The sequence below is a fragment of the Bos mutus genome, chromosome 4 (assembly GCF_027580195.1).
Source record: "Bos mutus isolate GX-2022 chromosome 4, NWIPB_WYAK_1.1, whole genome shotgun sequence".
Lineage (NCBI taxonomy): Eukaryota > Metazoa > Chordata > Mammalia > Artiodactyla > Bovidae > Bos > Bos mutus.
In genome coordinates, this window is record NC_091620.1 from 103,410,450 (window position 1) to 103,482,538 (window position 72,089).

General features: G+C 41.7%; 1 protein-coding gene across 2 annotated transcripts; it reads left to right on the forward strand.

Annotated features, from left to right (window-relative positions):
• The first annotated feature begins 13,082 nt into the window (after window positions 1-13,082).
• ASNS (asparagine synthetase (glutamine-hydrolyzing)) lies at window positions 13,083-34,779 on the forward strand. 2 transcript variants are annotated; one of them, XM_070369814.1, is made up of 12 exons: window positions 13,083-13,234; window positions 17,919-18,190; window positions 24,110-24,347; window positions 27,438-27,623; window positions 27,882-27,983; window positions 28,870-28,997; window positions 30,187-30,313; window positions 31,604-31,710; window positions 32,195-32,295; window positions 33,594-33,675; window positions 33,764-33,919; window positions 34,443-34,779. In XM_070369814.1, exons 2-12 carry the CDS (start codon window positions 17,942-17,944, stop codon window positions 34,650-34,652), a joined length of 1,686 nt encoding a protein of 561 aa, XP_070225915.1. In that variant the 5' UTR covers window positions 13,083-13,234; window positions 17,919-17,941; the 3' UTR covers window positions 34,653-34,779. The 2 variants fall into 2 exon arrangements, with proteins under 2 accessions (XP_070225915.1, XP_070225916.1); XM_070369815.1 differs by having other exon boundaries at window positions 13,159-13,297.
• Window positions 34,780-72,089: the final 37,310 nt, after the last annotated feature.

Below are 72,089 nucleotides of genomic sequence, written 5' to 3' on the forward strand. Positions count from 1 at the left end.
CTATATCAATAAATAGTTCATACTCTGTACATTGATGAGAGAATGAGTCAGATTGTGTCTTAGTATTACTAAGAAAATAGTTTTTATCTCATTGAAGACTGTATTTTGAGAGTTTCTGCTATAATCCCGAGACAATGATGATTTTACACGCACCTGGCAGGGGTGAGACACCCTTCTTAAACCTTGGATTGAAGAAAACTGAAGAAAATTGAGCTAGATAAACATCAAGAAACAAAACACCCATTTTGAAAGGATCATATAGCAAAGCTAAGAAGCAGAAAGAATAACTAGACAGATTCAGTTTATAATCCTCCCCCCAAACAAAGTCTTTTTGAACAGAAAACTCTGCAAGGATAGAGTTTACTCATAGTATTGCTAAGGGGACATGCAGAGGAGACTTAGGAGAGAACCTAAAGTAAAGCACCAAAAAATCCTACCCTGGACTCACATGTCCCCACCCTGGGCTTCACCTTTGCCATTTTCAAGGTCTTTGTCTCACTGCTGCTGCTGCTGCTAAGTCGCTTCAGTCGTGTCTGACTCTGTGCCACCCCATGGACTGCAGCCTACCAGGCTTTTCCATCCCTGGGATTCTCCAGGCAAGAACACTGGAGTGGATTGCCATTTCCTTCTCCAATGCATGAAAGTGGAAAGTGAAAGTGAAGTCGCTCAGTTGTGTCTGACTCTCAGTGACCCCATGGACTGCAGCCTACCAGGCTCCTCCATCCATGGCATTTTCCGGGCAGCAGTACTGGCGTGGGTGCCATTGCCTTCTCCCCTTTGTCTCACATCACCTCCCAAATTACACCAAATTGTTGTGGCTTTCCAGGTGGCCCTAGTGGAAAAGAATCCACTTGCTAATGCAGGAGATGTAAGAGATGCGAGTTCAATCTCTAGGTTGGGAAGATACCCTGGAGAAGGAAATGGCAACCCACTCCAGTGGAGAATCCCCTGGACAGAGGAGCTTGGTGGGTACAGTCCCATGGGGTTACAAAAAGTCAGGCATGAATAAAGCTAGCACGTTGTATAAAATAAAACACACACTCTGAATTTATAATCAGACTTTCAGTTCAGTTCAGTTGCTCAGTCGGGTCCGACTCTTTGAGACCCCCACAGACTGCAGCACACCAGGCTTCTTGTTCATTCCCAACTTACAGAGCTTGCTCAAACTCATGTCCATCCAGTTGGTGATGCAATCCAACCATCTTATCCTTTGTCGTCCCCTTCTCCTGGCTTCAATCTTTCCCAGCATCAGGGTCTTTTCCAGTGAGTCAGCTCTTCGTATCAGGTGGCCAAAGTATTGGAGTTTCAGTTTCAGCATCAGTCCTTCCAATGAATATTCAGGACTGTTTTCCTTTAGGATGGACTGGTTGGATCTCCTTGCAGTCCAAGGGACTCTCAAGAGTCTTCTCCAACACCACAGTTCAAAAGCATCAATTCTTCAGCACTTAGCTTTCTTTACAGTTCAACTCTCACATCCATATGACTACTGGAAAAACCATAGCTTTGACTAGACAGCAAAGTAATGTCTCTGCTTTTTAATATGCTGTCTAGGTTGGTCATAACTTTTCCTCCAAGGAGCAAGTATCTTTTAATTTCATGGCTGCAGTCACCATCTGCAGTGATTTTGGAGCCCCCCAAAATAAAGTCTGTCACTGTTTCTATTGTTTCCCCATCTATTCGCCATGAAGTGATGGGACCAGATGCCATGATCTTAGTTTTATGAATGTTGAGTTTAAAGCCAACTTTTTCACTCTTTTCATTAACTTTCATCAAGAGGCTCTTTAGTTTCTCTTCGCTTTCTGCCGTAACAGTGGTGTCATCTGCATATCTGAGGTTATTGATATTTCTCCCGGCAATCTTGATTCCAGCTTGTGCTTCATCCAGCCCAGCATTTCTCATGATATACTCTGCATATAAGTTAAATAAGCAGGGTGACAATATACAGCCTCGATGTACTCCTTTCCCAATTTTCAACCAGTCCATTGTTCTATGTCTGGTTCTGTTGCTTCTTGATCTGTATATAGATTTCTCATGAGGCAGGTAAGATAGTCTGGTATTTCCATCTCTTAAGAATTGTCCATAGTTTGTTATGATCCACACAAAGGCTTTGGTATAGTCAATAAAGCAGAAGTAGATGTTTTTATGGAATTCTCTTGCTTTTTCAGTGATCCAGCGGATGTTGGCAATTTGATCTCTGGTTCCTCTGCCTTTTGTAAATCCAGCTTAAACATCTGTAAGTTCTCGGTTCACATACTGTTGAAGCTTCACTTGGAGAATTTTGAGCATTACTTTGCTGGCATGGGGCTTCCCTGATAGCTCAATTGGTAAAGAATCCACCTGCAATGCAGGAGACCCCAGTTCAATTCCTGGGTTGGGAAGATCCATTGGAGAAAGGGTAGGCTACCCACTCCAGTATTCTTGGCCTTCCCTTGTGGCTCAGCTAGTAGTAAAGAATATGCCTGCAATGCAGGATACCTGGGTTTGATCCCTGGGTTGGGAAGATCCCCTGGAGAAGGGAAAGTTTACCCATTCCAGTATTCTGGCCTCAAGAATTCCATGGACTGGGGTCATAAAGAATCAGACATGGCTCAGTCACTTTCACTTTGACTTTGCTAGTATGTGAGATGAGTGCAATTGTGTGGTAGTTTGAACATTCTTGGCATTGCCTTTGTTTGGGATTGGAATGAAAACTGACCTTTTCCAATCCTGTGGCCACTGCTGAGTTTTCCAGGTTTGCTGGCATATTGAGTGCAGCACTTTCACAGCATCGTATTTTAGGATTTGAAATAGCTCAACTGGAATTCCATCACCTTCACTAGTTTTGTTAATAGTGATGCTTCCTAAGGCCCACTTGATTTCACATTCCAGGATGTCTGTCTCTAGGTGAGTGATCACACCATCGTGGTTATCAGGGTCATTAAGATCTTTTTTGTGTAGTTCTGTGTATTCTCGCCACCTCTTTTTCATATCTTCTGCTTCTGTTAGGTCCATACCATTCCTGCCCTTTAATGTGCCCATCTTTGCATGAAATATTCCCTTGGTATTCTAATTTTCTTGAAGAGATCTCTAGTCTTCCCCATTCTATTGTTTTCCTCTATTTCTTCACATTGATCACTGAGGAAGGCTTTCTTATCTCTCCTTTCTATTCTTTGGAACTCTGCATTCAGTTGGGTATATCTTTCCTTTTCTCCTTTGCCTTTTGCTTCTCTTCTTTTTGCTGCATCTCAAAACTGCACCACAGAAAAGGAGGGAATACACAGCAGGCCAAAGCCAAAGATCACCCTGAAAATCTGAAAGTGTTAGTTGCTCAGTTGTCTGTAACTCTTTGCAACCCCATGGACTGTAGCCTGCGAGGCTCCTTTGTTCATGGGATTCTCCAGGCAAGAACAGTGGAGTGGGTAGTGATTCCCTTCTCCAGGGGATCTTCTCAACCTAGGGATCAAACCAGGTCTCCTGCATTGCAGGCAGATTCTTTACCATCTGAGCCACCAGGGAAGCCCCAAAGATTACCCTAATGAATGGTTTTGGTAGAAAATTATAGTTTCTGAAAAATCTTGACCTGGGTATTAATGAAAGTATCCTTAGGTCACATTCTACCATGTGTACCAAGAGACATAGAATCATATATTCACTCTTTTCTGTTAGGTTGATAAAGTTCAAGTCCTCTGTCCCTTAGGTGCTCTGACAACCACCTCACATGAAAAATCAACCAGAAACTAAAACCAAAGTCTGGTCCCAAGCCTGTTTAGAGATCAGCCTCAGGTGCCATCTCTAAGGGTGTAGTCAAGAGGACTCATCAGATTCACAGTTCTACCAGAATTGTTGTTCGGTCCCCAGTGAATTCCTCCTCTTCCAGTCCTATGATATACTTTTTATTTTAGTCTTCCTGACTCCTGAAATTGATGCTATTGGCCTGTCCCATGACTATTGAAACAGTTTTCTCCACTGCGTCTAGTTCACTACTCTCCATGGATTTCCTCTGGCCTCGCCTCTTGCTTGATCATTCTTCTCCTTACTCCTAAAATGTTGGCATTTCTAAGGCCTGCCCTTTATTTCCCACCTCTTTTGTCCTCCCAGGATGATTAATTCTGTTCTCAAAGCAATCTTACGACTCTTAAAATGTACCATTTTTTGAGCAATTATATGTTGAGAACTGTTTTTATTTCTTCATATTTTTTAATCTCACTTAAATCTTATAACAACCTTGAAAGGCTCTTAATAGTATTCCTGTTTTACTCCAAAATGTTACATTCCTTGTTCAAATCACAGCTTGAAAGATCTGGGATTTGGTCTTAGATATGACTGCAAACTATTGTTTTAAACTTACCATACGCCACCCAATATAATACCAACCCCAGTTTTGGTCTTAGACTGGAGACCAGGGCTTTTCACCTTTAGGGCACTACAGAGACATCAGTGAAAGTGTTTTAAATAGAGATGCTCTTTGTCCTTTTTCACTGTTACTGAATAAAAAATCTTGGTAGATGGTTTTGATGCATGCTGTTAATACAATGATGAACTTGATACTTATGTTCAGCTTTCTGTTGGGTCATCACCTAGATGCCTACCAGAAACTTTGACTTTGACATGAACAAACTGAACCTACATTCTCTCAAATCTCCCCTTCTTGTATTTCAGATATTGTTAATATGTCACCATTCACACAAAGATAGACATTTGGGAGTCATCCAGGAATCCTTCTGCTCCTTCATTTTCCTTATCCTCTTGGCTCCAAATCCTGTGGAATTTAGCTGGGAGATGTTTGTACTGCTGCTTCCATTACCTGTCACCTCCAAACTAGTCTCCTTGCTTTTAGTCTCTCCACACTACAGTTCCATCCTACATCTTACTGCCTTCTTAATTTTTTTAAGAAGTGTCTTTTACCATGTTAATCATTCTTTTATTGACTTACACAAAGGGAAGTGAGTTTTAAATTGCAGTCAAAATATCACAAAGCAAAACCATGGCAATTTAATGGTGTATTGGGTATTTTCAAATTTTATCTTCTGCTATTTGACCTTTGAACTGTATTTCGGATGTGAGCAGATGCTGGTGATACTTTCAGGAAATCATGAGAGAAGACTGAAGATGAGAGTGTTAAACAGGAAGATTTCTGTTTTTAGCATTCTGAATTGTAATGCTTGTAAATGAAAGTCGCTCAGTTGCGTCCAACTCTTTGTGACCCCATGGACTATACAGGGGGATTTTCCAGGCCAAGAATACTGGAGTGGGTAGCCTATCTGTTCTCCAGCAGATATTCCTGACCCAGGAATTGAACTGGGGTCTCCTGTGTTGCAGGCAGATTCTTTACCAACTGAGCTATCAGGGAAGCCCCAGTGCTTGTAAAGAGAATCCCTATAAGTAGTTGTATTGAAATGAAGAGAAACAAGGAATCAGACAGCTAGGCTATGTGCTTAGTTGCTTAATTGTGTCTGACTCTTTGGAACCCATGGACTATATAGCCTGCCAGGCTCCTTTGTCCCATGGAATTTCCCAGGCAAGAATACTGGAGTGGGTTGTCATTTCCTTCACCAGGGGCTCTTCCCAACACAGGGATCTAACGCACATCTCCTGCATCTCATGCATTGGCAGGCAGATTCTTTACCACTGTACCACCTGGGACACCCAAGTGTCAACCCTTCTGTTGATACGATTTAAATAGTAAGCTCTGCCTTGAAGGTATCCACATGTGGATATGTTTATGAATTAGTTGATAATCCAGTTGTGTTTTTCAACTTGTGGGGCACAGATCTGGGGAGTCTGGCAATTTTATAGCAAGGAATTAGTGAATGTGGATGCCGCTGTTTCATTGTCTACAAGTAATGTAATTGATACATCTATAAAATGTTTTTCAAGTGAATATAATGGTGAGTGAAATATAAACTTAATGTGTCATAGTCGGTTGTTTCTTTATACATTTTGCTGTCAATGGATAGCCAATTACAACTACTCTCATGTGACTTGTTTAAAATTTAAGTTAGGAAGAGTTCCACATGCTTGAAAGGGTTAACAAGCATTGATTTAGTTGATACACAGCTCAAAAATGTACAGTTTTTAAAATATTTCAAGTGGAAATGCTGAAATGAAGATGGATATAGTACTCTGGAATTTCTGGAAAGATCTAAGTTTACAATATAAATTTGGGGATCAGCATGCAAATATTTTTAAAGTCATGATACTAGGTTAGATTACTGAGTGAATAATGACTGTGGATTAAGAAAATAATAATAAGGGTGTCCAAGGACTAAACTGTAGGGCTCTCTGGTATTAAGGAATCAAGATGATGATAAAGAACCAGCAAAGCAGACATAGTGCCTAGTAAAAAGAGAGGGAAATGAAGAGAATATGAATCCTGAAAGCTAAGCATTTAAAGGACAATGATTGACTCTCAAATGTTGCTAAAAGGTCAGCTAAGGTGAGGACTAAGAAATGACCCTTGGACTTTGAAATGTCAGGGTACTGGTGACTCTCAGACAATAGTAATTTTTGTGGCATATGGGAGAGAAGTCCTTTTGGAGTGAGTGTAGAAGAAAGTTGGAGATGGGCAATTTCAGCCATTGGAAGAATTTTGCTGTGAGGTTAAAAAGAGAGATGGAGCAGTAGACAGAGAAATAGAATTACAGAGTCAAGAATTTGTTGCTGTTTGTAAGGTGAGAGAAATAATAGCGTGATCACACACAGGGAAAATTTCCTGGAGAGAACCATTTCAGCTGTGTTAATACTACTATTTAGCCCCTTCCTGGTTTTAAGCTGGATTACATATTCTTATAATTACATGTCTATTTTTAGTCATTAAGCTTTAGACTCCTAGGACTGCTGAATGCTGTTTCAGTGAACTGCCTCTACCCTTCCTTCAAAGCACTGTTTGTTCAGGTCAACAGCAACGTCCTCATTAAGAGAGCTAATGGTTAATTTTCTGCTCCATAACTCCTTAATGCGATGATTTTGACCCCTCCTCCTACTTGTTGCAGCTCTTCCGTCAGCCTTCAGGCCAACAGTCTCTCCTGACTCTCCTTTCCCTAACCTCTACACCTTCTCAGTCCGTTTCGCCTGCTCCTGCCCTGCCCGCCTCTTCAGTGTTGGCATCTCCAAGGCCTTGCCTTTGAGCGTTGTCTCTCATGGACTCCCTCCCACAATTATCACATCCAATCCTTTGGTTTCAGTTTTTACCTCTATTCGTGGTTCAATAACCTATGTAATAATAATAGCATCTAACATTTACTGAGATTTCACTATTATGTGTCAGGCACTTTGCTAATTTCTTTATCTGCCTTGTCTGCCTTCCACCCACACTAAAAACTCCTCTGAATATTACTATCCTCATTTTCAAATGGGCAAGTTTTTGCTCAATAAGGCTCTGAATCTTGCCCCAATCCCAGGGAGTTAGCAAATGGCAGAGCTTTGATTGAACTTACTGTCTGTCTGACTCTAAAGCTGTTGTACTTTACTATGCTTTATTGTCATCTAAAAGTCTAACTCAGATCTCCCTAGTTTTAAACTGGCATATCCATCCAACTGCCTAATGGACATAGCTCAGGCCACTGCTCCAGTATTCTTGCCTGGAGAATCCCATGGACAGAGAAGCCTGGTGGGCTCCAGTCCATTAGGTCACAAAGAGTTGGACAAGACTAAAGTAACTTAGCATGCATGCAGGCATTTCTATCTTAATAGGTACTAACCTAAACATATCCCAACCTCTTCCCTCCCCTGTAGATGAACCTGTTCTAATATTTCCTCCTCTGATATTCCTTATTTCCTATTGTGGTTTCTCTTTCAATCCAGTGCCCAAATGTAGACTGTTCTGGATTTTCCCTCTCCCTCTCCCTCATACCCACTGTCTCCACATCCATCAGGTTCTGCATCCCAGTGCCGCTGACATTCTCCTCTGCTTTCTCATTGACTTCCTGCTGGTAGGCTCCCCATTGCAGTTGGTTCTCCCCACAGTTGTTGAGGTTGGCTCTTGAAAAAGTCAATCTGATCATTTCATTGCACTCATGAACGTCTCATGACCCTTGTCACCTCCATTGTCCTTTCCATTCTATTTACAACATCACTCTATACTTGCCCTTGCCACTCTCGCCTATCAGAGGCATCAAGAACGCACATGATCAATTATTAATATATGATATATGTGGACACTCTTACATGCTGAAGAACACAAAATGAGTTTCAAAGTCTTCACTGAATTTTAAGTGGCTTATCACATATTTCTCAATCAACGGAAGGCTGACATACAACAATTGTTATATGTATAAACTGCTCAATATTTTGACATTAAAAAAGACATTCTTGTTTAGAACTACATACAACAAGATTATTCTCATGTGAAACTCTTGTTTTGATTAATATTCTCAGCTAGAGCTGTTCTCTGGCTGGGGATCCTGCATATAGGGGATATTGATTTTACATCATAGAGTTGGGTAAAATGTGAGTGACCGAGTGGGGATGGGCAAGTGGGAACAGAGAAGGACGAGGACACCTATTCCAGAGTCTTTTCAAAACAGGAGTAGAAGGAACTATCTCTACAGCCTTAATAGCTGAACTAAAACAATTTTAAAAGTGACTCTGCTCCTTTGTTGCTGCTGCTGCTGCTGCTAAGTCACTTCAGTTGTGTCTGACTCTGACCGACCCCATAGATGGCAGCCTACCAGGCTCCTCCGTCCCTGGGATTCTCCAGGCAAGAGTACTGGAGTGGGTTGCCGTTAGCTTCCAATAAAAAATGCAAGTGAAGACCGGAAAAGAGATTATACTTGATAATATGCTATATTTTAACACAGCACAACCTGGATCTCACTTGGACCCTGAAATAAAAAGGATAATCTTCTTATATAGATCAGTCTCCCAGACAAGAGGCCAAGGTTGTGGACAAGGGATTCTGGGTTGGGATCCCTTTGAGTTCAAATCCTGATAACTCTGTGATACCAAGTCCTGTCCTATCTCTGATTCTCAATTATCTTTAAATAAGGGGAAATCTTATTTGAAAAGTAAATGTAAGGGTTTCTTAGATGAAAAATTAACACTTACTGATCTGAACTCCTACACTGGAATGCTGTAAATAGCTCATGTCTGTTTAATTTTAACAGAATTGTAACAGTAGAAGAAACACCAAAGTTTGTTTATTTCAGCATCATTATTTTACAGATGTGGAAACCCAAGAAGATCAAGAGACATAAACTCTTTGTATACTTGTGAATAGACTTCAATATTCTAGTTTCCTAACCGAGCATCATTAACATGCTTTGATGGGACTGTTAGGAACTCACAGCTACCTAGGAGACTCATACCTCTATTCAGTTACCAACATTATAAGGCTGGAACATCAACTGTAAGTCAAGTGCGAGCCATAGGAAGGGAGGATTCATTTTCCTGAGGACCACAAGGAAAGCTTCATCCGGTTCATTATAGAGAGTGGAGAACATTCTATTCTTCTCACTTATTCCACTGCAACTCACCATTACTAAATTCAACAGGAATTTACTTTAAGGTGTTATTAACATCAATGAAGCTTTTTATTATCATGTACTTTTTCTTAGTCAATACATACTCAAGGACAGGTACTATCATGTAATTGTCTAACAATTATATAGTTTTTAAATTCTAGAAAATGGACCTACCTACAAAAAGATTGAGCAAAAACAATTTAGTAGATATTTAAAAGATATTTAAAGACTTTATTTTAATTAATGCTCTCAAGGCTTAACAAATACAGTCTTGTGTTGCCAATTACATTTTGGGGATGGGGAACAGGCATACAGGTTTTACTTGACAGAGGAGGTTTTTATTCTGGTTTCTTAGGGACTGAAGGTCAAATAATTTTCAATGCTCCCTGGCAGCTTTTAGCATGAGATTTCAGTATTCAATAATGAGATAAGATCATTATCTCAGAATGAGATGAGACAAGGGAAAACAGGCCAACATAATTTAGTTTTTTTTATTTTATTTTATTTCTAAACTTTACATAATTGTATTAGTTTTGCCAAATATCAAAATGAATCCGCCACAGATATACACGTGCTCCCCATCCTGAACCCTCCTCCCTCCTCCCTCCCCACACCATCCCTCTGGGTCGTCCCAGTGCACTAGCCCCAAGCATTGGATAATTGAGAGAATATGAATCATTTTCCACGCTAGTTTTTTGTTGATGTTTAGTTGCTAAGTCTAACTCTTTGTGACCCTATGGACTGTAACCCACCAGGCTCCCCTGTCCGTGGGATTTCTCAGAATATTGGAGTGGATTGCCATTTCCTTCTCCAGAGGATCTTCCCCACCCAGGGATAGAACCCACGTCCCTTGCATTGGCAGGCGGGTTCTTTATGGCTGAGCCATCTAGGAAGCTTCCACTGTAGTCTAATCCACCACAAACTCAGTGTTATGACTTAAGACCCATGTGTGGGGTCAGGCTGTGATAGGAAGCAGATGGCACGCTCCAGTTAGGACTGATCAGAAGTGTGGACAGGGTTTGGGAAAGCAGGATGGCTCGGCACCTCAGGGCTAGGCCTGAAGGAGGTGAGGAGGTAGCAGCGCCTGGAATCTGCCGGTAAGGAGGAAAAGCGGTCAGCACACAGGAGCTGCAGGAGAGGAGCTCTGTGGTGGGTGAGGCAGGAAAAGAGATGACCTTCTCCTTCCCACCCTCTGCAGCTCCTTGAAGTAGAACCATTTAGCCACTCCCAGTGAAAGAGGAGGGCAGGGAAGCCAGGGCATAAGCTTGAAAGTGGCTCTGAAGGGACAAGCAAAAGACATCCAGTACAGTACCACCAACCACACCAGGTAACATATCAAATGATATCTGTCTTCTGCTACCTAGATGAGGTGGAAAGGGAAATGGGATTTATACTATTATGATTCAATTCTTTATGATTCAATTCAAACAGTATGTGTGTGGCTAAATCCCTCAATTTCTCATATTTTTACATTGTAAAATGTGGGTAGAAAACCTACTTTCCAAATTGTCCTTAGGTTTGAGATAGTACTAATATATAGGATATGTGTGTGTACTCAGTTGCTCAGTCAGTCTGACTCTGCAACCACATGGACTGTAGCCCACCAGGCTCCTCTGTCCATGGGATTTTCTAGGCAAGAATACTGGAGTGGGTTGCCTTTTCCTACTCCAAGGGATCTTCCCAACCCAGGTATTGAACCTGAGTTTCTTAAGTCTCCTGCATTGGCAGGAGGATTCTTTACACTAAGCCACCTGAGAAACCTGTAGTATACAGAATAGGACATAGCAAAGTCTATTTGATACTGAAAAGTTTAGGGAAATAAAGAACTTAGTCCTCTAACATCTTTGCCATCAACTTGTGTCTACTACATGCTCTGTTCTTAGGGAATTTATATCCTTGGCAATTACTGAACTAGTTGGGAATGTATTACATGAGGATATCAAACCTGTATCCTCGACAAGCATTGACTGTAGTCTGATCTCAGTATGTCTCTGCACATGTAAGTTTACTATTTCTTAATTTATTTTGGTGCTGATGTGACCAATAAAACACACATGTACCATAGAGTGTTATGAAGTCATGGCGCCTCGTTTATTTTTATCACAGCGTGTTTTCTCTATCAAAGAGACACTGAAAGTGCTCTACCTTCTTGTGGGGGCAGGTCAAGAACACCTTTTTAAACAAAATTCTATAAGGAATCTTTGTACTTAAAAGGTTTAGGGACCACTCATCTATTTTGGCTTTATGTATCAACATGACTTGAATCTTACAAAGAAATATTAGGCCTTAAATGTATTTTTCTGAGGGAAAGTCTTTCCCGGTTCTGCATAATAAATTTGAGGGCAGTACTGTTAGAAGTTCAACAGTGCCTTTAAAATGGCGAGTCTCCATGCAGATAATAAATAGGAAAAAGTCTAATTTTAGGGTAATTCTCCAATATAGGAATGGGGATGAAATCTAGAAAATATATTTTGTCCTGAACAGAAATCATTCATGTTTAGCAAAAATAACAGAGGCTATATTAGCCCTTTTCTCCTCTGTCAGCATTTCCAGTATAACCCAGATCTTCTTGTCATTCTGTTCCACAGGCAGATGTGATGAAAAGAAAAAGGCGTGGGGATCCAGACAAACATGGCTTCACAGCCTGGATCCACAACTATTAGGTGTGTAAATTTGGATAATATTCTTCTAACTGGGTCTAATGTAAAAATAACCAGATTGCAATGCTATGGGGTTTTTTTGATGAGATAGTTGATAATATGGGGATGAAAAAATTGATTTCCCTCCTTGGGTGCTATAACTCTTTAGAACTCTCATCACTTTAGTACTTAAAAATTTCAGGATTTGGAAGGACCTCTAGTAGTCTCTCATTTGCTTATTTTAAAGATGGAAATGTAAAGAGGTTATAGAAGGTATCTAATGATCATATTACTATATAAGTCATAAAATTCAGACTGGAATGGAACTCAGTCTTTTTCCAGAAAGCGTAACTTGTCAACGATCAAATGTAATGAGTAATTGAATCAAATCGAGTACACGTATCCACTGAGCCGGTCCTAGGACTCAAAAGGTGAAGAAGTCGACATAGCCAACAAGGTGACAATCTGGTTGAGCGCCAATACAACCCCATAAGACGTCTGACGATCCGTCACAAGACAAATACACTGAGCACATGCTCAGAGGGAGGAGAAATGTAACTCTGTCTGAGGTAGAAGAACCTAAAGAAATCTAACTTGCATTTAATAAAAGGTGGAGACCCTTTCAGCCATCTGCCTCAGTATTTATTAATTTAGCAAATATATGTGTATCCACAGCTATGTATCAGATGCTGTCTTATAGTAAGGAAGAAATAAAGTGTTAAACATTTGGCAATTGAGGACATGAGGAAGATACGCTGCAGACGGCATATTGCAATGTTACTGATGATTTCGCTAAGAACAAACCAGGTACGAAAGTTTAATGAATTGTCAGAACAGCAGGTAAGGCCATCCTACGTGTCAGTGGCGTACCTGGCCAGACCTCTGAGGTTATCCTTCAGCAGAGGCACTAACGCTTTAAGACGCGGGAGCCGTTCCTCCGCCTCCATCGCTCTGCATCCTGTCCTGGCCAGGCTACAGCGTCTATACGCCCCGCGGGCCACGCCCCTGCGCGTTGGTTGGTCTTTCCAGAAGTGATGAAACTTCCCGCAAGCATTACAGGAGCTGGGAGGGTATAAAGTGAGGGGTGAGAGGAAAACCCCCAACCTGCAAGCCGCAGCTGGGCCCTTCCAGCCCACCCGCCCCACCGGAGCCCAGGTAGGCCCGGCAGCCGCGGGTCGCGGCGCCCTTGCAGCGTGCCGCAGGGCCGCCCCGGGAGAGGTAGGAAGATGTGCGGCAGCATGGCCCGCCCGAAGGGTGGGCAGACGCGGATCCCGGCACCCCGGGATGCTGCAGCTCCAGCCAGGCCGGGGAGGCGGGGCCGATTGTTGCGCACCTGGGAGCCAGCTGGGGTGGGAAGACCTCCGCTGGTCTGGAAGAGAGGGGTCGCGTGGCCCCCAGAGTCGCGGCCCTGCAGCTCCGGAGAGGCGGCGGCGGCGGTTTAAGTTGGCGCCTGTAAATTTCTTTCTTTTTTTTTTTTTTAAGTTATTGTTATTATATTGCGTCGAAACTTGCGGAAATTTCTGCATTTCCAGGGTCCTGGCCTTGATGGGCTGGAGGGAGCACGTGGTCCGAGTGCAGCTGGGAGTCGCGGGGCCACGCGTTCCCTAGGCTCTGATCCTGCATAGAGTCTGCTGAGCTGTCACGGCCTCGGATACTCCTTACCTCCGGTTTCCACTCGGTTTCTCTTAGCTACCCCTCCCCCGACCTCTTGTTGCAAGACTCAACAAGTGACTTGCTAAGCAAATCCTGCCCAGAAGAGATCGGTTTGGGATGACAGGTGGCGCGGTCAGGGAAAAGGCAAACAAAAACAAAAAAAAAATCTGGCATGTCTTTTCTCAATGATTATCTGTTTTATAGGAACGGCTTCAAATTAATGTTATTATTTTGAGTGAAGGAACACTCCCCGCCCCGCCGCCCCCCAGCCTGTGGCCTACATTATTTCCTAACCGTCTGTTGCCCATGGTGCTTGACAAATAATTTAAAAGCACCAGTAACTCAGCTTTTTCATTGATTGATCGCAATATTGTAAGATTCATTAGAGGTAACTTAGTAGGTCTTGAAGGCAGGAGTTAGTTGCTGAGATCTTAAACTTCACCATAGCACTTAAAGTATTGGTTTAAGTAAATGTGCTGAAACAACACTCCTATTCAGTAACAATTAGCCACATGTGAGTACTGAAAACGGGAAATGCTGGCTAATCCGGATTGAGGTTTAATAGAGAAAAGCAATGTAAAATATCCTGTCAATATTTTTGTACTGATTTTACATGTTGCAGTAATAGTAATACTATTTTCAGTACATTGTGTTAAAATCTATTTAAAATTTAATTTTTTTCTCTTTTAATGGAGCTACTAGTTTATTAAGCATTACATATGTGGCTTACATTTCCATTGGACAGCACTGCTTTAGACTTTTATGAGGAAATATGGAAAATTACTGGTAACAGGTAACAGCAGTGGGAAAAAGCCTTGCCAAGTAGGATGTTTGCAAGTAAAACAGATCCCAATATCAATAATTGGTGATAGTTTTAATTTGCTTTTCCTGCTGAAGAAACGTGTGCTTTGCAGTCATTTGCCATCCCTCTTTCCCCTCCAATTGAGTGCTTAAGTGTATTGCTATAGCACAATTAGTGGGATTCACCAAATAGCGTTAAGAAGACTTAGGGGAATGATTCACTAATGACCTCATGTGATTTTCAAAGCACTTTCAGAGCCTATTTTTCATTGGTATAGAGTCAGAGGTAGATGGCTTATTGATAGTCAACTCACTTAAATCACACTGAATTTTCCCAGTAAATCTCAAAATAAATCCAAGCATACCTGGTTAGTTGTGCTTTGCAGGTACTGCTTTTTTTTCTTCTTCAAATTGAAGGTGCATGGCAAGTCTGCATAGGCACCATGTTTCCCAACAGCATTTGCTCGTGTTGTCTGTCACATTTTGGTAACTTCAAATTTTATTACCGAAATCTGTGACAAGTGATCTTTGAAGTTTCTGTTGCAAAAAGCTTGCTACTTGCTGAAGATTCAGATGATGGTTAGCATTTTTTTTAGCAATATTTTTAAATTATAGTATGTACATTGCTAGACATCATGCTATTGCACATTTAATAAATAGACTACAGTATAGTGTAAATAAAACTTTTATATGCACTGGGAAACCAAAAGGTTCACGTGACTTGCTTTATTACAACAACCAAACTGACAGTGTCTCAAAGGTGTTCCTGTATCTGATTATGGGCATTTGGTCAAATGTCTGGAAGGGTCCACATAGAACATGTGATACTTCTTTCCAGGTTGTTTTAATACAGCTTTCCATGTATTTGGTCTGGTCTCATGAGAAGGGCCTAACAAGGCCATGGTTCTTCTGGCCTTGCGAAGATGAACCGCGTTGTTTTTCAGAGATACTGCTCTGTTTGTCCCACCTACTGTGGTTCATTTTAACATGAATGAAATGTCTTCAGACGGTTGTTCCAAGTGATTAATGTAACTTGAATATTTATGTACTTTTTGATGACATTTATCAAGGCATTTGCTACAAATTTGCATCAAAAAAATACCAAAATAGTTTCCAAGAGTTCTAGATTTTTACCTAAGTAAAGTAACTGTTTGGAGTTGACTGCATCCAAATAAAATGTCTCTATTTTTACAGCTAAGAACTGAATTTGAATAGAAAAGTAATTAACATTTGTATTTGTATAGGAAGTACTTACTTGCTTCTTGGCCTACAAAGACAAGCCATGTTGTTTATCAGAGATACTGCTCTGTTTGTCCAGGCTGCCACGCTGTTTATCAGAGATACTGCTCTATTTGTCCGGGTTACTTTGCTTTCTTTCTGACCATGGTGGCTTTCAGACAGAAGTGTTTAAGAACATTTTGGTCCTTTAGAACATTTTCATGGTGAACATTTTGTATCTCTGTCAACTTAAAAAAGCTTCTTTTGTCATTAAGCTAGGATATCAGATAATAGTGCGTTCTCTTCTCTTTTTACAATTTCTTTGATAATATTTGAATAAATCACTTGGCGGTAAGGTAGAAGTAATGAAATGTTTATAATATCTAGGTATGTTAATATTACACTTAGGCAGTATGTACAGTCATCTTTTCTACCTATTAAATGTCTGTTACGACCAACCTAGACAGCATATTAAAAAGCAGAGACATTACTCTGCCAATAAAAGTCCGTCTAGTCAAAGCTATGGTTTTTCCAGTAGTCATGTATGGATGTGAGAGTTGGACTATAAACAAAGCTGAGTCCCAAAGAACTGATGCTTTTGAACTGTGGTGTTGGAGAAGACTCTTAAGTCCCTTGGACTGCAAGGAGAGCTCCAACCAGTCCATCCTAAAGGAAATCAATCCTGAATATTCATTGGAAGGACTGATGTTGAAGCGGAAACTCCAATACTTTGGCCACCTGATGCGAAGAACTGACTCATTTGAAAAGAACCTGATGCTGGGAAAGATTGAAGGTGGGAGGAGAAGGGGATGACAGGGGATGAGATGGTTGGATGGCATCACTGTCTTGATGGACATGAGTTTGAGGAAGCTCTGGGAGTTGGTAATGGACAGGGAAGCCTGGCGTACTGCAGTCCATTGGGGTGTAAAGAGGCAGACCTGACTAAGCGACTGAACTGAACAGGTAAAGAGATGCATTTAGGGGACTTGCCTGGCAGTCCCTGGCAGTTAAGACTCCCAGACGGACTGCACAGGGTGTGGGTTTGATCTCTGGTTTTAGTTGTTGTTCAGGTGTTCAGTCCTGTCCAACTCTTGGTGACCCCATGGACTGCAGCACACCAGGCTTCCTGGTCCTTCACTGTCTCTAGGAGTTTGCTCAAACTCATGTCCATTGAGTTGATGATGCCATCCAACCATCTCATCCTCTGTTGCCCTCTTCTCCTGCCCTCAAACTTTACCAGCATCAGAGTCTTTTCCAGTGAGTTGGCTCTTTGCATCAGATGGCCGAAGTATTAGAGCTTCAGCTTCAGCATCAGTCCTTCCAATGAACACCCAGGACTGATCTCCTTTAGGATGGACTGGTTGGATCTGCTTGCAGTCCAAGGGACTCTCAGGAGTCTTCTCCAACACCACAATTCAAAAGCATCAATTCTTCGGCATTTAGCCTTCTTTATGGTCCAACTCTCACTTCTGTACATGACTACTGGAAAAACTTTGATTATATGGACCTTTGTCAGCAAACTGATGTTTCTGCTTTTTAATATGCTTTCTAGGTTTGTCAGCTATTCTTCGAAGGAACAAGCGTCTCTTAATTTCATGGCTGCAGTCTGCAGTGGGGGAACCAAGATCCTGCATGCCCGTGGCGCAGCCCAAAATATTGAATAAAAAATAAAAGAAAGGAGATGCATTTATTCTTAAGACCTAAGAGGCAATTGTAGTATGCTGGAGCATCTCTTGGATTTTTCAGAGCTTTTGGGATTCTGGGATGAAGAGAGTAGACTAGGATCTCTGGGTGGGCTGGAGCCAGTCTGCATGTGTATCTGTGTCTTGGGTGTAAACCTAGGATAGAAAACAGAGCGTGGCCTGAACACTGCTAGCTCTAGCTGACCAAATCAAAATGTCAGAGGGAAGCAGGCTTTGACTAGGGGCTAAACTGCTGTATATTAATAGCCGGCTGGATGTAAAGGTCATTCATCTTTTCTGAATACTTGTAAGTAGATTAAATCATTCTCTTACCCTCTCTGCCTGCCAATCTACTGGTAGATTGCTCTGGATAAGATAATATATTTCACGCTTTGAAGTGGCTTATGCAAGTTTTGGGAATCGAGATTGAATGCAGACTTGAGTTGGATGTTGACTATTTAATTGATCTGCTTTTGTCTCCATAGAGAGCCTGGAGCTTCATCGCACCATGTGTGGCATTTGGGCGCTCTTTGGCAGCGATGACTGCCTTTCTGTTCAGTGTCTGAGTGCTATGAAGATTGCACACAGGGGTCCGGATGCATTCCGTTTTGAAAATGTTAATGGGTACACCAATTGCTGCTTTGGATTTCACCGGTTGGCGGTAGTTGACCAGCTGTTTGGAATGCAGCCAATTCGAGTGAAGAAATATCCTTACTTGTGGCTCTGTTACAATGGTGAAATCTACAACCACAAGAAGGTAAACAGAATAAAACCAGAAGGTATCTGGATGTGATTAAGCCTCAGAGATAGTTGATTATAATAATTTTATTTTGTTTAATGTTTTTTACTTTTCAACCACTTCCCATGTTCATTCTCACTTGCTCCAATTATATATAGATAGACAGGGCACAGATGCACAGAGGTAGAATGACTTGGTCACCAAAAAATAAATGAGGATTCCATTTCAGGTTTTTAACTCTTAAAAAATCTTTTTTTTCCCTATTATTAATTTGAATACCTGTGTTAGGCACCAGGGCTACAGTAATAAATATGAGAGGTAGGTCTGCATACTACTGGAGTGTATTCCTATTAAGGAGCAGACAAAAAAAATCATTGTGCATATACTTGTGTTCTTGTGTGTTCAGTCATGTCCAACTCTTTGTGACCCCATGGGCGGTAGCCCACCAGGTTCCTCTGTCCATGGAATTTTCCAGGCAGGAATACTGGAGCAGGTTGCCATTTCCTTCTCCAGGGGATTGTCCTGACCCAGGGATTAAACCCGAATCTCACATGTCCTGCATTGGTTGGCGGGTTCTTTACCAGCTGAGCCACCAGAAAAGCCCCATACATATACTAAGCTTTATGAAAAAAGGAATTTGGAGTTGATGGGTATGGGAGATCAGTTTCAGTACAGGTTTGTCAGAGAAGGCCTCTTGAGGAGCTGTCATTTAAACTCAGACCTAATGGACAAGGATGAACTAGCAGGGCTGGGAAGAGCATTTTGTGCAGAGCGAACAGCATGTGTAGAGCCCTGGGATGTTCATAAGTGAACAAGGGGCAGGTGGGCCAGATGGGCTTGGAGAGGTCGGGCAGGACCAGAGCAAGCAGGACTTGGTAAGACGGTAGAATGTAATTCTAAGAGCAATGAGATTTGAAGATTTTAAGGCAGGGATAGAATGTAATATCTTGTGGGTGATCCTGCTGTCGACTAAAAAAATACGCGCAACCTAAAAGTTGAGAGTTATGTTTTATTCTGTGGGAATGTTAGGACAGTATCTCTGGTGACCCCTAGAGAGCCAGTCCTGAGGAGGTGGGGGAGGAGCCAGGCTATATAAAAGTTTGCAGAAAGAGGCAGGTAATCTGAATAATAAAAGATTACTGTTAAGAGAAAACAAAATCTCTCACATGAGGAGATTTAGGGATCTTCTATGTACGGGAAGATGCAAGTGTCCAGGCTTGCTGAAATCATTTCTTCCGGTATGCATCTAGCTATCTGGGGCCAATCCTGCTTTCTTTATCTCTCACATACTAATTCCTTGTTTACCATTAGAGATGGCAAAAGTGGCCAGTGGCCCACTCACCCATCCTCCCAGCTCCTCTGCACTTCCTGGAGAGGAAGTAGATGATGGCTCCCAAATAGCTGGCTTTGTTTCACCTGGGCTTGGAAATTTGCATGTGGAAAAGGCTTGTTTACTGTGACCATAAAACAGAAAACATTTCATTTCAGATTGCCCTTAAAGTGCTGTTGTGTAATTGTCGTAATCGGAGCCAAGGGTCAGACAGGTAGCCAGATGCAGTGGAGTGCAAGAAGGAAGCACTAAAATTGGAACAGCTTTTAATCTGGTGAAAGTGTACTCTTAGAATGAGAATGGTGAGGGTGTGAAAATTCTGACCCGAGGAAGCCACATTTGCTAAGAGCATTGCAATATGGAATTATGTGGGGCTAGGGTTTCATAAGAAAATTTTGGATCTAAAATGGGCAAGTTATTTTTTGTTGCTTGCCTCCGCAACTGTTAATTTTGAAAATTCCACATTTATAGAAAATAACAGAATATAGAGCACCTGGATTGAATAACTGCTAACGCTTTGCCTTTTTGGCTTCATCTCTCTGTCCGTACTACACAGACGTTCAGTTCTGGGCTTAATCACTTTAGAGTATACCTAGGTGGTATAGAATCTGCCGCTAATGCAGGTGACGTGGGTTCAATCCCTGGGTCAGGAAGATCCCCTGGAGAAGGAAATGGCAGCCCACTCCAGTGTTCTTGCCTGGAGAATCCCAGGGACGGGGGAGCCTGGTGGGCTGCCATCTGTGGGGTCGCACAGTCGGAAACGACTGAAGTGACTTAGCATAGCATAGGTGGTATAGAATCTGCCTGCTAATGCAGGTGACGTGGATTCAATCCCTGGGTCAGGAAGATCCCCTGGAGAAGGGAATGGCAACCCACTCCAGTATTCTTCCCTGGGATACCCCACAGACAGAGGAACCTGGTGGACTACAGATCATAGGGTCACAAAAGACTCAGACATGACTGAGAGACTAAACATCAACAGCAACAAATAGTGTGGCATTTTAAAATGTGTAAGCATTTATCTCCTAAGAAGGACATTCTTCTACTTTATACCAATACTATTCTATAACTCCTGAGAATCCATAATACCCTCTAATATTTAGTTCATAGTAGATTTCACCAGGTGTTCCAAGAATATATTGATATTTATAGCTGTGTTTTGGTTTGACTCAGATTGCATTCAAGGTTTATACATTTGGTTGTGATGTTTCTTGGTACTTTTTGAGCCTTCTTGATATGTTCCTGTCATTCATGAGTCAGTCAGTTCAGTCACTTAGTCATGGCTGACTCTTTTCGACCCCATGAACTGCAGCATGCCAGGCCTCCCTGTCCATCACCAGCTCCTGTCCATGTCCATCGAGTGGGTGATGCCATCCAACCAATCTCATCCTCTGTTGTCCCCTTCTCTTCCCACCTTCAATCTTTTCCAGCATTAGGGTCTTTTCAAATGAGCCAGTTCTTTGCATCAGGTGGCCAAAGTATTGGGGTTTCAGCTTCAGCATCAGTCCTTCCAATGAATATTCAGGACTGATTTCCTATAGGATGGACTTTCATTCATGAGTAGGGATTTATATTTTAGTCATCCTCTGGTCATATGGCTTTAGCCATTGTTTATTGTCCACTTAGTTCACTTATAGGAATACTTCAAGGAAAATGCTTCTCATTTGAAGAATCATTACAATTATTCAAGGCTTCCCAGGTGGCGCTAGTGGTAAAGAATCCGCCTGCCAAAGCAGGAGATGCAAGAGATGTGGGTTTGATTCTTGGCTTGGGAAGATCTCCTGGAGTAGGAAATGGCACCCAACTCCAGTATTCTTGCCTGGAAAATTCCATGGGCAGAGGATCCTGGCAGGCTGCAGTCCATGGGGTTGCACAGAGTCAGACACAACTGAACAGCTGAGCACAACGGGCTATTGCCCACTACACATACAAACACACACACAGATAGTTATTTAACAAGTTCCTTTCTTATATTTGGACTTCCCTGATGGCTCAGATGGTAAAGGGTCCGCCTACAGTGTAGGAGACCTGGGTTCTATCCCTGGGTTGGGAAGATCCTCTGGAGAAGGCAATGGCAACCCACTCTAGTACTCTTGCCTGGAAAATCCCATGGACGGAGGAGCGTGCGTGGTAGCTTACAGTTCATGGGGTCGCAAAGAGTCGGACACGACTGAGTGACTTCACTTTCACTTTCACTTTCTTCTCTTGTATTTAATTAAGGCCTACTGTACACCAGACATCATTGTCCTGGTGTTTGGAAGTGAAATGGAACAGGAAAGGTAAAAATGGACTTTCAAACTAGTGGGACTAAAGGAAGGAGGCAGTTAGAACTTCCTTACTGGGAAGTCCCTGGTGGTCCAGTGTTTAAGACTCCGTGGTTCCACTGCAGGGGCTGTCGGTTTGGTCCTTGGTCCGGGAACTAAGATCCCACATGCGAGAGGTGTGGCCACAAAACCAAACAAACGAAAACCAAAAAAAACTTCCTTTCTAAGCCAAGTTAGTACCATATATGTAAGAATGCTAAGTTGTATCATAGCAGTAGTGGCCTGACTTTCCCCTTAAATGAGATAGGAAATGCCTAGTTTTCCTTGAACAACATAGCTGCTTTTGCGTATTTTGTGAATACGTTGTTAAAAAGTTAAATATTTTGAAAACATTTTTTCTTCTAAATTAGCCAAGTATGTTGTATGTTCAGAAGCAGAGGAGTTCCATTGCTTCTACCCATTGTTCAGGTTATCCAATGCAAACAGCTAAAATCTGTCTAAAGAGTAGAACCGACATTTTAGGCTTATGTGAAAAATTCTTCAGCGTAAGCTTCAAAGTCCCCCTTTTTTGATAAAAATAGAATTTACTGCAAAATATAGCCAGCAGTGTGTCGGGAGTAGATGGAGACCCATCAGAGAGAAGAATATGAGTGCAGGCTGGGCAGAGAGAAGGCCCTGTCGTGGAGGGAAGCGCTTTAGAAAGCTGCAGCCAGCATGTCAAACGGCGGTGTGATTTCTGGATGGTGGCAGGGTACTGGGAGCTTCAAGAGAGTGGACAGTGTACATGTGAATCATTAACCAAAAAACTACCTGTGAGCTTTAGGCCAAAGAGCCATGGTGATGGGGTGGTCATGGAGGGTAGGTGGGAAGCTGTTGCTGGCTAAAAGTCGTCGAGTGTTGTAGGCTCATTTATCCTGCAGGTACGTAAGCCCAGAAGGGTCAACAGAAGACCCTCTGCAACCCCTACCTCCTTGTGACAGAGATCACCACGGACAGTCTCTCAGAGTGGGGAGAGGCGACCAAGAGGTGACTTTGTGGTCACTGAAAGTGGCCAGAGCCCATCTTTGGACAGTTCTGAGCTTTTAGGCAAAAGGTTAAGAAATTACAGAGTGAGTGTGGTTGTGAAGCATGCTTTTCAGGTCATACAAGCATAGAGACTTCTTAAATTTTAAAAACATGTTTTAAGTGTTCAAATCTACCCAGCATTTCCATTTGATTTTGTTTATATGAACCTCTTCTCTATTATCAGCCAAAAATATGAGTAAGTACAAAGAGGGACACACTGAGAACTTTGCAGCCTCACAATTTACCAGTGGTAATGGAGAGCCGTGGGAGTTTGGGCCTGATTTAATGAAACCCTCTCTGCATGTGGTGGGTGTGATGGTATATTTGTTGTTCCCCAGGAGGAGGTGGATCAATAAAGCTTCAGTATCATCATTCTGTCCGTCCCTGAGAAGTAGCTTTAATGCCTAATGGAGAAGAATGGGATGCTGTAGACCTCCCCAGGGCCAGCAACTTTGTTTTGGACCATTTGTCTCCGTCATCATTGCGCAATTGTCCATCAGGAAATAGTGTCAAATGTGTTTGTCCTTTTGCTTTCTGTTTTCATAGGAAGTGTTTCAGAGGACACATTTTTTGTGTCATGACACCTGGACAATCTATTTACTTAACTTACCTATTTATGTAAATACACATGTATTGGGCTTCCCTGGTGGCTCAGCAATAAAGAATTCTGCCAGTGCAGGAGATGCAGCTTTAATCCCTGGGATAGGAAGATCCCCTCGAGAAGGGCATGGCAACCCACTCCACTATTCTAGCCTTGGAAATCCCATGGACAGATGAGCCTGGTGGGCTACAGTCCATGGGGTCACAGAAGAGTTGGACATGACTTAGAGACTAAGCAACAACAACTATGCATGTATTACATATATAGTATGTACATAATATCCATTTCCATCCCTCCATATAATACAGGGGTACATTACCTATGTCTTCTATTTATCAGAATGCACCTAAAGTTTTCTGGCCTTTTTTTTCTTCTCATATATTCATACTATTATATGTAATAAATAAATAATATAGTTAAATTTCCTATATTTTAGAGTCAAATAAACTAGTTATTTACTTAAAAAAAAATAAAGTTTTCATGGGCTTAGCTTTATGTTACAATTTGATTCTGAGTTCAAACAAACTGTATTTTGATAATGCCATGATTCTTTTAAATCACATCACTAAGATACACAAAATTATAGAGCACAAAAATGCTGAAGCAACTTTGCAATAAAAAAAAATTAGTGAAAGCACAGGATTCTAACATTTTCATTTTGCTATTGTTTCCTTAAGCTGCAACACCATTTTGAATTTGAATACCAGACCAAAGTGGATGGTGAAATAATCCTTCATCTTTATGACAAAGGAGGAATTGAACAAACAGTTTGTATGTTGGATGGAGTATTTGCATTTATTTTACTGGATACTGCCAATAAGAAAGTGTTCTTGGGCAGAGATACCTATGGGGTGAGACCTTTGTTTAAAGCCATGACAGAAGATGGATTTTTGGCCGTGTGTTCAGAAGCTAAAGGTAATGATAGAATTTTTCTGTGGTATTTCATTATTGTCCCGATTCTGTGTTTTCTTCTAGACCGTATTTACAAATCTAATCCAATCCATATATACAAGTGGGGCAACCCAATTTTTTTACAAGTGACTGTGTTAGTCATGGATTTTCTAGGCCTCCTTTTTTTTTTTTAAACCACGGAGCTGGAGTCTCCTTTTTGGCACTTAAAACTCTGTAATCCTTACAGGATAGGTCTGTAGTAAAGTCATGTAATTTTTGTTGTGCTAATAGGTTCTGTGTCTGGTTTGATCCCGTGTGTGTTTTCGAGTTTTCCTGTGTCATGTGGTGACAGTAAGGTTGGCCAGCCCTGCAGTTACTGCACTGTGGTACTGTGCCAGGCTGTCCCACAAAGTCATTTTTATTCAGCGCTTTTTAAACAGCTTTATTGGGGTATAATTTACATGCCATACAATTCATCCATTGGAAGGATACCAGTGATTTTTAGTATGTTCATAGATACTGCAACCAAAACTAGTCAATTTAGAATTTTTTTTTTTTAAATCATCTCAAAACTAAGCCTTTTACTCTTAAGCTGTCACTCCCCATCCCTTTATATTCATTAAGCATTAAGCTTCCTGTCCCCGTCTTCCTTCCTCCTTCCGCACCCCCAGTTCCAGCCAGTCAGTCCGTCTTTGTGGATTTCCCTATTCTGGCCATTACATACCAGTGGAGTCATACCCTGTGTGGCCTGGTATTTCATTACTGGCTTCTTTCACTTGGCATAATGTTTCCAAGGTTTGCCTATGTTGTAGCATGTTATCAGTATTTACATCTTTTTATTTACTTTTTATGACCTGAAGATATTCCATTACCTGGATATACCACGTTCTGTTCATCCCATGTTTATTCTTTTGTCAGTTGATGGACAGTTGGCGTTTATGAATAATGTTTCTCTACGTATTTGGGTACAAGTTTTTGTGTGGTTTCATTTTTCTTGGGCATATACCTAGGAGGGATCACATGATTTACTCTGTGTTTATAAATAGCATTAAAAAGAATAAAATACTTGGAATAAATGTAACAAAAGTACAAAACTGTATGCTGAAAACTGTAAAACGTTGTTGAAAGAAGATCTAGAGAAATTGGAAAGCATCCCATGATCACGGATTGAAAACTTAGCATTGTTAAGTTGGCACAGACTCCCCTAATGGATCTACAGATTCAACATGATCTCTGTCAGTATCCCAGGTGATTACTTTGTAGAAATTGACAAGCTGACTCTGAAATGCATAGGGAATTGCAAAGGCTTCAGAATAACCAAAGCAATCTTGAAAAAGAATAAAGTAGGAGGACTCTCCCTTCCTGACTTAAAAATGTACTGCAAAGCAAGGGTAATCAGGACAGTATTGTACTAGCAGAAAGAGAGACGTACAGACCATAGAGCTGAGAGTCCAGAAGTGCATCCGTACATCTGCAGGCAACTGATTGTCAGTGAGGGTATTAGGACCATTCAGTGGACAAAGAATAGTCTTTTCAACAAATGATGTTGGGACAAGTTGACATATGCAAAAAAAACAGTTAAACCATTACCTCACACCATTTATAAAAATCAAAGCAGATCAAACTCTAAAATTTGATCACTAAAGTAAGCACTGAAACTTGATAGTAAAACTAAAACTTTAGTAAGCACTAAAACTATAAAACTCAGGAGAAAGCATAGGGGTAAATCTTCATGACCTTCAATTTTGCAAAGAGTTCTTTGATATGACATCAAAAGCACAAACAACAAGGGAAAAATAGATACATTGGGTTTCATCAAAATTAAACATTCTTGTACTTCTAAGGACACCATCAGGAAAGTGAAAACTCAACCCACAGAATGGAAGAAAATACTTGTACATCATATTTATCATTTTTTGACAATAAAGTTGAGGAAGACAGTCATCGTTTATGTCCTAGCTAGACAGCAATGACATGCTAAACTGTGATCTACCTCCTCGTCTGCTTTTTTGCTTCATTGTTTAAATCCTTTCTCACTTGATGTAATCATACGAGAAAGAACAAGTACACACATTATTTACCCAAAGTGCTGTTAGGGAAGCCCAGCAAAGAGAACACAAGGGAAAAGGAGACTCCTTACTTCCGTTTGTCTCTGATAACCTTGATACGGAATATAATCTCACATCCAGTTTACCCTCTGAGATTTCTAAACTTGTAAGTTTACAAGATGTACTTGTAAGTACATCTTTAACTGCCCTTTTCTAACCAACAGGTCTCATCTAGGGTACTACAGCAGTTTTCCTCTCTCAGTGCTTCCAGAATAGACTATCTAAAACTCATTTGGTTGCGGTGCTTTAAATCGTAATTGCTCCTCAACTTCCGCAGGGGCCGTGTGCCTCACTTGAGGTCTGCTGGTGGGTGGTAGGATCTGGATCTCATTTGCTGTTTGAATTCCATACTACACAGTAGATTCTTGGGTTAACAAACTCAAATTGTACATCATAAGTATTCTGTGTGGATAGGCTGTTACTATTTACAATAAAACTTTTTTTTAAAATCAAAATCGTGATGTCAAGTTGATTACTTCCTGTGAGAACTTAGAAAATTTAAATTATAACATTTAACTCACACACAGTATATAATAACTACATAAGGGATATCTGAGTTTAAAGTACCTTAACAGTGGATCATTTTGCTTATTAAAGGACTGAGAACCATAGCTGTTTTTTAAAAAATACCTCAGGGATGACAAATGACTGCCAGGATATCATAAAATTAAATTTCAAGTCCATCTTTTTGTTTAATAAATGTATCTTTTGTTTGCTTAGTAAAGAAAATAGATTTTTTAAAATCAGAAATTCCAGCTAGGGAGAAGAAATTAAACATTGGAGGTTTTCCTATTGCCTTAAATTATTAGAAATCAGTTTAATTTTTCTGTACATCTCTGTACACTATTACCTTTCTAGTAGGGTTTGAGGTAATTATATTTTTCCTATTTTGCTTATGCAGTGGACATTTTATTTGTATTAAAAAGAAAATAAAGAGGAATTTAGACATGAAAGTTACTATGAAGTATTATCCTCATTTGAATAAATTTATCTTTTTGTTTTGTAGGACTGGTTAACTTGAAGCACTCCATGACTCCTTTTTTAAAAGTGGAGCCTTTTCTGCCAGGACATTATGAAGTTTTGGACCTAAAGCCAAATGGCAAAGTGGCGTCGGTGGAAATGGTGAAGCACCATCACTGTAGAGACGAGCCTCTGCATGCCCTGTATGACGGCGTGGAGAAACTCTTCCCAGGTGAGAGAGCAGATGCCCATCCACCTGTTCCCCACCTCTCGCCCCTAAAGGAAAGCTGTACTCTCACATCATTGAAATGACATCAGTTTGCAAATCTGTTTCCTTTTTAACTTGGAGGTGACGACACACTGAAATTTGGCCTGCTTCACTGTTGAGCAAATGCCATCGTGATGGAGGTGGATGGTTGCATACCTGTTTCAATAAATAATTCAGCCCAGACCTTTCTGCAGCTGTTTCATTTCCTTTATGTGTTAATAGGTTTTGAGATAGAAACTGTGAAGAGCAACCTCCGGATTCTTTTTGACAATGCCGTTAAGAAACGTTTGATGACAGACAGAAGGATTGGCTGCCTTTTATCAGGTGAAGTCAGCTTAAAAAATCTAATTACATTTCATGCATATGTAATTTAAATGATTTATAACTATCCTGGAGGCTTAGACTATAAAATACTTACTTAAAATACTTACTATTGATTCAACCTTTCCTCCATTATAGGATGAAAACGTTTTCTGTAAGTTGCTTTCAATATTCAAAATAACACAGCAACATAAAGTTATACTATAATTGTATTGGCATGAGTGAGCTAGTAAACATGTTTGAGAAAGTTCATGTCCTCCTACTCCACAGTCTTGATGTAAGCCCTAGAATGTGTAGTGTTTTTTGTTGTTCAGTCACTCACTCAGTGGTGTCCAACTCTTTGCAGCCCCATAGACTGCAGCGCACCAGGCTTCCCCTGTCCTTCACTGTCTCCCGGAGTTTGCTCAGACTCATGTCCATTGAGTCCATGATGCCATCCAACCATCTCATTCTTTGTTACCCTCTTCTCCTCTTGCCCTCAGTCTTTCCCAGCATCAGGGTCTTTTCCAGTGAGTCAGCTCTTTGCATCAGGTGGCCAAAGTATTGGAGCTTCAGCATCAGTCCTTCCAGTGAATATTCAGGGTTGATTTCCTTTAGGATTGACTGGTTTGATTTCCTTCCTGTCCAAGGGACTCTGAAGAGTCTTCTCTAGCACCACAGTTCAAAAGCATCAATTCTTTGGCATAGTGGCTTTTAACCAATTTAAGTACTGTTACCATTATGACAGGTTAACTGTTAGATTTTTCTTACTCAAGTTGATTTTCAGTTTATAAAACTTGGGAATTTTAAAGGCAAAACTCTAATCTTGGTGCTTAGGAGGAATATAAATAATCTCTGCTCCTCTCTTAGGTAAGGCCCATAACCACCACACTTTCTGTCTTGCTCATAGGTGGCTTGGATTCCAGTTTGGTTGCTGCCACTCTGTTGAAGCAGCTAAAAGAGGCCCAAGTTCAGTACCCTCTCCAGACATTTGCGATTGGCATGGAAGACAGTCCCGATTTACTAGCTGCTAGAAAGGTAAGACACTGCCTCTTCCTGTTAGGTAGTTAAGACAGACTTGTTAATTATTGATGGTTCTATACTTTGTTGCTGTATTGACTTAGGTAATTGTTTTGAATTAAATATATTAAATGGAATGAAACGCATATTGAAAATCACTTGTGCTGTACACTGTATTTTGGGTACTTTTATCTTCTATGGGCCACACAGTCCTCATAAAACCCAATGATGGTAATCCTGTCCTTTGAAGAGTAAGGCCATGGGTTGAGTGGTTAAGGCTGAAGGCTTTGGAGCCTGATTGTTGGTTTCAAATCTTCACTTTAGCACACAGTCCCACACTTATGTAATGGGAGTGCTCATATCTACTGTGGCACAGTTTCAAGGTGAAAATTACATAGTTCATATAAAGTGTGTGGGATAGAACCTAGCATGTAGTAAGTACTTAGAATGTTAGCTGTTCTTGTTGCTTTTCATTTTCTTTATAATATACTGTGTTTAGGACTGTGGGCAGAGAGAACATTGTACACATTCAGTGTGTGGTAGACCTTGTTCCCATTCTGATGGAACTTCCCGAGTAGATGAGAGAGACCAAGAGTTGTCTGAAAGCCAGTTGACTGATGCTGAATGAATCCGCAAGAGCCAGAGAAAACTGAATGAGGGGGAGGGGCCTTAAGTTAGAAATAGCATTCTAGATGTAAAATGAGGCATTGCAGGAGGGCCAACAGGCGATAAAATCAGCACGAGGGGAGTGGAGGCCATGCTTGTTAGGGTGAAGTCTCGGAGTGAGAAGGGCAGACGGGATGTCCACCTCTTGTGGTCAGTGGAGGGCAGACACTGGGGGACACCGGGGAGCCAGACTAATGGGGCTTGTATGCAGTGGCCTGGAGAATCATTTCCCCGTGCTGTGGTGGCCTGTGAGATCATTTCCTCTTAGCTTGTCTTACTTGTTTTCCACCATTGTTAATTCATGATGTATTATGAACTACTGTTTTATTTTCGAGAGTTTTCCTTTTCTGGAACTTCCCTGGTGGTCTAGTAGTTAAGACTCAGCTTCCAGTGCAAGGGTCATGAGCTTGGTTGGTCCCTGGTCGGGGACCTAATATCCCACATACTATATGAAATGGCTGAAAAAAACCACAGCTTTTTCTTGAAAGAGTAGTCCTTTTCTTAAAAAAACAGGCATATGCATATTTCTTTATGTAATCAGGTGGCAAATCATATTGGGAGCGAACACCATGAAGTCCTCTTTAACTCTGAGGAAGGCATTCAGGTCCTGGATGAAGTCATATTTTCCTTGGAAACTTATGATATTACAACAGTCCGTGCTTCAGTAGGTAAGGTATTTTATGATCCCCCAAAGATTTTAATACTGAAAAGAGTGTAAGGTTTAAAAACTACTATTTCAAGCAGTTGTTTAAAGAACAATACTCATGAATGAACTCAGGTCAAATTCCTGTGTCAGCAGTTGTTGAAGATGAAACGATTTAAGAATTCCTTAATTCCTTAAGAATTAAGAATATATAGTTAAACCTCCACATTTTGGTATCACTATTTATATTTCTTCCAAGAGTTGATGCATAGTTTTCTGTACCTTCTTACCCCCTGTTTTTCTGTATAAAAGTTTGTTGGACTATACATTCTAACTAGTTTCTGTAAAGAATCCTTGTTTTAGATAGATTTTGGTAAATAGTCCATCAATAACTATTATTGTCTAGGAATAAATACTTGCTTTACCCTGTGGGTGCATACTAAGATCATAATTGTACTCCACATCGGACTGGCCAAATATTGCTGAGCCTCTAAATGCTATTGGCTTAGACACACCTCTCTCTTAAGGAACTCAGAATCCAATAGGATTCCATTGCAAAGTTTAGAGTCTGCATTCTCATGCTTTAAACTTTGCAATAACATCACTGGGGTGCTGTCTCTCCCAAAGGAGTAAAAATGATTTCTTGAAGGGTAAAAATCTTAGCTATTACAGTGGTTTCTGGCTTTCCAAAGTACTTAGACAGATATACAGTATTTCTGGTACTAACATTTCATTGGTGAAGGAGATTAGGGAAAAGCTCTAAAAAGTATCACTAGGAAGGTGATAATGAAAAAACCCAAGAAAAATACTAGTTTACAGGGCCATGGAGCAGGACCAAGCATCTTTTAACATGCTTTGCTGTATTTGAAATACGCTGAATGGGGAGTATGACGGAAGAAGCCCCAAATTAAAATTAAGCTACCAAAACCCCAACTTATTATTTTCATGTAGTGATACTAGTGTGAGAGTTATCAAATTTAAGACATTTGAGTCATTGTTCAGCAGAATTTTTTTAGCATTTTTAACATTGTTTAGCAAAATTTTCAGATAGACATTCTTGGTCTGAAAGCAGGAATATTTAAAAACCTATATATAAAATTATGACAGGGCTATGTCATCACAGCAGTACAACTTTTAGATTAAATACATATAAGTGGGTTGCACTGTAGATAAAAGTCATTATTTTGCAAACTACTTCACATAACAGAGTCTAATCAAGTAGCAAAGCTTGCAGCCGTTTTCAGAAACCAAATAAGAGGCATTTTTGGTAGAGGGTTATGTGGACATTAACAATAATTTCTGTCTCTTGTTTAAGGTATGTACTTAATTTCTAAGTACATTCGGAAGAACACAGATAGCGTGGTGATCTTCTCTGGAGAAGGTTCAGATGAACTTACGCAGGGTTATATATATTTTCACAAGGTACGCATTCTCAAATGGAAGGATATTGGTCCTAGGGGAAGAAAAGTATGAATTATTTGACCATTTTCTCTTGTTTTTTTTTGATAAAACAGTAACACTTGGAATATTTTGTGAGGTGTTCGAGAAAATCTGATACAGTCTGTATTTGTTTGGGCAAGAAAGAAGTCTTAATTGTGTCAGATAATACCCATTTTTTAAGAACTAGTTAACATAAGAATCACATTTCTGGTATTTCTTAGTCCCCTGTTGTCTTATGGGCTTTGGACAATGTGAACCTGTCATTTTATCTATTGGTTCTTGCAGTCTTGGAGCGAGGGAAGGCATGCTTTATAAAGCATTTACTTTCTTCCCTAAACTTTGGTGGTTTTTTGTCTTACCCACCTTTAGAGTTGGAGTTGTGTGCAAGAATAAGAAATAAGAAATTTCATTTCCAGAAGCAAAGCTTGAAGGGTGTATTTTTAACTTCAGCTCTGTTTGTAAACAGGCTCCTTCCCCGGAGAAAGCTGAGGAGGAGAGTGAGCGGCTTCTAAGGGAACTCTACTTGTTTGATGTTCTCCGAGCAGATCGAACTACTGCAGCCCATGGGTATCTTGATGTTTTAGGAAGTGATTATAAAAATAACCTCAAAAAACAAAAGGCTTTCTTTTCATTTAGTATATGCTGTGAAGTATGCCTTTTATAGAAAAGATGAAGCTTGTCTCAGTGCAGAGGGAGTAAGCTGAATCAGAGTGCTGTTGTCAGGCTGAGAGTACACGGATAGGTGGTTTCAGGTGGAGTTTCTGTCTTGAAAACAGAACATTCTGCCCACTTCTGGGCAGCTGAGAGGAAAGGCGCTTGCAGCTCTTTTGGGTCTTTTTAAGAGAAATAAGGCTTATACAGCTTCATGTAGTTTAGTGAGCCCTTAGTGCTTGCTTGCCATGTCTGTTTGATGCTATGGGGACCATGGAGGGGAGAGGGAAGTGAAGATGCAAGAGGTTTGATTAGCTTATAAAGTAGGTCTCTTTGGTATCATTTCTGATTATTGAGAGTTAGCACTCTTTAAAGCTGGTCATTTAAAGACTCTTAACCATATGTGATGGGACTTCCCTGATGACTCAGTGGTAAAGAATCCCCCTGCCCAGTGCTGGAGTGGCAGGTTCAATCCCTGGGTCAGAAAGATCCGTGGAGAAGGAAATGGCAACACGCTACTCCGGCGTTCTTGCCTGGGAAATCCCATGAACAGAGAAGCTTGGTTGGGTACAGTCCACGAGGTCGCAAGAGTCAGGCACAGCTTGGTGACTAAACAGCAATAACAACTGTATGTGATACAATCTTTTTTGGTTGCTTCTACCAAATCACACTTAGTTAGAAAATAAGAGGTTGGAGAGTGAACTGAATTCAGACATTTTTATTACTAATTGATTAATAACTTATATTCAGTATAAATCAGTGGTCCATGGTGTTTTTCATCAGAGGTCACATCATCTGTTCTTTGAACCCTGGTTAGGACAGGTAGATAGGGTAATAGCCACAGATTGGCGTTACAATAGATAGTCTCACCTAGAGAAAACTATAACTCAGTAAAGTCTAGGCAAAGTCCATTCTTAATGTTCAGATCACTCATAATTCTTTTTCTGCTTTTTGAGATATTTAATAGATTACAGAAGGGAAAGTGAAAGTAATTATTTTCCAGTAGTTTGTTCACTCCCTAGACAATACATATTTTGAGTGAAGGTTTTTGTACTCGTGCATTTAATGTAGGGCAGTTATGTAGGACTGTAAAAATGACTTTATGATCTTAACATCATTTAGAGGCTGGATGAATTCCTAGGAAACCAAATCAGAATTGAAACTGACAGGCACTAAAGATCCATTTTGGTTTAGATTTTCTTTTCCTTTTTAAGCCTTGAATTGAGAGTCCCTTTCTTGGATCATCGCTTTTCTTCCTACTACTTGTCTCTGCCACCAGATATGAGAGTTCCCAAGGTGGGTAAATCAACTTAAGGTAAAAACTGTCCATTGATACTAGTCATATTTAGAACTTTTACTGATACTCCTTTCATTTTCATGTCAGAATGGGATAGAAAAGCATCTCCTGAGAGAGACATTTGAGGACTCCAATCTGATACCTAAAGAGATTCTCTGGCGACCAAAAGAAGCCTTCAGTGATGGAATAACCTCAGTTAAGAATTCCTGGTTTAGGATTTTACAGGACTATATTGAACATCAGGTATCATATCTTTTAAAAGTATATTTCCTGGAATAAGACAATTGGATGCAAAGTTGTAATCGCTGTTCATTTTGTATTTAATTTAAATGTTTTGTGACTGTAGGAGGGATTCCCTATAAATAATACTTCTTTTAAATTTCAAGAATTCTGTAAAAATTAAGTAGTATGAAGGATTATAAGTAGCATCTAGAATAGAGAGAGGAGACTTAGTGGTCCTCTCTGGCTTGTATCTTACACATTTTGGGGCGCCTGTTGGGTGCCAGACTTACGCACAAAAGAATCAAACACTTAGAGCCACCACTTTGGAGAACTATGCATGTGAATGTTCCTTAAAGGTCACTGCAGCTATGTGCATTAGGGTATTTTAACATTTTCTAAAGGATTAAGAGTCTCTCAGTATTCAGAGATGTCTTTTCTTTCTTTTTTTTGTTTGTTTGATTTTTGTTTTTGTGAAACCAGATTAAGTACATACATTTCTGTGCCATTGTAAGGCCATTTCGCTTCTATCCTGTTACTCTTACAGGTTGATGATGCAGCGATGGCAAGCGCAGCCCAGAAATTTCCCATCAATACCCCCAAAACAAAAGAAGGCTATTACTACCGTCAGATCTTTGAAAACCACTACCCGGGCCGTGCCGACTGGCTGCCCCATTACTGGATGCCCAGGTGGACCAACGCCACGGACCCTTCTGCCCGCACTCTGACCCATTACAAGGCCGCTGCCAAAGCTTAGGCACTCGCTGAGCCCTGGAGTCAAAGTAATCGTTTCTTCTCCTTGTGAAGGGTAGGGATCTTGAGGGCAGGAAGGGCCAACTGTCCAGGCTTGCTTGGGTGTGAAAAAATAAAAGTCTTACATCCGAGACTTTGCTGTAGTCATTTATATTCATACAGCCCCGTGACCAGAGGTAGCTAGAAACTGAACAGCTTTTACTGTATCACAGGAAGGTAGAGAGTGAGATAGGAGAGGGGAAACCATCTGATGGCTGGGAGACCTCACACACCCTCTCCTGTAGAGGACTTCTGGGTCTCATGCCAGTAGGGCATCCTTTTGGTCCTCGCCTCATCTGAGTGTGGTCCTCCTCTGGCTTCCTCCCTTAGTTCTCTCTGCATTCCCAACAGCTGGCTAGTTACACTCTGGAGAGGTGAGTAACTTGTAAGACTTGGACAGCTCTGTTTTGTAAAATAGGTTGACTGCAAACTGCACAGCCTAAAAGTTGAGAATTATGTTTTATTAGGTGGAGTCTCTGACTTAAGATGACAGCCTCTCAGATGGCTCTGAGCGACCACTCTAAAGAGGTAAGGGAAGAGGTGGGATATACAGGAGTTTTTGCCACAAAGGCCAAGTAGTCTAACATATCAACAGATGACAAGTAGAGAAATCCAGGCATCTCAAGTTAATGAATAGCACTTTTCCAGGTATGGGGAGATGCAAGAGTCTGGCCTCATTGAAATGATTCCTTTGATGTGCCCCTCAACTGTCAAGGGCCAGTATCCTGCTTTTCTCCATCCTGAACCCCTCAGGGTGTCCAGTTGGGTGGCAGGTGGCTGATAGCTTAATGGCCGCAATATCCTTTGTTTGCTGACACATCAGGCAACGTTTTTCATCTTTGGATAGTAATTTACATCTTATTCTGTTGATCGGACATCTTTTCTGGAACTATTGTAAATTGGGAGTCCGCAGGCTTTTTCAGGGCTAGACAGTAAATGTTTTAGGACTTACAGACCTCTGTTGGAGCTGTTCAGCTCTGCCATTATGGTGTAAAAGCAGCCACAGATGGTATGGAAACTCGGGGGCAAGGCCACGATAGGCACACATATGGTCATGGCCGTGTTCTATTAAAACTTAGAAAAAGAAGCAGTGGGCTAGATTCAGCCCATAGGCCATAGTTTACCAAGCCCTGTTCTAGAGCCACGTATTTCTCATAAAAGGGAAAAGCATTCTGAACCCAGTTGGAGGAAGAGAAAATGTAACAATGAACAGGTCGATTTTCATTTGAATGCTCATTGGTTGTTTAGGGACAGGATTGTGAAATCTATTTTAAAGATGAGTTTAGTTATTAGACATTTTTGGAGGGGAAACTCCTGGTGCACACATATATACAGGAATGCTTGATGGGAAGAGGGAGTAGGCCAGGAGTTTAGCCAGTAAGTTGGAAACTGGACACTGTTTAAGGTGAGCTATAGGCCTTCGCTTATTTTACAGTCTTTAAATATACTTTGACATAAATCGTACCCATGTCATCTTAGGTCAGTCTCCCAAGGTAATAGAAGTAAAAGCAAAAAGAAACAAGTGGGACCTAATCAAACACACAAGCTTTTCGTACAGCAAAGAAAACCATAAAATGAAAAGATGACCTATGGAATGGGAGAAAATGTTTGCAAATGATGCAATGGTCAATGGCCTAATTTCCAAAATAACAACCCAATTGAAAAATGCACAGAAGATATAAATAGATATTTCTCCAAAGAAGACATTCAGATGGCTAATGGGCAATACTGTTAATTATTAGAGAAATGCAAATTAAAACTGCAATGAGATATCACCTCACACTGGTCAGAATGGCCAGTGTTAAAGTCTACAAATAACAGATGCTAGAGAGAGTGTGAAGGAAAGGAAACCCTTTTGGTGGGTTGGTGGGAATGCAAATTGGTACAGCCACTATGGAGAACAGTATGGAGGTTCTTCAGTGAAAAATAGTTGCCATATGATCCAGCGATCCCACTCCAGGGCATATATTTGAAGAAAACTCTAATTCAAAAATATACATGCATCCTAATGTTCAAAGCAGCACTATTTACAATAGGCAAAACATGGAGACAAACTAAATGCCCATCAACAGATGAATGGATAAAGACGTGGTATAACACACACACACACACACACACACACACATACACTGGAATATGCAGTTCAGTTCAGTCACTCGGTTGTGTCCAACTCTTCATGATTCCGTGGACTGCGGTACACCAGGCTTCCTTGTCCATCACCAACTCCCAAAGCTTACTCAAACTCATGTCCATCCAGTCGGTGATGCCATCGAACTATCTCATCCTCTGTCGTCCTCTTCTCCTGCCTTCAGTCTTACCCAGCATCAGGGTTTTTACAAATGAGTCAGCTCTTTGCATCAGGTGGCCAAAGTATTGGAGTTTCAGCTTCAGCCTCAGTCCTTCCAATGAATATTCAGGACTGATTTCCTCTACGATGGACCAATTGGATCTCCTTGCAGTCCAAGGGACTCTCAAGAGTCTTCTCCAACACCACAGTTCAAAAGCATCGATTCTTCAGCGCTCAGCTTTCTTTATAGTCCAACTCTCACGTCCATACATGACCTTTGGAAAAACCAAAGTTTTGACTAGATGGACCTTTGTTAGAAAAGTAATGTCTCTGCTTTTGAATATACTGTCTAGGTTGGTCATAACTTTACTTCCAAGGAGCAAGCCTCGTAATTTCATGACTGCAGTCACCATCTGCAGTGATTTTGGAGCCCAAGAAAATGAAGTCTGTCTCTGTTTCCAATGTTTCCCCATCGCTTTGCCATGAAGTGATGGGACCAGATGCCATATTAGTTTTCTGAATGTTGCGTTTTAAGCCAAATTTTTCACTCTCCTCTTTCACTTTCATCAAGAGGCTTTTTAGTTCTTCTTTGCTTTCTGCCATAAGGGTGGTGTCATCTGCATATCTGAGGTTATTGATTTTTCTCCCGGCAATCTTAATTCCAACTTATGCTTCATCCCGCCCAGCATTTCTCATGATGTACTCTGCATATAAGTTAAATAAGCAGGGTGACAACATACAGCCTTGACATACTCCTTTTCCAATTAGGAACCAGTCCATTGTTCCATGTCCAGTTTTAACTGTAGCTTCTTAACCTGCATACAGATTTCTCTGTGTGTATATATATATATATACACACACACACATATATATGTGTATATGTATGCATATATGAAAATGTAAATATATATATACATTCTCATACATACATATGTGAGAGGTTGCCTTAGTTTGGTCTGAAGTCTGATGGGTCCTTGGAGGAGGGTCCTCATAGGAGGAAAAGGCAGCCACAGGGAGGCCGTTCATATGGCTCAAATCTGTGCAGTGGATAAACCACAACATCAGACACATACCTACCAACTGGTCTAGTATTAATACTTGATTGCATTAACTCGCTCAGTGAGTTAACCTTCACTCTGAGGAAGTGGGGAAGATTTTATTTTCTGAAAGTGGCCACAGCAGTATTTCTAGTCCCACAGACTGCCAGAGCCTTGCTGTGCCTCTCAGGAGGCAGTCTTTTTCCCATCATCATGAGCCTGGGCAAAATTTTTGAGTGCTTTGACTAGTGGAACCAGTTAGTAAGTGACTTCTGAGGCGAGGTCACACAAGGCATTTCGCCTCTGCTTTTTCTCTCTAGATGTGTGTTGTAAGCAATCCCGGCCACATGGAGAGGCTGTGTGTAAGAGTTAGGGCTGTCCCAGCCAACATCTCAGTCAGAGTCCACCAGATGTGGGGTGAGTAAACCTCCAGATGATTTCGGCTCCTAGTCTGAGCCTGCCAGCTGAGACCTCAGTTGTGGGGAGCAGAGATAAGCCATCTATGCTGTGCTCTGTCCAAATTCCTGACTGATCAGTCCGTGAGCCCAGTAAATGGACACTGGACACCATTACATTTTGAGAAGTTTTCCTACACAGACAGAGTAGCTGGAACAGGTAAGCCCCATTATCTCTATTTGACAAAGGTTAAGTCACTTCCCTAGGGCTTCCCAGGTGGCACTAGTGGTAAAGAATCCACCTGCCAGTGCCAGAGACATGAGAGGAGGATTTGATCCCTGCGTAGGGAAGATCCCCTGCAGCAGGAAATGGAAACCCACTCCAGTTCTCTTGCCTGGAAAATCCCATGGACAGAGGAGCCTGATGAACTACAGTCCATGGGACCACAAAGAGTCTTACACAACTAAGCAACTGAGTGCACATGTGTGTACACACACACACACACACACACACACACACGTACGTCACTTGCCAAAATCATTCAGATAATTACTAAGTGATGAAGTCCCAAGTTAGCCAGACAGATTGGCTCCAGAGGCTTTGTGGTGGTCTTTCCTGACGATCCTCCCATTGCCAGCTTGAACGACAGCCTGACTCTCTGTTGTGAATTAGGAACTAGGGGAGAGGGCCTCCTTGGGCTTGAGTTGGGAGCAAGAGCAGGGAGAGCTGGGTTACTTCCAGGGCAGCACAGTGATGATAATCATTTTCTATAAAGGGTTAAATGATGAGAAAACAATCCAAATTTTCAGTGCATTTCAATAACAAATGTTATTTCTTGCTCAAACTGTATGTTAATCTGGGCCTCTGGTGGGTTCTGCTCAGTGTTGAAGGGTCGTATCACCCTGGGGTCCAGTTGATGGAAACACAATTTGACTAACACTTCCATGAACAGCAAAGCAGGGGATAAAGACGGGTGAATCATGTGCCACAGCTTAGGTCTTCCACCCTGCAGGGACACATCGCTTTTCACAGGTCAAAGCAAGTCATGTGACTACTCCTAACTTCAAGGTTGCACCTGCCAGAAAGGGAAGTCAAACATTTTTGAACAGTAGTAACAACTCCCCACATCCACCCTTCAGTCACCAAATACTCAGTTCACTCTCATTGCTACACACAAAATACACTCATCCCTCTTTCAAGAGTGACAACCAAAAATTCCGCCTTATCCTGGCCACATGCCCAGAGTTGAGGATTACTGGGTGACAGACTGAAGTGCAAGGTGGCACCTCCTCATGAACTTACAAGAAAAGTTACCTGTTCCCCATCTGTTCAGTATATAACAGAAGAGCAGTAACAGAATAACAAAACATATATACTATTTGAAAAGGGTGTAATGGGAGACATACAGCAAAGCCTGGTGGGCAGCAATTCTGAACCTCTGCTCATCATTTTGAGTGCTCTTACCCAGAGGCTCCAGCAGAAAATTGCCCCTCAAGGATCATCAGCAGCCAAGACAACAGTGTGCTGGCAGAAGGAGGCAGGGGCGAGAGAGCTGAGGAAATTGCTGCCTGAGCATAGGTGCAGGTGGGGAGTGCTTTCAGGAGGGGAAGCTGACTTCTAGCAATAACATTAACTCATGCTGTCCTAATTTTGCTTACCCAGAACCAAAGGTCATTTTTTCTGAATGCCAGAGACTGCTTTTAAAGCTATAATCAATCTTCACTACGGCCCTGTGAGGTATGTGCTATGGAGCTCGTCCACGTTCTCTAGATGAGAGTGGTGCTGAGGTGTTAGGTCATATGCCCCGGTTAGTGTAGCTAACTGCTAGTCAGAGTGAGTTTATTTGATCCCAGGTTCCAGAATTTTAGGACCTTTGAGCTTAACCCCTTCTCTGTGTTACCCTTCAAAGACTTAGAGTATAGAATATAATTGTGTGCATGGCAAACTTCCATAATTGTTCTCTAATTCTGTATTTCAAATGGGATTATATATTCCATTTAATGGATAGCTTGTAAGTTATTTAACATATCTACTAATTTAAGCATGAGAGAATTTCTTTTTAAAAAATTTGAAGAAATTTTGTAATGAACACAAAGAATCACACACTGCTTAGTTCAATGTAGATTTTATGTGATTTAGGTCTTATGTGAACTCTTACCTAATCTCAGACCCTAGCTAGCCAGTAAATGGAGGTCAGAAATTAATTTATAGTCCTCTTTGCAACTTGGAGAATCTTTAGTAATGCTAAGGAAAAATTCGTACTTCGATCGTTAGTTTATTTTAGAAATTGGTTGTTGCTGTATAAAATATTTCATTTCTGAAGGCTGCTGGTGCTGCTGCTGAATCGCGTCAGTCGTGTCCGACTCTGTGCGACCCCATAGACCAGGCTCCTCTGTCCCTGGGGCTCTCCAGGCTAGAACGCTGGAGCCGGCTGTGGTTTCCTCCTCCCTTCTGAAGGCTAACAGCACAGGAACCACAAGGTGGCAGCCGAGACACACAGTTTTCTCTCCAGTTTCATGAGTTTCTCAGATGCAGTGATGTGGACAGACGTTCATACCAAATTTGAGAGAGGACAGCTTCTTTTCATGAAATAAACCCCAGCACAGAAGCTCCATAGTTTGTTATAGGTAATAAGTGAGCAGTTTCAGGCCATTATAAGCTATGTATGTATTTTTTCCCCCTAAACCTTCTATCTCCCTCCTCTTTGATCCACCATCCTAAACATACCTGTACAAAGTGTGTTCTTAAAAGGTAAGATCTCTCATATCCAAAGGTAAGAAAGAACGTGGACAACCCCTATCTGCTTTTATCTGCCTTTTGAGCAATCAGATGTACACAAACCATCATTTGTATGATCATCCACACTAGCGAGCTCTGCCTCATGTCAGTTTATTCTAATTCAGCTAAAAGACAAAACCTTGTACTGAGCACTCTTTACCCATAACACCACCTGGCCTGTACTGGTGACTCACTGTGAGCCTAGCCCTGATCTAAAACCATGGTAGGTCTCTATAACAACCCTGAGAGGTACCCACTATTGCTGCTGGATTTTATGGATGAAGAAATGGATGTACGAGCAGCACAGACATTGAAAGAGAAGGTGGTTAACTCGTGGCCAATGAAATTGTCTGTTGATTATAATGGATGCCAAAGAACAGACTTGTATACTAACAAGGCGATTTTTATTTGGTGATATATGACCCATAGAAACTTGATGAGCCCCCCAATACAATGGTCATCATCCTTTATAATTTATGGGGTTAAGCTCATCAGCAGAGGTTTTAGTGAGGATGTTAGAAGTTCAGGAGCCGGAGATTTGAAAGTGGAAGTTTAGGGGAGAGCCCTGGATTTGTCTTGGTCTGTTTCTAGGAGTGGGAAGAAAACACAGTATAAAAGAATGACTCATAATTGGGTTAAGTGGCAGGTTTTTTGAAGCTATGCATCAGTTGATCAGATCAAATTTTATGGGCTACTGATTTGGGATTTTTGCTGAAACCCATTGAACACAACATTATATCAATCCAGTTGTTATCCCCAGACAGAGCTACATTCTGCTGTATTAGGTACAGGGGTGGTCTGGGTTGTGTGGTTCTCAAATGGCCACAAGATGGGGCAAGACCATATTCAGCTAAAATGTTCCACAAGATTTGGGGGGCGGGGTGGATTTTCCTTCAGTTTCAGCTGCTGAATTGTATGTATGTGTGCGCGCATGTTCACACATGCAGCAGGCATCTTCCGTGGCCATAGATTAAATCCACAACCCCAGGTGATAACCTTGTAAACATCTTTGTTATACTGTACGTGTGATATATGTCATATACCATCACCCAACCAGAAATTGCACACTTAATAGCTGAGAGGAAAAGTTGCTAAGAGAGTAAAACCTGGGAATTTTCATCATAAGGAAAACAAATTTTTTCTTTGTAACTATGTAAGGTGATGGATGTTAACTAAAATTTTATGGTAATTATTTTATAATATTATGTATGTCAAGTCATTGTGCTGTAAATATTAAACATAAACAGTGTTGTATGTCAATTATATCACAGTACAACTGAAATAAATAGAAACCAGGCAGGTGTAATTGGTGGAGCCAGCCTGAGCAAGGGGTGGGTTGCTGTGATTGATGGCAAAGAAAGCCCAGGGTTGTCTCCTCAGATCCCCCCCACTCCCCAATGCCATGGGCAACATTGGCATTCACATTGTAAGAGAATCCAGAAATTTTTTATTTTTAATTTTAATGATCAGTTTAAATATATCTCTTGTTTTAAGATGGTAGGCTTCCAGGTGGTGCTAGTGGTAAAGAACCAGCCTGCCAATGCAAGAGAGATGTGATCCCTGGATTCAATCCCTGGGTCAGGAAGATACCCTGGAGAAGGAAATGGCAACCCACTCCAGTATTCATGCCTGGAAAATCCCATGGACAGAGGAGCCTGGCAGGCTACAGTCCACGGGGTTGCAGAGAGTCAGATGTGACTTGATGAGTAAACAACAGGGCTCCTCAAGGGTACCCCTACCAGGGCTCAGCACACAGAGTAGACACAACACTCATCTTCCAGTCTTGCCCTGGAAAGCAGTATATTTGCCTATTTTTTAAAAAGCTGCAGCCTGTAGGTCAGGCTCCTAATTTAGCACATATTTAGGATCCTACAACGTGGAGGCCACCTCTGCCCACTCTAGGCAGCTGGTGTTTCCTTGAAAAGAACTTGTGCACATGTCTGGTGTCCAGGCTTCTGCGCCTGCGATCCAGGGGATGCTGTCCTTGATTGCCTGTCTCTGGTAGCCAGTGGGTCCTGCATTTGTGAGTTTAGTGGAACTGTAGCAAATAAAGAAATAGTTCTTAACCCAGCTATACCCCCAGGGCTTGATACAAAGGCACCAGACAGACCCAGTCTTCCCCGCCGAAAGAGATATATTTGCATACTTTAAAATTTGCTGCATGAAAGTCTGACATCCAATCTGCCTGAACTGAGGTGCTGACTGAGATCCTCCCGCTTTGGGACACTGACAGTCTTGGATCACCATCTACTATTGGGAGCCACTAAGAACAAAAGAGTCTGCTTAGACAATCACAAAGCTTTGAGAGGCAATGAAGATCTTAAAATAAATTGAAGCCTTAAATGTTAGATCTCTTGAAACAGTAAAACTAGAAGAAAGCATAGGGAAAAAGATCTTTGACATTGATCTTGCAATGATTTCTTGGATAAATACATAGGACTACATTTAACTAAAAATCTTCTACCAAGTTAAAAAAAAATCAACAAAGTATTATCTGTGTAATGGGAGAGTATTTGCAAATCATATATATGATAAGAAGTTAATATTCAAAATATGCGAGGAACTCATACAACGCATTAACAAATAAGCAATCCAATTAAAAATGGGTGAGAATCTGAATAGATATTTTTCCGAAGAAGATATACAGATGGCCAACAGGCGCACAAGAAGGTGTTTAACATCACTAATAGCCAGGAAATGCAAGTAGGAATCACAATGAGCTCTCACCTCATACCTGTTAGAATGACTGTCATCAAAAGACAGGTGTTGGAAAAGATATGGAGAAAAGGAAACCCCTGTGCACTGTTGGTGGGCTGTAAATTGGTTTTTAAGGGCTTCCCTGATGGTTCAGTGGTAAAGACTCTGCCTGCCAATGCAGGAGACATGGGTTTGATCCCTGGTCCAGGAAGATCCCACATGCCTGTGTGAGCAGCTAAGCCTGTGTGCCACCACTCTTAAGCCTGTGCTCTAGAGCTGGCGAGCTACAACTATGGAGCCCATGTGCCACAACTACTGAAGTCTGAGCGCCCTAGAGCCTGTGCTCTGCAACAAGAGAAGCCACCACAATGAGAAACCTATGCACCGCTACTAGAGAAAAGCCAGAGTAGCAATGAAGACCCAACACAGCCAAAAATAAATAAATAAAATCATTAAAAAATTTAAAAAGAACTACCATATGATCCAGCAATTCCACTTCTAATTGGACATCCAGTGGAAATAAAATCACTGTCTGGAAGAAGCAGCCACACCTCTGTGTCCATTGTAGCATTATTTATAATAGTCAAGCACAGAAACAGCTGTATATGTCACAGTTTTTAATCCATCCGTTCATATTCATACATGTACACACAGACACAATGGACTGTTACTCACCCATAACAAGGAAGGGAAATCCTGTCATTTATGACAAAATAGATGGGCCTTGAGAGCATTATGTAAACTGGAACAAGTCAGGAAAATCAAATACTGCATTGTCACTTATATGTGGAATTTAATAAAAACTGAACTCAGAAAACAGGTTGATGGTTGCCAGAGGCAGGGCTTGGGAGTGGACACAATGAATGAAGGTAGTCAAAAGCTACAAATTTCCAGTTATAAGGTGAATAAATTCCAGGGGTGTAATGTACAGCATGATGTCTATAATTAACAATAGTGTACCATTTATTTGAAAGTTGCTAAGAGTAGATCTTAAAAATCCTCAACACAACAATAAGAAAAACTTTTGTTACTATGTGAAGTTATTGATGTTACCCAAATTTATTGTGGTAATGGTTTTGCAATATACACACAAATGGCCCCAACTTATGATTTTTCAACTTTATGATGGTGTAAAAGCCATATCATCCAGTAGAAACCATGCTTTAAATTTTGGAGTTTGCTCTTTTCATAAACTAACAACATGCAGCGTGGTACTCTCTCATACAGTGAGAAGCTGGCAGTTAGCGACACAACCATGAGGGTACAATGATTCTGTACCCATAACAATTGTTTTTCACTCTCAGCACGGTATTCAATTAATTACATGAGATGTTCAACAGTCATAAAATAGGCTTTGTATTAGATGATTTTGCCCAACTGCAGGCTCTGTAAGTGTTTGATGTAGGCTAGGCTAAACTGTGGGACTTCCCAGGTGGCCTTAGTGGTAAAGAACCTGCCTGCCAGTGCAAGAGATGTAAGAGACCTGAGTTCAGTTCCTGAATCGGGAAGATCCTCTGGAGGAGGGCATGACAACCCACTCCAGTATTCTTGCCTGTAGAATCCCCATGGACAGAGGAACCTCGGTGGGCCTCAGTCTATAGGGTCACAAAGAGTTGAAGCAACTTAGCACTCACACATGCGGGATAAGCTGTGCTGTTTGGTAGGTTAGGTGTATTATATGTATTTTTCTCTTTGAATATTTTCAACTTACAATAGATTTATCAAGATGTAACCCCATTGTAAGTCAAGAAATATCTGCATATCAGGTCATTATGTTGTGTACTATGAACTGCTGCTGCTACTGCTGCTAAGTCACTTCAGTCATGTCCAACTCTGTGCGACCCCATAGATGACAGCCCACCAGGCTCCCTCGTTCCTGGGATTCTCCAGGCAAGAACACTGGAGTGGGTTGCCATTTCCTTCTCCAATGCATGAAAGTGAAAGTGAAGTCGCTCAGTCGTGTCTGACTCTTAGCGACCCCATGGACTGCAGCCTACCAGGCTTCTCCGTCCATGGGATCTTCCAGGCAAGAGTACTGGAGTGGGTTGCCATTGCCTTCTCCATACTATGAACTAATACAATATAAATTGTATCTCAATAAACTGGAGGAAATTTCATCTTAAAGTGCTGATTAAAATGTTTAATAATTTCAGCCCAACAAAACATATCCTATGGGATTATATGAATCTGTAAAAATTAATCTGTTCAGTTCAGTTCACTTCAGTCGCTCAATCGTCATCCAACTCTTTGCGACCCCATGAATCGCAGCATGCCAGGCCTCCCTGTCCATCACCAACTCCCAGAGTTCACTCAGACTCATGTCCATCGAGTCAGTGATGCCATCCAGCCATCTCATCCTCTGTTGTCCCCTTCTCCTCCTGCCCCCAATCCCTCCCAGCATCAGAGGCTTTTCCAATGAGTCAACTCTTCGCATGAGGTGGCCAAGGTACTGGAGTTTCAGCTTTAGCATCAATCCTTCCAAGAACACCCAGGACTGATCTCCTTTAGGATGGACTGGCTGGATCTCCTTGCAGTCCAAGGGACTCTCAAGAGTCTTCTCCAATACCACAGTTCAAAAGCATCAATTCTTCGGCACTCAGCCTTCTTCACAGTCCAACTCTCTCATCCATACATGACCACGAGGAAAAACCATAGCCTTGACTAGACGGACCTTTGTTGGCAAAGTAATGTCTCTGCTTTTCAATATGCTATCTAGGTTGGTCATAACTTTCCTTCCAAGGAGTAAGCGTCTTTTAATTTCATGGCTGCAGTCACCATCTGCAGTGATTTAGGAGCCCCCCAAAATAAAGTCTGACACTGTTTCCACTGTTTCCCCATCTATTTCCCATGAAGTGATGGGACCAGATGCCATGATCTTCGTTTTCTGAATGTTGAGCTTTAAGCCAACTTTTTCATTCTCCTCTTTCACTTTCATCAAGAGGCTTTTTAGTTCCTCTTCACTTTCTGCCATAAGGGTGGTGTCATCTGCATATCTGAGGTTATTGATATTTCTCCCAGCAATCTTGATTCTAGCTTGTGCTTCTTCCAGCCCAGCGTTTCTCATGATGTACTCTGCAGATAAGTTAAATAAGCAGGGTGACAATATATAGCCTTGACGTACTACTTTTCCTATTTGGAACCAGTCTGTTGTTCTATGTCCAGTTCTAACTGTTGCTTCCTGACCTGCATATAGGTTTCTGAAGAGGTAGGTCAGGTGGTCTAGTATTCCCATCTCTTTCAGAATTTTCCACAGTTTATTGTGATCCACACAGTCAAAGGCTTTAGCATGTCAATAAAGCAGAAATAGATGTTTTTCTGGAACTCTCATGCTTTTTCCATGACCCAACGGATGTTGGCAATTTGATCTCTGTTTCCTCTGCCTTTTCTAAAACCAGCTTGAACATCAGGAAGTTCACGGTTCACATATTGCTGAAGCCTGGCTTGGAGAATTTTGAGCATTACTTTACTAGCGTGTGAGATGAGTGCAATTGTGTGGTAGTTTGAGCGTTCTTTGGCATTTCATTTCTTTGGGATTGGAATGAAAACTGACCTTTTCCAGTCCTGGGGCCACTGCTGAGTTTTCCAAATTTGCTGGCATATTGAGTTAGCACTTTCACAGCATCATCTTTCAGGATTTGGAATAGCTCAACTGGAATTCCATCACCTCCACTAGCTTTGTTCGTAGTGATGCTTTCTAAGGCCCACTTGACTTCACATTCCAGGATGTCTGGCTCTAGGTCAGTGATCACACCATCATGATTATCTTGGTCATGAAGATCTTTTTTGTACAGTTCTTCTGTGTATTCTTGCCACCTCTTCTTGGTATCTTCTGCTTCTGTTAGGTCCATACCATTTCTGTCCTTTATCAAGCCCATCTTTGCATGAAATGTTCCTTTGGTATCTCTAATTTTCTTGAAGAGATCTCTAGACTTTCCCATTCTATTGTTTTCCTCTATTTTTTTGCATTAATCACTGAGGAAGGCTTTCTTATCTCTTCTTGCTATTCTTTGGAACTCTGCATTCAGATGCTTTTATCTTTCCTTTTCTCCTTTGCTTTTGGCTTCTCTTCTTTTCACAGCTATTTGTAAGGCCTCCTCAGACAGCCATTTTGCTTTTTTGTATTTCTTTTCCATGGGGATGGTCTTGATCCCTGTCTCCTGTACAATGTCACGAACCTCCGTCCATAGTTCATCAGGCACTCTATCTATCAGATCTAGTCCCTTAAATCTATTTCTCACTTCCACTGTTTAATCATAAGGGATTTGATTTAGGTCATACCTGAATGGTCTAGTGGTTTTCTCTACTTTCTTCAATTTAAATCTGAATTTGGCAATAAAGAGTTCATGATCTGAACCACAGTCAGCTCCTGGTCTTGTTTTTATTGACTGTATAGAGCTTCTCCATCTATGGCAGCAAAGAATATAATCAATCTGATTTTGGTGTTGACCATCTGGTGATGTCCATGTGTAGACTCTTCTCTTGTGTTGTTGGAAGAGGGTGTTTGCTTTGACCAGTGCATTTTCTTGGCAAAACTCTATTCGTCTTTGCCCTGCTTCATTCCGTATTCCAAGGCCAAATTTGCCTGTTACTCCAGGCAAATTAATCTGTACATTAATCTATATAAAATAACACAAAACAAATCAGTGGCCGTCCAACTTCTTTCCTTAATATAAAGGGCAGCACATTGTTGACTACAAGAAGGAATTTTTTTCAGCTTTATTTTACTCATTCATTCAGTCATTCTTCAACAATCTATATTAAGGGTGTCCTTGTGCCAGGATCATGCTACTGAAGGATAGAAGAACATGCAACTTTAAAATATGTCACTTAGACATAAGGATTATTTTGAGCTAAAGGTACTTGAGAAAAATCAGGAACAACGACACTCTGACACCCGTTTATTCTTCCTGAGTTGTTGTTGTTCAGTCACTAAGTTGTGTCTGACTCTTTGTGACCCCATGGACTGTAGCCTGTCAGGCTCCTCTGTCCTCCACTATCTCCAGGAGTTTGCTTGAATTCATGCCCGTTGAGTCGGTGGTGCTATCTAACCTTCTCCTCTGCCACCCCTTTCTCCTTTTGCGTTCAATCTTTCCCAGCATGAAGGTCTTTCTCACTGAGAGATAATTGTTCTTGTTGTTTTAGTCATTAAGTTGTTTCCTACTCTGTGACCCCCTGGAATGTAGCCCACCAGGCTCCTCTGTCCATGGGATTCTCCAGGCAAAAATACTGGAATGGGTTGCTATTTCCTTCTCCAGGGGATCTTCCCCACCCAGGGATCAAACCCAGGTCTGCAGCATTGAAGGCAGATTCTTTACTGTCTGAGCCACCAGGGAAGCCCCTACAAGATAATATTCCCTATTAAAAGCTGCTTTCTTACGTTGGTTGTAATAGAGCACATAGAGCTCTGTTAGAGCTATTAGAGCTATGTAATAGAGCCTGTGCATCCCTTAGCACACAGCCCTTGGTGAGTGCCCTTACCACTGTGCCCCAGTTACCAGGCAACAGTTGTCTACAGACCACGAACAGTCAGCGATTAGTCTGCACAGCAATGGGCCCCTCCCCGAGGCGAGCAACTGTCAATGAGCCAGCACTAATGGTGTTGCTCAACCATTGGTCAGCGCTGCAGTTGACCTCTCCCCCAGGCGAGCAACTCTCAGTTAGTTGATGTTTGTGGTCCATTTCAGGCAACAGTTAGCGGAATGGTGGGTGGCAGACAGAGAGTCAGATAAGAGGCGGATCTCTGCCTTTTCCCCCCGGAACTTCCTGTTCACATGGCCTCAGGCAGGCAGCTGACCTGGGGGGCCCAGGGGAACAGTCTGGAGCCGTGTCCTGCTGGGCTCAAGAGCCCTCACCAAAACTGCCCACTGGGCGGGCCCAGGCCTTGAGGTGGCGGTGAGCCTCTCCCCTGTCCCCACCTGTGATCTAATGGCAGTGGCCATCTGCCAGGGACACAGTCTGCAGGCCCAGCCCTGGCACTCTGGTGGCCTGAGGGGACCAAGGGGCAGTTGGGTCCTGGGTGCCTGGCTCCCTCAGTTATGATGGCTGGGCGGGGTCCAGGGACTTGGCCCTGATGGAGCAGAGGTCTGCCTCCTCTCAGCCAGGACTGGACCTTGGAGGGTGTCAGTTGTGCCTGGGGACCTGGACCTTTCTTGTCAGAACAGAGAATAACATTTGTTTGGTGGAGATTGACAGGAACATGTTACCTGACCATGACCTGGCCTGAGGATCACAGGATCTGACAAGACATTTCCAGCAACTCACTACGCCCACCCTCACCTTTCCTAGAACAGAGTTTCACTGAGAGCTTTCTGGGAATTTGGGGTTTCTAAGGCATGAGGCAACCCATCTCCTTGCAGGGGCCTCAGTATACCTTTCTCTGTTTCACGCAGCCACTGCTGCAGTCCGTTATTCCCTATGCTTTACCAGGCAGTGGTTACTGCAAGTCCAATAATAGTATTAATGGTATTGTTCTGGTGATGTTTGGCCTCACTGTGTGTTGGGCACATGGCTTTGCCGTTTGGTAACACTTTGTTGTTTAGTCACAAAGTCGTGTCTGATGTGTCTGATTGCATGGATTGCAGCCTACCAGGCTCCCTGTCTATGGGATTCTCCAGGCAAGAACACTGGAGTGGGTAGCCATTTCCACCTCCAGGGAATCTTCCTGACCCAGGGATCAAACCCGTGTCTCCTGCATTGACAGGTAGACTCTTTACCATTGAACCACCAGGGAAGCCTTTCAGTAACGCATCAAGAGAAAAAAAAAAGTCTTATCACCAGTGACAGTCCAGGTCAAGAGAAATCTGTACAGATTTTGTTAAAATGATTCATCTTCTTTTGGTCTCATTATATCTTTGTTATTTTTTTTTTTTTCATAATTACTACCCTTTGGTGCACGGGCGGTTCAGTGGTAGAATTCTTGCCTGCCATGTGGGAGGCCCAGGTTCGTTTCCCAGTCCATGGAGATATAGCATCCCCTTTTTGGGCTTCCTTGGTAGCTCATCTGGTGAAGAATCCACCTACAATGCAGGAGACCCCAGTTCGATTCCTGGATCAGGAAGATCCCCTGGAGAAGGGATGGGCTACCCACTCCAGTTTCCTTGCGTGGAGAATTCCATGGACACAGGGGCCTGGCAGGCTACAGTCCATGGGGTCTCAAAGAGTCGGACAGAGTGGCTAACACTTTCACCTTCATACTTTGCTCAACCCAAGTATTTAAGCACTGAGCCTTTCTACTTTGGTGGTAAAAATTTCTCTTTGTTCCATCCTTCCCAAATTCATATTGGCAGGAGAAAACATTTCTGAGAGTTGGTTCTTTGGACTGTGACTCGTTTGAATTTGTTTTTAGGCACCTACACGTTGATTATTGATTCTTAGACTCCCAGAAATAGTCATTGTTTTCCTTTGTCTTTGTCTTTTGTATCTTTGTCATAAATGAGAAAATCATGACAGTCTCCTTTTCTCTTGTTTAAATGCCTGTGATAATATGATTTATAATATAGAAATCAAATATATGTAGCTGGTCTTTTCCTTGTTTCTGGTACAGATCTCCTAAAACCCTTGGAATTTCCCAATCAATAAGGGTAATAAATGTGTCAATATTTGTAACAAACCCCTTTCAACTATGTCTGAGTTTGCATTAATGAGGTGACTTAAAAAAAACACATAATGGAGGGATCTGGTTTCCAGAGGAACCAACCATGTGATTTGAGGGTTGTAAGTTTCAGTCCCACCCCTCAACCACCAGGGATGGGAGAGGGGCCAGTGGTTGAATCAGCTGTCAATGACCGATGATTAATCAGTTATGCCTATGGAATGAAGCCTCCATCGAAAAAGCAAGAGAGTTCCAGAAAAACATCTATTTCTGCTTTATTGACTATGCCAAAGTCTTTGACTGTGTGGATCACAATAAACTGTGGAAAATTCTGAAAGAGATGGGAATACCAGACCACCTGACCTGCCTCTTGAGAAACCTGTATGCAGGTCAGGAAGCAACAGTTAGAACTGGACATGGAACAACAGACTGGTCCCAAATAGGAAAAGGAGTATGTCAAGGCTATATATTGTCACCGTGCTTATTTAACTTATATGCAGAGTACATCATGAGAAACGCTGGACTGGAAGAAGCACAAGCTGGAATCAAGTTTGCCGGGAGAAATATCAATAACCTCAGATATGCAGATGACACCACCCTTATGGCAGAAGTGAAGAGGAATTAAAAAGTCTCTTGATGAAAGTGAAAGAGGAGAGTGAAAAAGTTGGCTTAAAGCTCAACATTCAGAAAATGAAGATCATGGCATCTGGTCCCATCACTTCATGGGAAATAGATGGAGAAACAGTGGAAACAGTGTCAGACTTTATTTTTTGGGCTCCAAAATCTCTGCAGATGGCAATTGCAGCCATGAAATTAAAAGATGCTTACTCCTTGGAAGGAAAGTTATGACCAACCTAGATAGCATATTAAAGAGCAGAGACATTACTTTGCCAACAAAGGTCCATCTAATCCAGGCTATGGTTTTTCCAGTGGTCATGTACGGATGTGAGAGTTGGACTGTGAAGAAAGCTGAGCCCCCAAGAATTGATGCTTTTGAGCAGTGGTGTTGGAGAAGACTCTTGAGAGTCCCTTGGACTGCAAGGAGATCCAACCAGTCCATCCTAAAGGAGACCAATCCTGGGTGTTCATTGGAAGGACTGATGCTAAAGCTGAAACTCCAATACTTTGGCCACCTGATGCGAAGAGTGGACTCATTGGAAAAGACTCTGATGCTGGGAGGGATTGGGGGCATGAGGAGAAGGGGACGACAGAGGATGAGATGGCTGGATGGCATCACTGACTCAATGGACAGGAGTTTGAGTGAACTCCGGGAGTTGTTGATGGACAGGGAGGCCTGGCGTGCTGCGATTCATGGGGTCACAAAGAGTCGGACACGACTGAGCGAATGAACTGAACTGAAAACCCTCAAAGGATGACGAGGTTCACAGAGGTTTTGCACTGGTGAGCCAGAATGCATCCACATGCCAGGCCTGAAACTCCACAGGGAGAGAGTTCTTGCATTCAAGACCACACCATGTGTATCTCTTCATCTTGCTGTTGATTCATATTCTTTAATATCCTAAGTAATAAACTGGTAATCTAGTAAGTAAACTGATTTCCTGAGTTCTGTGAAGTAGGAAACCAGTTATTGGAACTTCTGAATTACAGCAGATCAGTTAGAAGCACAGATAACAACCTGGATTAGGGGTGCAGTCTGTGGGACTGAGTTCTTGATCTGTAGGATCTGATGTACTGACTACACATAGCTAGTGTCAGAATTGAGTTAAATTTGTGGAACACCCAGTTGATGTCTGAAGGGAACTGGAAAATTTGTTGGAGGTGTGGGGATAAAACCCTGACACTGGAAATTGGTGTCAAGATTGGACTGACCTAAAAGTTGGTTTTGTGACCAGTGAAAATATTCTTTCTTTCTGAGTTCTGGTGGCATATGTTGTCATTCTTGTATCAGGTCATCAGACAGCTGGCTAGGAGCCCTGGACACGAAATAACCAAAAAGTTCTTTGTCTAGTCATGTCAACTCTCTCTACCTTAGTTGCCTTGTTAGTTCTTGGAAAAAAGTAAAGTGAAAGTTGTTTAGTAATGTCTGATTCTTTGACTCTTTGACTCTAGCCTGCCAAGCTCCTCTGTCCACGCGATTCACCAGGCAAGAACACTGAGTGGGTTCCCATTCCCTTCTCCACAGGATCTTCCTGACCCAGGGGTTGAACCTGGGTCCCCTGCATTGCAGGCAGATTCTTTACTGTCTGAGTTGCCTTTTTAGTTCTTAGAAAGCCTCATCTCAGTATTGTCTACCTGATATCACAGATTAACAGGTCTGTAAATGGAGGCATCTCATGATCATGGCAGAATCAGAGAGAAGTTTTCACAACTACTATTCTTACTACCTGAAACAACAAAGACATTTACTTCCTGAGACTATCTTTGGGAGTAATTCTGGATCTTGGGTAGGGCTGCATCTTTTGCAACTTTGGGGATGTCTTGTGAATCCATATTTAAGCCATAAAAAAAGGCTTATTGGTTTGGAGTCACACTGAGATAGATATGCCTTTGAAGATTTGGACTTTTATATCTAAAAGGATTCTTAGAGTTTTCATCCTAGACAAATAACTATCGGTACCTATGGGAGGAGGAAAAAGAAAAACAAAAAAAGGACTGAAAAGAGAAAAAGATACAAGAGAATGCCTTGACTGATTTAAGACTCCCTTGTTAAGACTGGGAGGCAGAGAACAGACTTTAGAACAAGAATCAAAAACGACAACATTAATTAATATGCCCTTTCTCTAAACAACTCCACAACTTTCTCTAAACAACTCTAGGCCTTTCCATATTCTGGGCCCCTACCACACAAAACATTCACAGGACTAAAACTTAAAAAAAAAGAAAAAAAAATAGTAATTACCCTAAATTTCTCATTATAGGCAGGTATGCCTTTGAATTCTTTCTTAGAGAAAAACTGTGTATCTTGTTTCTTAGTCCTTTGGAGATATAAATATTACCTCATCTTTGAATGTAAATATTTCAGACTTTAAAAAAAAAAGAAAGAGAGGGAAAAGTCTATTAAAAAAAAAACAAAAACTAGTACATAGTATTTCACAGGGTCCCCTGCTGAAATCTTAGTCCACAGCCTCCATAAAATTACCTGTCAAAGGCAAATAAATATTCTAAAAATCTTCTCCATGAACATTGGTAAGAAGTTTTAACTTCTTATCGTTGAATAGGTAGCCTTAACTTTGTTACATCTGCCAAAAACTGAAATTCAGATTATATGATAATAATGCAAAGATGAGGTCAACTTATACGAGTTAGGTAAAAATACAGAAACAGAATTTACTAACCATGTACATGTAGGTATGTATGTATGTATATTACCTCTGGATGTTTTGCTAAAACTAGTTCATAGAACAGCTCTGTGTTAATTGGTTTAAAAATAATAAATGCTTATATTAAGTTTTCTTGAGGGGAGATCAAGATGGTGGAGTAGGAGGACATGGAGCTCACTTTCCCCATTAACACATCAAAAATATATCTACATGTGGTGGGACTTCGCTGGTAGTCCAGTCACTAAGATTGTGCTCCCAATGCAGGAGACCTGGATTCGATCCCTGGTCGGGGAACTAGACCCCACACGCTGCAACTAAGACTTGGAATGCTGCAGCGAAGACCAGGGACAGCCAAATAAATTTTAAGAAAAATTAAAAAAAAAAAAAACTACATGTGGAGTGATGATCACTGAAAACTGACTGGAGACAGGCAGAAAGATTTCTGTAAAACCAAGGCTGTAAGAAAGATGCAGAGGGAATTGGGCAGGAATGGAAGAGAAGTGATTAGGTCAGGACTTGTGCCCCTGGGAGGGGACTCAGAAGGTGAGGGGGATTACATGGGCAGACATGGGCAGAGATCCTTCCTGGGGACTGAGGGGACTGAGTAAATGAAGCAACCAACAAAGGATTAATAAATAAATAAACAGCTCATGCAGCTCAATATAAAAAAAAATAGCCACTTCTCCAAAGAAGACATACAGATGGTAGAAAAGCACAAGATGCTCAACACCGCTAATTATTAGAGAAATGCAGATCAAGACTACAATAGAGTATCACCTCGGACAAGTCAAAATGGCCATCATAAAAAGGCTGTAAGTAATAATATGCTGGAGAGGGTATGGAGGAAAGGGTACCCTTACACGTTGCTGGTGGGGTTGTATGTAAATTGGAGTAGCCACTCTAGAAAACAATATGGAGCTTTCCAGAATAGAACTACCATAGGACCCAGAAATTTCACTCCTGGGTATGTGTTAAGAAACCAAAGTAAAAATCCCAAAAGATTCATGCACCCCAATGTTCGTAGCAGCATATTTTGTAATTGCCATGGTACGAGAGCAACCTAAATGTCCATCAGCAGAGAGATGACTGGCTAAAGAAGTGGTATATGTAAGAAATATTGTCAAATAAGAAGTAATATTACGTATTTCTATTTGAATGGGTATATGTTACCAATATAAATGTTTTATAAATTATACAAATTGAACTGTATGTAAATTCCTAGAATTTTGTCAATGTCCTTACTCTCTTTTTAATCAGTCATAATTCCAGTTATAACGTTGTATGCCAAAGAAAGAATCAAATTGCTTTGTCAATTGCATTATATCAAGTTCTCTGACTAGGTCTTTAGCCATCCCTGTTTTTGTGTCTTTTGTCATTCACAGTTAATGTTTTCCTCTGTGTGTTATGTGTGTTCAGTTGCTCAGCCGTGTCTAACTCTTTGTGACCCTATGGACTGTAGCCCGCCAGGCACCTCTGTCCATGGGATTCTTCAGGCAAGAACATTGGAGTGGGTTGCCATTTTCTCCTCCAGGGAATCTTCCCGACCCAGGGATCAAAACTGCGTCTTCTGCATTGCAGGCGGATTCTTTACCACTGAGCCACCAGATTACTCTGAGGTTTATCCAAAAGCTTTTGCAATCAACTATAGGCAAAAGCGCTCCATCTTCAGAGAGATGAATGGAAAGGACTCTGACAAGCCCTTTAAGTACAGGTTTCTGATAACCTTAAAATCATACCACTGAGACTGGATTAACTTTTTAAGAACACTAATAAACTAATGGATCTAATCTAAGGTAAAGCAGAACAAGTTAATTACATGGGACAAAGTGAACTGATAAGGATGATTATAATTTTTAATGGTATTTTATTTGAAACATTGTCATTTCTTTAATTTTCTGTTTGCGGAAATCTTTTCTCTCTTTTCTCTTAAGCAATCTATAACTTACAACAATTTGGTAGGTTATATCTTTGTAAACAAAATAAAACATTTTTCTCCCTAGGGATTTCTTTAGAAATCAGCAAGTCTTATTGAATATTCTCATTTTCATGGAAATATAGTGATTTGCATAAGTTCAACAAGAATGTTTTCCTTATCACAGCTTACAATTGGAAACATCAGTTATATTACAAAGGTTTTGACTGGAATGCCATATTTAAGAATGATGGGCACAGAATCATATATGACCATACAGATATAAGAAACTAAGATTGATTTCATGGAGCCAATGCTAACAAAACCGTCTTGGAATATTGGCCTGGTACTTGGCTTACAGGGTGCCAGCCTAATGGATTTGTAAAGAAGGTCTCTTCCTGGCAGACCTAGGAAGTTTAGGTTATCATGTGATCCTTGAAGAGAGAGAAATTCATATGAATCTGTAGGTGCTGAAGGTAAAGTCTGGTGGCTTGGTCCTGATGTAGCTTCTTAGCCTTAAGAACCTTATAAAAGTTCAATCTGAGATTCCTTATTAAAGTTTTCACAAAGCAGACTTTTAAAAAGCCTATGTGATAAGTCACCATTCTTGCTGCACTTTGTAAATAATCAGGCCAGCTTTAATGAGACTAGACTTACTTTGCAAACAAATTAGTCTCACTGAAGATCTTTGGAAAAAATGGGAGTAATTATAGGGCAAAATTTCATGTTTCAATGGAAACTATAGCATACCCTTGTAGAACTTTTCTTCCTTTTGCTAAACTGGCTTTTGCTATTTTGCCAGTGGTTAATGTTTCCAATTTTCCTTGTACTTTCTAGACTTGATATCACTGAAAATTAAAAAAAAAAAAAACTTCCTTTTTCCTGAAGTCCAGCAAGGTGATACTGGATGGCTTGATATAAACTTTAAAGAAATTGCTAAAGCCAGTGATGCATGGACAACTTTCATGCTTCCTGCTGTGTAGGCCTCTCAGAAAGTTCACCAGAACACCTGATGCTATCACTGGGAACATTCAAACTGAAACAAAAAAAATTCTTCAAATTGACGTTGCCTGTCCTGTGTCCTCACTCTACATCTGAAGAAGCTTCAAGCCCAATACCTAAAAATCTTCTCAACTGGCTGTGCTCTGAACTCAAAACAGAGTTTATAGTTTCTTCTAATCATTAAAACTTTTGTTTCCATAGAAATGGGCTTCCCTGGTGGCTCAAATGGTAAAGAATCCACCTGCAATGTACGAGATCCAGGTTCGATCCCTGGGTCAGGAAGATCCCCTGGAGAAGGAAATGGCAACTTACTCCCATCTTCTTGCCTGGGAAATTTCATGGACAGAGGAGCCTGGCAGGCTAGTCCTTGTGGCTGCTAAGAGTCAGACATGACAGAGCGACTTGTTTTTTTTCCATAGAAATATCCCTCATTAAATGCCTGATTACCCACACCAGAGAAAGGCCTGATTTATTTTTGTTTTCTTCTTAGAATTTTTATTTTCTTTTTATTCCATTGTATCCCCTGTGGGAAAGACACACTCCCTCCAGCATCTATTGCCCCGTGAGGTATCAAGTTGGGGGAAAGCGCCTCCCCACCCCAGGGCATTCTGAGTGTAACCCTGTCTTCCTGAAACAGTGTGCTGCTGGTCAGAGTGTACTTCCACTTGAGCTCTTCAAATCTCTGGGGTAGTGCCCATTCCTGCAGCCTGGCCACCCTCTCCTGGGACTAAAGCCTCATTCCCTATGTTTGGCCAGCTCCAGAGGACCAGCTCTCTCTCCTCTGAACTCAACGTGAAAATCGCTCAGTCGTGTCTGACTCCTTGCGACTCCATGGACTGTAGCCCACCAGGCGCCTCTGTCCATGGAATTTTCCAGGCAGGAATACTGGAGTGGGTTGCCATTCCCATCTCCTCAGTTTGGGGGCTGAAGCATGGAAGGCAGCACCGGAAGTGACCCGAGCAGTAGGGAGTGGGAGAGAAGACTGTCCCCCTGTCAGGACTCTACCTTTAGAGAAAGACCTAATTTAGATGGACCTCCCCGACTCGCACTCAAACCACTACCTCCTGAAGTAACGCACAACTGTTTAACTGAACTGACCTACACAGGCCTAAGAGACTAGTTCAGTGAGATACGAAACAACCTTCCCACTCAGCTTCTGGACTGTGAGGCTTCTTGGGGAAATTTCAAAGGGAGGGAGTGCTGGGTGGCAGAGCACGCCATCCCCAAATATGTCACTTCGGTATGAGGATGATTTTGCATTCAGTGCACTTGAGAAACAGCAAGAGCAAGGACACTCTGACCTCCTCTTTTCTTCCTGGAAACAGGAGCTAAAACTCCCCTGTGATGATGGCCTCCTCATAGCAGGAGGAAGGAAACAGTCCTATCACCAGAGACAGAGTGAGGCAAGAGAAGTCTCCCAGTCAAACCTTGGTCTCTGCCCTCACCTGGCAGACTGGTTCCAGAACGCCCACTGCTAACAAGATCTGCGGATGCTCAAATCCCTTATATACAATGGTGTGGTATAGTTATCCTTCCAAATCCGTGGGTTCTGAATTTTGATCCATGGTTGGTTGAATCTGTGGGCAGACCCCAGAAATATGGGGTGGGAGTCGACTGTAGAAACACGCTGTTAAAATAACTCATCTTCTTTGCTCTCCTCATACATCTTCTTTTTTTTTTTTCACAATTACTACTCTTCTCAACCTAATATATAAATACTTGGGAGCTTGGGATTAGCAGACGCAAGCTAGCATATACAGGATGGATAAACAAGGTCCTACTGTATAGCACAGGGAACTATATTAACAGCCAGAATGGAAAAGAATATGAAAAAAGAGTGTTCATATATGTATAACTGAGTCATTTTGCTGTACAGAGAAACTAATGCACCATTGTAAGTCAACTATATTTCAGTAAAATTTTTTAAAAAGGTACTTGAGCCTATTTGCTTTTTGGGTCTTCATTTTCTTGTGGAGACTCTCCTAAACATGTAAAATAAAATTTGTATGTTTTTTCTGTTAATCTGCCTTACATCATAAGAGATGTGGGTTTGATCCCTATCTCAGGAAGATCCCCTGGAGAAGGGTATGGCAGCCCACTCCAGTATTCTTGCCTGGAGAATCCCATGGACAGAGGAGCCTGGCAGGCTGCAGTCCATAGGGTCTCCCAGAGTCAGACACAACTGAAGCGACTTAGCACGCATGCATGCCTTACATCAGTTCAGTTCCTAGACAAGCCACAGAATCTAGAAGTTCTGGGGTAGAAGGAAGTTTTCTCTCCCCTAGTCTACTCAGTAGAGAATAAAGGTTGTATGAATATATGACCCTGCAATATAAGGTGTCTTGCTTCTGTTGTCTCTTTCTGCACATTTTAAATTCCCGGTGGACAGCCACCATAGCTATTTAGCTGTAAACACAGTATGGAGCCTAATTTGGGATCTTGGAAATAGTAGGCTCTTCGTGCAACCGGGAAGGTTAATTTTGAACTTACACTGGATTAGCTTCTGTGACGTTAACCCTTATTTTTCTGCTTTTGTTATTATAAGCATACAGGATGGTCTGCCTCAGGGAGATGGCCTGAGCCTACCAACTATGAAGGACTGTAAGGAAGTGAAACTAACACATTCCCCCTGCCTGAGACTTCATTCTAGGGGACATTTGCAAGGATTGAATAGTCTTTTTACTTTGTTTCTCACCTCCCCCACCATCTCTGATCCATAAAAGAACCCAGCAACCAGGCCCCAACAAGATGGTTATTTTGAGGCGCTAGCCTGCCATCTTCGCAATCAGCCAGCTCCTGAATAAAGTTCCTTCCTGATCCCAACATATCGTCTCAGATTCATTGACTTATCTTGCAGTGAGCAGAGTGAGTTTGGACTCGGTAACAGTACAGGTATTGATTGATTTACCTATCATTGTGTGTTCATTCAAAAGACATATGTTATGTCTCTCTCTTGCAGAAACGTGAAAACTTTAGTGGAATAAAGGACCAGAGCGAAAGAGGTAGGGTCAGTCTCATTCTCCCTTCTGTTTTGTCTGTTTGTCTGTTTTATTTGGCTGTTCTGGTTCTTAGAGTTACAGGATCTAGTTCTCTGCCAGGGATCGAACCTGGACACCTGCATTGGGAGCATGGAGTCTTAACCACTGGACCTCCAGGGAAGGCCCTTTCCAGCCCTTCTTGTTTGCTACCAGAATTGAAGCCTCATTGGATGGTGTGACTCTTAAAGTGATGACGCTAGGTTCCATCTCAGAGCCCTGTCTAACTATTGGGCATCTCCACCACCACATGTTCTGTGTTTAGTCCCTGCATCTCTGTACGATATTTGTATGCTTGCCCAGTCCCCACACATGTTAGTAAGGTCAAGGTGATGTTAGCTGTGGAGCTGACAATTTCCAACCTGAAACCCGTGGCTCTATGGATAACAGATTCATGCTTATTGTGAGAGATGTCTGAGACTTTCTTTTTCAGACTTGATGGGATAACCAGAGAAAACAAAATGCAGATGGGAGTTAAATTACCTAATTATCTTCTGCTCTCTCTTAGGTTCAAAGTCTTCCCACACCCCTCTGCTTAGTGGCAAAACTGAGCAGAAGAGTGAGGTAGGAGTCTCATGTGGAGTCTCCACTCACACATGGAGTGGAGCAAGATTTGGGACTTGCTTACTTTTGAGAAAACAGTACCAGTCTAGCAAAACGGAGGCACTGGGAGGTGAGACCTGGAGGTAGTGGGGAGGGAAGAGAAGCGTGAAGCACAGAAATCAAATGCACACAGGGTGTTTTCAGTGGCCGAGGGGATGTCCGAACAGTCAGTCTGGAAGGTTTAGGTGGTGATGTCAGTGCTTTCTTAAGCTGTAAGAGTGTTACGTGTTTTATTGGTGGGGGAGTAGGTTGAAAGATCAATTTTTCCATCCCTATCTCCTACAACAGTACTGTTGAGGCTTTATCACAGGAAATCCTGGTAAAGAGCTGCTTGACTCTGTGTGTGTGTGTGTGTGTGTCTGTGTGTCTGTGTCTGTGCACGTGTGTGCGCATGCATGTGCACACATGCACACACATGTGCATTGTCATAGACAAGATGCCCTCAAAAGAGGGGACAGAGTACATCTGCAGTCTCTGCCCCCTCCTTCCTCAAGGGCAGGCATTGGAGAGCCATGCTAGCAGAGAGGGACTGCTGCACATCATTGGCCAAGAGAGGAGAAGTCTAATGGGATCACAAGCCTGATATGCATAGCTGACCAACCTTCCTCTCTGCCTCCTTGGCCCCAAAGTGGCACATGTCACCTAAGGCAGGATGCAAGGTTCAGTTCAGTCGCTCAGTCGTGTTCCGACTCTTTGCGACCCCATGAATCACAGCACGCCAGGCTTCCCTGTCCATCACCAACTCCCGGAGTTCACTCAGACTCATGTCCATCGAGTCAGTGATGCCATCCAGCCATCTCATCCTCTGTCGTCCCCTTCTCCTCCTGCCCCCAATCCCTCCCAGCATCAGAGTCTTTTCCAGTGAGTCAACTCTTCACATGAGGTGGCCACAGTACTGGAGTTTCAGCTTTAGCATCATTCCTTCCAAAGAAATCCCAGGGCTGATCTCCTTCAGAATGGACTGGTTGGATCTCCTTGCAGTCCAAGGGACTCTCAAGAGTCTTCTCCAACACCACAGTTCAAAAGCATCAATTCTTTGGCGCTCAGCTTTCTTCACAGTCCAAATCTCACATCCATACATGACCACAGGGAAAACCATAGCCTTGACTAGACGAACCTTTGTTGGCAAAGTAATGTCTCTGCTTTTGAATATGCTATCTAGGTTGGTCATAACTTTCCTTCCAAGGAGTAAGTGTCTTTTAATTTCATGGCTGCAGTCACCATCTGTAGTGATTTTGGAGCCCCCCAAAATAAAGTCTGACATTGTTTCCACTGTTTCCCCATCTATTTCCCATGAAGTGATGGGACCGGATGCCATGGTCTTTGTTTTCTGAATGTTGAGCTTTAAGCCAACTTTTTCACTCTCCTCTTTCACCTTCATCAAGAGGCTTTTTAGTTCCACCTTTCTGCCATAAGGGTGGTGTCATCTGCATATCTGAGGTTATTGATATTTCTCCTGGCAATCTTGATTCCAGCTTGTGTTTCTTCCAGTCCAGAGTTAAATAAACAGGGTGACAATATACAGCCTTGACATACTCCTTTTCCTATTTGGAACCAGTCTGTTGTTCCATGTCCAGTTCTAACTGTTGCTTCCTGACCTGCATACAGATTTCTCAAGAGGCAGATCGGGTGGTCTGGTATGCCCATCTCTTTCAGAATTTTCCAGTTTATTGTGATCCACACAGTCAAAGGCTTTGGCATAGTCAATAAAGCAGAAATAGATGTTTTTTCTGGAACTCTCTTGCTTTTTCCATGATCCAGCGGATGTTGGCAATTTGATCTCTGGTTCCTCTGCCTTTTCTAAAACCAGCTTGAACATCAGGAAGTTCACGGTTCACATATTGCTGAAGCCTGGCTTGGAGAAGGCAATGGCACCTGACTCCAGTACTCTTGCCTGGAAAATCCCATGGATGGAGTAGCCTGGTGGGCTGCAGTCCATGGGGTCGCTAAGACTCGGACATGACTGAGCAACTTCACTTTCACTTTTCACTTTCATGCACTGGAGAAGGAAAGGGCAACCCACTCCAGTGTTCTTGCCTGGAGAATCCCAGGGATGGGGGAGCCTGGTGGGCTGCCGTCTATGGGGTTGCACAGAGTCGGACACGACTGAAGTGACTTAGCAGTTACTAGCATGTGAGATGATTGCAACTGTGCGGTAGTTTGAGCATTCTTTGGCATCTCCTTTCTTTGGGATTGGAATGAAAACTGATCTTTTCCAGTCCTGTGGTCACTGCTGAGTTTTCCAGGTTTGCTGGCATATTGAGTGCAGCACTTTCACAGCATCATCTTTCAGGATTTGGAATAGCTCAACTGGAATTCCATCACCTCCACTGGCTTTGTTCGTAGTGATGCTTTCTAAGGCCCACTTGACTTCACATTCCAGGATGTCTGGCTCTAGGTCAGTGATCACACCATCGTGATTATCTTGGTCTTGAAGATCTTTTTTGTACAGCTCTTCTGTGTATTCTTGCCATCTCTTCTTAATATCTTCTGCTTCTGTTAGGTCCATACCATTTCTGTCCTTTATCGAGCCCATCTTTGCATGAAATGTTCCCTTGGTATCTCTAATTTTCTTGAAGAGATCTCTAGTCTTTCCCATTCTGTTGTTTTCCTCTATTTCTTTGCATTGATTGTTGAAGAAGGCTTTCTTATCTCTTCTTGCTATTCTTTGACCTATAGTTAATGTTAGTCACTCAGTTGTATCCCAGTCTTTGTGACCCCTTATATTGTAACCTTCCAGGCTCCTCTGTCCATGGAATTTTCCAGGCAAGAATACCGGAGTGGGTTGCCATTACCTTCTCCAAGGGGATCTTTCCAACTCAGGGATTGAACCTGGGTCTCCAGCATTGCAGGCTGATTCTTTACCATCTGAGCCACCAGGGAAGCCCAACATGACCTATTGAGATACAAGGAGAACAGGATTTCTATTCAAAAATTTCCCTTTAAAATTTCTGTTTTTGTACACCATTACAAAACGTGAAACATGTCAGTACATTAATTAAATATATCCATGTAGCATGTTCTATTTTTTTTTTTTTTTGTGGATGGTATGGACATTCAAAAATGTAAAGACCATTGTCCTAGTAGGTAAAGTCCAAATTCCCTTCCCATGGCATTCAAGAAGTCCTGGCATAATTGGGCTACACATGAAGTATCAGTGCAGATGGTTCTTAGAACCTCACCAGGGAGCTGCTGCAGAAGCACTCTCACAATCTCAGGGTGCAGCAGCCACAAGGTGGTCCCCAAGAGTACCCTAGGGAGCTACTGTGAACCTCTCATTCTCTCATGAGTCCTGCTGCAGCTGCCAGTACAGAACACAGCTTCTTTTCCCTTTTCACCTTCCAAATCTCCTGCAACTTTTCTCTGATAGGCAGCTCCTCATCCCAGTGTAGGGGATTCTGAGAGTAGACCCTGAAGGGGAAGGTGTGGTACTCCTGAGTGAACAGCATCATCCAGCTTAGGAGCCCATGATAGATTTTGAGCTTCTTCCCAGCTGGAAAATGTACCTTATTCATCTTTATCTTAGTGGCTGGAAGTTCCTGGAAATTAGAGGTACCCAATAAATGTTCATTACATGATTGAATAAGTGAATGCAGAGAGGAGACTAGTTCCCTGAAACCAGATGATCTTGGTTTCTTCTAAAGCATGCTTTGTTGTGGTTCAGTCACTAAACTGTGTCTGACTCTTTGCGACCCCATGGACTGCAGCACGCCAGGCTTCCCTATCCTTCACTATTTCCCAGAGTTTGCTCAAATTCATGTCCACTGAGTCCGTGATGCTATCCGACCATCTCATCCTCTTCCACCCTCTTCTCCTTTTGCTTTCAATCTTCCCCAGCATCAGGGTCTTTTTCAGTGAGTTGTCTCTTCGCATCAGGTGGCCAAAGTATTGGAGCTTCAGCTTCAGCATCAGTCCTTCCAGTGAAGATTCAGCGTTGATTTCCTTTAGGCTTACTGGTGAGAGATCAATGGTCACTCTCCAGAAGAACCTTATATTTGAACCTTATATCTCTTCATGGTAGTGATAATTGGCAATTCAGAACGATATCTTTCCCATGCTGACCAGAACTGTCAAATTTATGAAATATAAAATCCTAAAATCCTAGGTAATGTCAACAGAAAAAATACATGCAACCTAAAAGTTCAGAGTTATGTATTATTCACTGGAAATTTTTAAGATTTCTAAACCCTAGATACAGTGTCTCAAGTAACTGGGGGAGAACTGCTCTGAGGAGGCAAGTTATATAAAAGTTTTGTAACAAAGGGGTGGTGGTATGAACATCAATAGATTATTGTTAATTAAAGAAAGTCAGATATCCCAAGTTAAGGAATTTAGTACTTTCCTATATATAAGAAGATGCAAGAGTCTGGGGTCACTGAAATCATTCTTTTCATGGGGTCAGTATCCTGTGTTTTCTGGGGTCAGTATCCTGTGTTTTCACATCCTGAGCTTCCTTTCTTCAGGGCTCACTGTAGGAAGCGGCTGCAGTCCTTACTGATGGTGCTAGACAGCAGGTATTCTTTTCCTGCCTGAGTTCCCTTAGGGGTCACCAGCTCAAATAGGAGGGCTGCAATCTCTGACTGTGACATCCTTGTTTACTGATACGGCAGGAAATATTCCATTTCTCAGCAGGAAGGAGGCTTTGCAGTTCAGTGCACTGAAGCTGGTAAGGGATGTTAGGTCACAGAGCCATCCTCCACCTTATTAAATACACTCTGATTTTCTCAAGTTCCTTCCAGTACCTGAAAGCCATGTGCTTGTTTAATAAAGTGCCACTAGGTGGCACTCTTGCCTCTTTGTGGTAGTAGGTCATTGCCTTTTCTAGGCAAGGGAATTACACAGGAATTGAGTGTTACAACTTTTTAAAAGCAACAAAACTGTCCCTCACATTATAACTACAAAATTGACCATGTTGTTCAGTTGCCCAGTCGGGTCCGACTCTTTGCGACCCCGTGAACTGCAACAGGCAAGGCCTCTCTGTCCCTCGTCATCCCCCAAAGTTTGACAAGTTTATGTCCGTTGCATCGGTGATGCCATCCAACCATCTCATCCTTTGACGTCCTCTTCCTCCTTCTGCCCTCAGTCTTTCCCAGCATCAGGGACTTTTCCAACGAGTCAGCTGTTCACATCAGATGACCGATATACTGGAGTTTCAACTTCAGTATTCGCTGAATACTCCTTCCTAAGAGTATTCAGGGTTGATTTCCCTTAAGATTGACTGATTTGATCTCCTTAGGGAGTCTTCTCCTGTACCATAGTTCAAAGGCATCAGTTCTTTGGTCTTCCACCTTCTTTATAGTTCTGCTCTCACAGCTGTAGGTGACCACTGGGAAGATGATAGCCTTGACTACCTGGGCCTTTGTCGGCAGAGTAATGTCTCTGCTCTTCAGCATGCTGTCTAGGTTTGTCATAGCTTTCCTGCCAAGAAGCAGACATCTTCTGATTTCATGGTTGCAGTCACCATCTGCAGTGATTTCAAAGCCCAAGAAGAGGAAATCTGTCTGTACTTCCACATTTTCCCATGAAGTAATGGGCTGGATGCCATGATCTTAGTTGTTTTTTTTTTTTTAATTATTTAGTTTTAAGCCGGCTCTTTCACTCTCTTCCTTCACTCTCACCAAGAGGCTCTTTAGTTCCTCTGTGCTTTCTGCCTTTAGAGTGGTATTCTCCCACCTACCTTGATTCTAGCTTGCAACTCATCCAGCTTTCATAAACATCAAAGAGCCTAACTAACATCCTTATCTGTAGTGTTTTCACCACTTCAGAATTAGGATGCAGCTGGCAATAGAATCTTGCTCCTTAAGTGTCCCTAGTTTCCCTGTCCCTCCTCCCATGCTGGGTGGGATGATTTGGAAATTTACTGTCTTACTTCCAAAGTCTGTGAAGCAGCAGGGGTGGAAGGGGTGGGGAAATTTTTTTTTTTCCACAGCAGGTGTGTATACACTTGAATTGACTCTTTGCGACCCCAAATATCCAGTCCTTGGAATTCTCCAGGCCAGACTACTGGAGTGGGTAGCCTTTCCCTTCTCCAGGGCATCTTCCCAACCCAGGGATTGAACCCAGGTCTTCAGCATTGCAGGTGGATTCTTTACCAGCTAAGTCGCAAGATAAGCCCAAGAATATTGGAGTGGGTAGCCTATCCCTTCTCTGCCACGAATCAAACTGAGGTCTCCTGCACTGCAGGCAGATTCTTTACCAATTGAGCTACCAGGGAATCCCTACTGAATTAATTCAAATTATGGCTAAGAAACAGCTGATCACAATAAATAGAAGCCAAGTTCCTACAGAATATGTGGACATATTTCCTTTTCAAATCTAAAAATTTATTCCTAAGAAAGGCTTTCCCTGTGACTTTTTACACTTTTTTTTTTAAGCTTAAAAGAAACACATATTCATTGACTAAAACCGAGAAAAAAAGGAGAGGCAAAGAGAAAAAAGAAAAAAATTATGACACTCAGCCCCAATAACTAATAAACATTTTAGTGAATGTTTTCATAATCTTATTAATCATGCATTTATATATATTATTGACTTGGTCTACACTTAATACATACTCTATGTTCCAGGCACCATGCCAGGTTTTGAGTTTGCAAAAGAAAACCAGATAGAAAATCTCTCTCTACAAAGGAAATATAGCACCTCTGTTTCTCTGCCTTTATGCTTCCTTATAAATATATATGTCTCTATATTTTGTATATGCACACACTTATATGTTTCCAAAAAAGGTATTATACGTTTTTGTATCCTAATATTTCTACTTTACAATGTACCAAGATTATTTTCCATACTTTAAATGTTTTTCAAAGGCATTAGTTTTAGTTCATATTTTATTTTTAGCTATTCAATAGCTTTTAATCTAATTTTCCTTCTTTTGAGAATGTAAATTGTATTTACTTTGTTACTATAAAATAATGATTCAAGAAGCAACTCTGTAGCCAAATCTTTACTCATAACCACAGTTGCATTCCTCATTTATTTATTTATTTTTTTATTATTATTATTTTTTTTATTCAATTTTAATTAAAAAAATTATACATGTGTTCCCCATCCTGAACCCTTCTCCCTCCTCCCTCCCCATACCATCCCTCTGGGTCGTCTCAGTGCACCAGCCCCAAGCATCCAGCATCCTGCATTGAACCTGGACTGGCATCTCGTTTCATACATGACATTTCACATGTTTCAATGCCATTCTCCCAAATCTTCCCACCCTCTCCCTCTCCCACAGAGTCCATAAGCCTATTCTATACATCAGTGTCTTTGGATTGATAAATGAAATGAACTGCAAATTTTTCAAGTTTTCATAGCTATCACAAATTTCCTCCATAGGGACTACATCAATTTTGGTCTCTATTTGCTCATGCCTTTGAATCCTCCAATATTGTTTTCATTTAAATAAAGTTTTCAACATTATAATAATAATACTTTAAAATGATACTTTTTGTTTTAATTTATATGGCTTATGCTAACTAGATTATTAACAAGCTGAATATGTTTTTTTAATATTGTTAACCGTTTTTTACATTTGAATTTGCTTGCTGATTTTTCCTGTTCAGTTTTCCATTGGGCATTAGTTTTTTCTTATTGATAAGTAGGGATTCTTCATGTTGTTCTGTCGCTAAGTCATGTCGGACTCTTTGTGGCTCCTCTGTCCTCCACTATCCCCTGGAGTTTGCTCAAATTCATGTCCGTTGAATCCATGATTCTACCTAACCATCTTATCCTGGGCCGTCCCCTTCTTCTTTTGCCTTCAGTCTTTCACAACATCAGAGTCTTTTCCAATCAGTCAGCTCTTCACATCAGGTAGCCAAAGTATTGGAGCTTCAGCTTCAGCATCAGTCCTTCCAATGAATATTCAGAGTTGATTTCCTTTAGGATGGACTGGTTTGATCTCCATGCAGTCCAAGGGACTCTCAAGAATCTTTTTCAGCACCACGATTTGAAAGCATCAGTTCTTAGGCACTCAGCCTTCTTTATGGTCCGACTCGGACATCCCTGCATGACTACTGGAAAAACCATAGCTTTGACTAATATGGACCTTTGTTGGCAAAGTGATGTCTCTGCTTTTTAAATACACTGTTTGTCATAGCTTTCCTTCCAAAGAGCAAAGGGTATTTTAATTTTATGGCTGCAGTCACTGTCTGCAGTAGTTTTGGGGCCCAAGAAAATAAAGTCTGCCACTGCTTTCACTTTTTCCCCTTCTATTTTCCATGAAGTGATGTGACTAGATGCCATGATCATAGTTTTTTTTAAGGATGAGTTTCAAGCCAGCTTTTTCACTCTCCTCTTTCACCTTCATCAAGAGGCTCTTTAGTTCTTCACTTTCTGCTGTTAGAGTGATATCATCTGCATATCTGGAATTGTTGATATTTCCCCCAGCAGTCTTGATTCCAACTTGTGATTCATCCAGCCTGGCATTTCGCATGATGCACTCTGCATATACTGGAGGAGGGCATGGCAACCCACTAGCTTTGTTCATAGTAATGCTACCTAAGGCCTGCTTGACTTCACACTCCAGGTGACCACACCATCGTGGTTATCCAGGGCATCGAGACCTTTCTTATATAGTTCTTCTGTGTATTCTTGTCAAGTCTTGTTAATCTCTTCTGCTTCTGTTAGAAACTGCTTCTTACAGTTTCTGTCCTTTATTGTGCCCCTCCTCACATGAAATGTTCCCTTGATATCTCTAATTTTATTGAAGAGATCTCTAGTCTTTCCCATTCTACTGTCTTCCTCTATTTCTTTGCATTTTTCATTTAAAAAGGCCTTCTCATCTCTCCTTACTATTATCTGGAGCTCTGCCTTCAGTTGGGTATATCTTTCCTTTTCTTCCTTGCCTTTCTCTTCTCTTCTTTTATCAGCTATTTGTAAAGCTTCCTCAGATAACCACTTTGCCTTCTTGCATTTCTTTTTCTTTGGGATGATTTTTGTCACTGCCTTTTGTACAATGTCATGGACCTCTGTTCATAGTTATTCAGGCACTCTGTCTACCAGATCAAATCCCTTGACTGTATTTGTCACTTCCACTGTCTAATCATAAGGGATTTGATTCAGGTCATACCTGAATGACCTAGTGGTTTTCCCTGCTTTCTGCAATTCAAGCCTGAATTTTGCAATATGGAGCTGATGGTATGAGCCACAGTCAGTTCCAGATCTTGTTTTTGCTGACAATATAGAGATGTTCCATTTTCGGCTGCAAAAAACATCATCAATCTGATTTCAGTGTTGACCATCTGGTAATGTCCATGTTTAGGGTCATCTCTTGGGTTGTTGGAAAGGGTATTTACCATGACCAGCATGTTATTTTAACAAAACTCTCTTAGCCTTTGCCCTGTTTCATATTGTACTCCGAGGTCTAACTTTCCAGTTATTCTGGGTATCTCTCGAATTTCTGTTTTTGTATTCCAATTCCCTATGATGAAAAGGACATCTTTTTTTTTTTTTTTTTGGTGTGAGTTATAGAAGGTGTTGTAGGTCTTCATAGAAGCAGTCAACTTCAGCTTCTTTAGCATCAGTGGTTGAGGTATCAGTTTAGTTCAGTTCAGTTCAGTCACTCAGTTGTGTCCAACTCTTTGCGACCCCATGAATCACAGCACGCCAGGCCTCCCTGTCCATCACCAATTCCAGGAGTTCACTCAGACTCACTTCCATCGAGTCAGTGATGCCATCCAGCCATCTCATCCTCTGTCGTCCCCTTCTGCTCCTGCCCCCAATTCCTCCCAGCATCAGAGTCTTTTCCAATGAGTCAGCTCTTTGCATAAGGTGGCCAAAGTACTGGAGTTTCAGCTTCAGCATCATTCCTTCCAAAGAAATCCCAGGGCTGATCTCCTTCAGAATAGACTGTTTGGATCTCCTTGTACTCCAAGGGACTCTCAAGAGTTTTCTCCAACACCACAGTTCAAAAGCATCAATTCTTCAGCACTCAGCTTTCTTCACAGTCCAACTCTCACATCCATACATGACCCCTGGAAAAACCATAGCCTTGACTAGACGGACCTTTGTTGGCAAAGTAATGTCTCTGCTTTTCACTATGCTATCCAGGTTGGTCATAACTTTCCTTCCAAGGAGTAAGCGTCTTTTAATTTCATGGCTGCAGCCACCATCTGAAGTGATTTTGGAGCCCCAAAAAATAAAGTCTGACACTGTTTCCTCTGTTTCTCCATCTATTTCCCATGAAGTGATGGGACCAGAAGCCATGATCTTCGTTTTCTGAATGTTGAGCTTTAAGCCAACTTTTTCACTCTCCTCTTTCACCTTCATCAAGAGGCTTTTGAGTTCCTCTTCACTTTCTGCCATAAGGGTGGTGTCATCTGCATATCTGAGGTTATTGATATTTCTCCCGGCAATCTTAATTCCAGCTTGTGCTTCTTCCAGCCCAGCGTTTCTCATGATATACTCTGCATAGAAGTTAAATAAGCAGGGTGACAATATACAGCCTTGACGTACTCTCCTATTTGGAACCAGTCTGTTGTTCCATGTCCAGTTCTAACTGTTTCTTCCTGACCTGCATATAGGTTTCTCAAGAGGCAGGTCAGGTGGTCTGGTATTCCCATCTTTTTCAGAATTTTCCACAGTTCACTGTGATCCACACAGTCAAAGGCTTTGGCATAGTCAATAAATAAGAAGTAGATGTTTTTCTGGAACTCTCTTGTTTTTTCGATGATGCAGCAGATGTTGGCAATTTGATCTCTGGTTCCTCTGCCTTTTCTAAAACCAGCTCGAACATCTGGAAGTTCACGGTTCACGTATTGCTGAAGCCTGGCTTGGAGAATTTTGAGCATTACTT

Coding starts and splice junctions, on each gene's coding strand:
- ASNS (XM_070369814.1), top strand. CDS start 17,942: ATGTGTGGCATTTGGGCGCTCTTTGGCAGCGATGACTGCCTTTCTGTT. Junction 18,191..24,109: donor AAATCTACAACCACAAGAAG/GTAAACAGAATA, acceptor TGTTTCCTTAAG/CTGCAACACCATTTTGAATT. Junction 27,984..28,869: donor GATTGGCTGCCTTTTATCAG/GTGAAGTCAGCT, acceptor TCTTGCTCATAG/GTGGCTTGGATTCCAGTTTG.